Source organism: Anopheles nili, chromosome 3 (assembly GCF_943737925.1).
Source record: "Anopheles nili chromosome 3, idAnoNiliSN_F5_01, whole genome shotgun sequence".
NCBI lineage: Eukaryota > Metazoa > Arthropoda > Insecta > Diptera > Culicidae > Anopheles > Anopheles nili.
In genome coordinates, this window is record NC_071292.1 from 21,532,374 (window position 1) to 21,600,147 (window position 67,774).

General features: G+C 45.6%; 12 protein-coding genes across 12 annotated transcripts; 6 read left to right on the plus strand and 6 right to left on the minus strand.

The window, feature by feature from the left end:
- Window positions 1-13,948: 13,948 nt before the first annotated feature.
- LOC128723892 (uncharacterized) lies at window positions 13,949-16,919 on the plus strand. The gene is made up of 4 exons (XM_053817656.1): window positions 13,949-13,995; window positions 16,040-16,152; window positions 16,221-16,427; window positions 16,561-16,919. Exons 1-4 carry the CDS (start codon window positions 13,949-13,951, stop codon window positions 16,917-16,919), a joined length of 726 nt encoding a protein of 241 aa, XP_053673631.1.
- Window positions 14,148-15,543, minus strand: LOC128726702 (uncharacterized). The gene is made up of 2 exons (XM_053820525.1): window positions 14,589-15,543; window positions 14,148-14,524 (listed from the first exon to the last, which is right to left on the minus strand). The coding sequence occupies exons 1-2, from the start codon at window positions 15,541-15,543 to the stop codon at window positions 14,148-14,150; spliced, it is 1,332 nt and encodes a 443-aa protein (XP_053676500.1).
- Window positions 16,920-19,088: 2,169 nt separating the features above from the next.
- On the minus strand, window positions 19,089-19,789 carry LOC128726589 (uncharacterized). Its single transcript, XM_053820403.1, has 2 exons — window positions 19,724-19,789; window positions 19,089-19,660 (listed from the first exon to the last, which is right to left on the minus strand). Exons 1-2 carry the CDS (start codon window positions 19,732-19,734, stop codon window positions 19,135-19,137), a joined length of 537 nt encoding a protein of 178 aa, XP_053676378.1. The 5' UTR covers window positions 19,735-19,789; the 3' UTR covers window positions 19,089-19,134.
- Window positions 19,790-23,086: 3,297 nt separating this feature from the next.
- Window positions 23,087-24,843, minus strand: LOC128723893 (uncharacterized). Its single transcript, XM_053817657.1, has 3 exons — window positions 24,619-24,843; window positions 24,445-24,525; window positions 23,087-23,262 (listed from the first exon to the last, which is right to left on the minus strand). The coding sequence occupies exons 1-2, from the start codon at window positions 24,841-24,843 to the stop codon at window positions 24,445-24,447; spliced, it is 306 nt and encodes a 101-aa protein (XP_053673632.1). The 3' UTR covers window positions 23,087-23,262.
- A 1,553-nt stretch (window positions 24,844-26,396) lies between these two features.
- Window positions 26,397-27,191, plus strand: LOC128723894 (uncharacterized histidine-rich protein DDB_G0274557-like). The gene has a single exon (XM_053817659.1). The coding sequence runs from the start codon at window positions 26,397-26,399 to the stop codon at window positions 27,189-27,191; it is 795 nt and encodes a 264-aa protein (XP_053673634.1).
- A 3,341-nt stretch (window positions 27,192-30,532) lies between these two features.
- Window positions 30,533-32,540, minus strand: LOC128725916 (pre-mRNA-processing factor 17). Its single transcript, XM_053819690.1, has 4 exons — window positions 32,349-32,540; window positions 31,724-32,282; window positions 31,165-31,643; window positions 30,533-31,102 (listed from the first exon to the last, which is right to left on the minus strand). Exons 1-4 carry the CDS (start codon window positions 32,538-32,540, stop codon window positions 30,569-30,571), a joined length of 1,764 nt encoding a protein of 587 aa, XP_053675665.1. The 3' UTR covers window positions 30,533-30,568.
- Window positions 32,541-41,375: 8,835 nt separating this feature from the next.
- Window positions 41,376-51,568, plus strand: LOC128723201 (phosphatidylcholine:ceramide cholinephosphotransferase 1-like). The gene is made up of 4 exons (XM_053816919.1): window positions 41,376-41,489; window positions 49,038-49,740; window positions 49,816-49,994; window positions 50,062-51,568. Exons 1-4 carry the CDS (start codon window positions 41,388-41,390, stop codon window positions 50,221-50,223), a joined length of 1,146 nt encoding a protein of 381 aa, XP_053672894.1. The 5' UTR covers window positions 41,376-41,387; the 3' UTR covers window positions 50,224-51,568.
- Window positions 51,569-51,691: 123 nt separating this feature from the next.
- LOC128723895 (protein tilB) lies at window positions 51,692-53,083 on the plus strand. The gene is given in 3 exon segments (XM_053817660.1): window positions 51,692-51,700; window positions 51,753-51,786; window positions 51,861-53,083. Coding segments are annotated over 3 exon segments (1,266 nt in total).
- A 35-nt stretch (window positions 53,084-53,118) lies between these two features.
- On the minus strand, window positions 53,119-53,768 carry LOC128723896 (uncharacterized). Its single transcript, XM_053817661.1, has 3 exons — window positions 53,693-53,768; window positions 53,389-53,627; window positions 53,119-53,304 (listed from the first exon to the last, which is right to left on the minus strand). The coding sequence occupies exons 1-3, from the start codon at window positions 53,766-53,768 to the stop codon at window positions 53,119-53,121; spliced, it is 501 nt and encodes a 166-aa protein (XP_053673636.1).
- A 788-nt stretch (window positions 53,769-54,556) lies between these two features.
- LOC128727782 (RNA-binding protein 5-B-like) lies at window positions 54,557-60,227 on the minus strand. Its single transcript, XM_053821725.1, has 12 exons — window positions 60,221-60,227; window positions 59,694-59,784; window positions 59,275-59,424; window positions 59,129-59,206; window positions 58,888-59,044; window positions 58,756-58,825; window positions 58,261-58,334; window positions 57,537-57,626; window positions 57,051-57,471; window positions 56,394-56,864; window positions 55,150-56,315; window positions 54,557-55,071 (listed from the first exon to the last, which is right to left on the minus strand). The coding sequence occupies exons 1-12, from the start codon at window positions 60,225-60,227 to the stop codon at window positions 54,931-54,933; spliced, it is 2,916 nt and encodes a 971-aa protein (XP_053677700.1). The 3' UTR covers window positions 54,557-54,930.
- Window positions 60,228-62,251: 2,024 nt separating this feature from the next.
- On the plus strand, window positions 62,252-64,168 carry LOC128722770 (ATP-dependent RNA helicase vasa). The gene is made up of 3 exons (XM_053816450.1): window positions 62,252-62,272; window positions 62,351-62,459; window positions 62,544-64,168. The coding sequence occupies exons 1-3, from the start codon at window positions 62,252-62,254 to the stop codon at window positions 64,166-64,168; spliced, it is 1,755 nt and encodes a 584-aa protein (XP_053672425.1).
- Window positions 64,169-65,838: 1,670 nt separating this feature from the next.
- Window positions 65,839-66,631, plus strand: LOC128726820 (uncharacterized). The gene is made up of 2 exons (XM_053820648.1): window positions 65,839-65,886; window positions 65,951-66,631. The coding sequence occupies exons 1-2, from the start codon at window positions 65,839-65,841 to the stop codon at window positions 66,629-66,631; spliced, it is 729 nt and encodes a 242-aa protein (XP_053676623.1).
- The last annotated feature ends 1,143 nt before the right edge of the window (window positions 66,632-67,774 follow it).

Genomic DNA, 67,774 nt, shown 5'->3' on the forward strand with positions numbered 1-67,774 from the left:
GGCGTTCGGAAGATGAGCTCAAACCCCGGCACAGGCCTGCCAGTTTTCTGCCGACCCCTGACAGCCTCAACGGTAGGCTAATCTTCGGCCACACTTAGCACACATGATGAGCGTGCGAGACCTCACAAGGTACCGTGATAGTCGAGCGCGAAAACCCAGCCGCATGTTGCTACCACCGAGCCGTGGCATAATAGATCCTCCTTTTGGCATGTTTCAACGATTGACACCACTCTCGAACATGGATGAACCGGCTGGAGGGGACGTCCGGTGTGATTTGGGCGCCGGATGAAAGCTGGAACCGCGTTTCTGCCCACAACCTTCTCCTTTTCGTGAGCCAAGCACACAATGGCCGAAGATGATGATACTTCATCGCTGAAAGGATCATTGCTGCTCTTTCGATGCTGTACGGTGAGAAGAGAGCCCAAAGGCTGGCAAACGTTGGGTGCTGGTGGTTGGTGTGTAGCATAGATTACACGTGATGCGCAACATCCCACGGTAGAGGGTATCGCATCTAGGTAGCGCTTTTTGTCAAGTTCCTTGCAACCAGAAAGCAAAAGGTTTACAGGTTCACGTGGCAAGATTGCACGGGTTTTCCATCAATGGAACGGACGCACCTCAAAGTAGAGCATGGTGCATGAATAGGTGAGTGTAATCAGAGAGGGTGTATTGAAACATGATTCAATTTCCATTCTACGTCGTTTCACACGGGGACATGATTATGAAAATCAGGTTCGTTATGTTTCGTGGATCCTAATGCAGGTGTTGAATGGCATTCACACAATGCATGGATCACGGTGGATTTTCATTTTTCCCTTTAAACAGAGAAAAAAATTCTATCTGCCCTTAATTTTCCGTTGTTGCGAAAAATAAAACCAAAATACACTACAAACATTCAATCAAAAAATCGATGCAATTATACCGATGGCAGATAGCGCGTGGAAAACGAGAGCGAAATCGCGCAATCAATTTATTATTCTTTTATCTTTATTACTTCGGTGCGCTATTGATCGCTTAATCAATATCAATTAAAACCCACATTTTAAGTGGAATCCGACCCCACAGGCACGGCAGATAATGAAGTTCCACCTCGACGAGGGTGGTGACCGATTCACCGCTCATTATTAATTTCGGTCGGAAGGATGAAAAAACTCGTGGAAAATCGCAGAAAATGGCTCACGACTTCACAGTGAAACGTAATGGAAATAGAAGAAAAAAATCAATAGCGAATCCCGATGTCGGATCACCCGGAGCAACATCATCAGGACGAGCCCGGAAGGGCACAGATGATCAAACAAACAAATATACTGCCTTCTACCCGGGCACACTCCTAATTCTCGATGATCAACGGTCCAAATCGTACTTCATCGGCTAGCTAGTCCATCACGTAATCTCTTTCGTGTATCGCACTAGCACCCGTATTGAGGAGGCTTCCAGTATCTTATAACACGCTTTTGTTATTTCGTACCAGCACCGTTGCCTTTGTTTCATTGTGGCAGTCTCCGCACCAACACCACTCGCAATCCCATAATTTTCACCCAATTTCACACCACCATCTAATGATAATATTCAAATTTGCTTTGATGTAACGCGGAGAGTATTCGAGAGAGAACGGACGGGCAAAGGATATTGTCGCTCCGCTGAGGTCCGCGGGCGAAAACAAAGACAAATGAACAGCCGCGTCGGGAAATGAAACGGCGGTAACATCATGCAAAACCTCATTGAGGCCGAAAGCGGAAAGTGTACTTTTTCCGTTCCTCCCAATCGGCCGTTTGCTGCGTTCGTAGCATGAGTCTACAGAGCGTGAAGCATGATTGTACCCTGCGCCGACGAGATGGAGGCGCCTGCTGCACAAAGAAATCCGAACCATGGAGACCTTCCTCCACAGGCGCTACCGATCTGGTTGGGGGTGTTATCGTTTGCTTCGATTTTGGAAGGGTGTGGAAAACGCGGTGCAAAACGGTGGCAAAAAGCAAACCTCGCAGGGTTGAAAGTGAGAGTGGAAAATGAAAATCGGCATCTCCCATGCGATACGGTCGTTTAAAATAATAAGTATGGAATGAAATAAAATTTACATTTCGTTACGGCTTCCCAACGGAAGCGCTTGAAACGGAGCTCCATGCGATCGCGTGGCAAGGCGTAAGGAAAACAAAATATAACCAATTCGCTACCGACTCAAAACTGTCATCGCGCGAGGCGTTGAATATCGGCGGTAAGAAGCATTTTCTTCGTCGGGCTTTAGCTCAGTAGCGTTGGATATTAGCATACCGAAGCAGCATACGGTTGTTTGTGGATTAAAAATTCGACCACTAAATACAAACACTACATGTGTTTGAAGATGCGAAAAATTGCGATACCGCTCAATGTCAAGTAAAATACTGCTGTTCTATAGCCACATTATACGGTGTAAAATTGCCAGCGATTCGGGTTGATCTAAATTTTAAATTGCTACCCCATTACAAGCACCAACACAAACGGTTACATCCCAACCTGAACCATAGGAAGTACCATGAGTTTCCATTCATCCCATTTCACTTCTACCTTTTTTGGTTCAATAGTACTCCAGATTAGATATTGACTGTTTCGCCCCATCCACACACTACTTTTTTCTGCTATAAGATCGTTATATTAGCACAAATTATCGATGAAATGCTACCGAAAGTAGGCAATCTGCACGACCTTCGCTTGTATAATGCTGTTATTCATAGTTTCCCAGCACTTCGTTCGGTTGTCGTGGCCCACTTGCCCGTGATAAATTGCCCGTACGTGGGCTGTCAGGTTTGGTTGTAATACAGCGAAAAAGGACCCATCGTGCCTTAACAGAGAAGCACCAAAAAAGAGGATGAAACTCGTCGTCCCATGCCAACACTACCGCCATTGGATACGGCAGCAAAGTTCCGGTTGCGCCCTGGGAAGTGGTCAAAAACGCATTTACGCCCTTCTCCTCGATTACCACTACTCGACAGGGACTTGAGACAAGACCATGGGAGACAACACCGAAGCGAAACTCTCGGTTTGGCCGTAGGAGTGACAGAATAAATATTCATGAGCGTACAAATTGCGCTGGTTCTGGGTGGTGCTAGGGTGTCGTTGGGTGCCTGTGTGTGTTTATGGAACGTGTGATGAATCGGTGACTGCAGGAATACGCACCTGGCAGAAGAAAACGACGCGTTCCCCAACGAAGAATTCTGCTTACGTTGTTCGGTAATCCTTAAACTTTCCTATGGTTGCTGGACACTTCTTAAAGCATAATGCTTCGTATCGAAGCTTCACTAGCTGTATGCTCGTCACATCAAACACATATTTTTATCAGCACCCAATATCACTCGCTGCAAGCATGAATTTTGCGGGAGAACAATATGCACACGCCGTAAAGTAGCACAATTACACCAACTTCCTATTGCTCGTTGCCCACCGTTGTCCTAGGTGAATCTTTAGAGGTACACGTACATATACACACATACACACGCACAGATGGGAATAGACACCAGCGAACAAACGCGACACCGATACAGCAAGCTTTTATAGTTGGCTGATAAATGAATAGACGAACGCGAACACTCACATACCGCACTTTCTACATGGAATATATCTTACTACACCGGCACAGCGGACGCACCTGCAAGAACAATTGTGAGGTTATTACCTGCCCTCATCTGACGCTAATTGTTTGCTCCCCGCGGCTCAATTACTGGCTCGCACGTTTCTTCGCAAAATAAAAACACTTTCTCGCACTCATTCCTTTTCTCGTATTCGTGTTTCCATATCAACTTTTATCATCGAGCTCATCAAACGGAAACAAAAGAACCACACTCGAAACACCCGCGCACAGTAAATTTGGCACCCGTGCTTTAAAGGCCGTGCAGCGAAAACACCAATCTTTAAGACACGTGGATATTTTGATAACGGTACTAAAGTTTGCGTTGCTGGGCAATGGTTTGGTTCCTTCATTCCATGCACTGATGATGTTATCGAAACAAACACAAGAGAGAGACTAAATTTCGCATTGCTTTGATACGTTGCTTTTGTGTCACTCCCTACCACGACCACTCCTACGCGACAATATCGTGCGCCCGCATAGCTCCAGCATCCTAAGGCCTGTCAAAAGAAGCACCCACACACGGTCACACTCTCGCACTCAAGGCACAAGCCGAACACAATGCCTCCCGGAACACGCCACCAAGCGGCACAAGTGATTCGCTCTTTGTTCCCTACTCCTTCCGGTCTATTGTTTTGTCTTTCCTTCGTCGACTTCATCTTGTGCTTCCGGTGCTTTCGTTTTGGTATTTTTTCTTCCACACGGCGGTACAGCGGGTGCTTTCTTCCGGTGACACATTTGCCTCTCGGGCAGAATTGTTTTATTGTTTTTGCCCAAGACTAATTTTGCGTCACTAATATTGCTGCAAATTGCACCACTTGACAATCCGCGATACAGGCGCGTGCTGTCTCCTAGCTGTAGCTGAACCGTCATTGTTCCTGTTTGCCAGGGAGCTATTCTTTGTTTTTAGTGGTAGGTTGTACAGTTACTTCTGCTTCGTATTTTGTGATGTAAACTGACAATGTGCTAGCAGTGATGTTTTTGCGAATGTTCAAAGTTATTTATGAACTTAAAACACACGCAAAACACTTCGACAAGAGGCCCTGAACAAACGAGCATTCTTTCGAAAAATCCATCACTCGCAAGGTACAAATCGAAGCAGACATCGTCGCGTACTAGTTGCCTAGGTCGCACAACCCTTCGCTTTGACCATGAAGGGCAGCATCCACCATATCGTGAACTCCATACTAACACGCACACTCGCGCGGAAATAGCACCGTACACAGCTGGCACCTTGATAGCACGACACTTCTACGCGGGCTCCAATCGAAACGTCCTCGGATCAACAGCGTCCAGTTGGCGAAGACCAGATGCGAAATCTCGGCGAGACTACGGTGACACCCTACACAACCGACCGGACTGCCTAGCAGCTCGCCGGAACGATGACGACTACCACTACTCACGGTGCGTTATCACCATGACAACCGGCAGTGAAAATTCGAACAACTAGGACCCAAAAAGGGAGGAACAGAGCACACTCATCCAATCTTGCTGGCCTGCTCTTCTGTCAAACCGTAGTACCACCAGCTAGTAGTGCGAACGCGTTCGTGCGTTCCGCGATGCGACTAACTTTAGCGAGAGAGTGGACGGATCCGCTTCCCGTCGGGCTTCCGGTGCCAGACCGCTCCACCGGTTTGTGCTCTCCCCGTAACCGGAAGGTGTGCCCTCTCTCGGGTTCTCTCGGGTGCTCGCGTGCAGCCCAACCGTTGCGTGCTTGTGCGTGTGCGATTGGCGCTGTGTCATCCCGTCAACATCCGGTATCGTTGCTCCCGATTTCCTAAAGTCCTTATCAAACGCGTCCCCACCAACACTAGCGGAAAAGCGGTGAGAGTGAGAGAGAGAGACAGAGAGCGAGAGAGAGAGAGCTAGGGAGTGAGCGATGTTGAAGAAATGGACAACATATGATGGGATAAATATATTCGATCAGTCAAGACTGGGGCAGGATGAGGTATATTCGAAGTACCGAAATCCTCGCTATTAGGTTCAAACCAAACGAATTTGGAGCATGTAAAAAATTTGCAGGTTTATGCTTTTTGCATACGCATAAAATTTATACATAAAATGCTTTATGCATACGCCTAATAAAAGTGTAGAAGGATATGTGAAAAAGTGTTCGCAATGCTAAATGCACTGCTTTTTGAATCCTTCAATGGGATGATTGCAGAGGACTAGCTGCAAAATTGTTGAACGACTTCAGCTCCCAGCCAACTATGACATAATGGCACATCCTCAAGCACCAGCTGCAACACGTAGTTCCAAATGAAAGCTAGAAGGTGTGTGCGACCTTTACACTCATACACCGGCATCATGGTGGCACCCACAGCCGAGAGGTAAAGGATATTATTTAGAGGTAAAAGAAGAAAAAAAAACTGCCATAAGCAACACACCCCAGCCCACCGCCGCAACCTTTTGCACGCTTTTCCGCGCACCCTGTGGAGGGAGAATGGGGCCATTGTTATTCCCTTACATTATCCTCCACTCGAGGCGACGCGAAATTGATTGCCGATGGGATTCCAAGCGCAGGAACCCGTCGAAAAAAGGAGCGCTTGTTGTTGACAGGAAGGATATCGGTTTATGCGCGACGAACGATCAAGCTCTTGCTCCTTGCTGTCTGTCTGTGTCTCTCTCTTTCGCTCTTAGCGTTTCCTACTCGTTTGTCTATTGTGTTGTCTTCTCGCTCATTTTATACGCACCCTCTCTCTCTCTCTCTCTCTCTCTCTCTTTCTCTCTGGTCGTAGTGGTGTTGCTACTAGCGTAGTAACGTCTATTTCGCACACTTCCGCAACTTCCACAAACACCGACGAAGTGCACGCCCGCGTATACGAGGATCTAGGGGCAATCGAATCGTGGGGAAAAACTCAAACCACCGAACTGGGCACCGAGTCACCAGGCGGCCCCATCGCCCTGCTGCTAGCCCATAAAAGCTCGCTAGACTGCACCTTATCGGACGGGTCGCGAACGCGAGGCCACCAGGGCTTATCAGCACTGGGCGCCTCCATCGAGCAACGCCCGCGGGGCACTTGGCGAAGAATGGGGCAAAACTGGACATGTGGCCGCCGGTTGGCACGAAACCGGACGGGACACAGCGAAAGGAAAACTTTTAAGTTAATTAACAGCGAAAAAAGAATTGATTTATTCGCAGTGGAGGACAGTCACGCGACACGGAGCATCGTCGTGCCGTGGCAGCCTTCCTTCTTATTTTGACGTTCGAACGTTTGAGCGTGAGAGAAAGCGAGAAAGAGAGAAAGAGGGCGAGAGGGCCACACAAAAAAACTGTCCCGCACAGTGAAGCGCCGTAAGGCTTCTGGTTCCGCCCCGTGGGCACTACTGCTTCCGGTCGTGGTCGGTGGTTCCGCTGTGTTACAGCTGCTCGGGAAATCGCCCCGCGTAGCGATCCAGCGGGCCACGAAACGGGCGGGTCATCATGTTCATCCGGACGTGCGTGTATTCCTTCTGAAGCTGGGCTTCCACTTTTCTGGTTCACTTACTTCGCACGTTATCAGTACTTTAGTTTTGAGCTGCGAATAACGACAAACGCCCGACAGGGCAGCTAAACGACGAACGGATCGCTGGCACCGGAACGGTGGAAATCTTGCCTACCGTGTGTGTGTGTGCGTTTGTATGCGTGCGTATTTCTATTATCGGGAAAAGCAGGTGACTAAAGCGGATATGAGACAGCGTGTGGGACGATCAGGATGAGGAGGTGCAGATGTAGAGGGCAACAGAGTGACAGAGTCGACCGATAGGCGATGTTGGCCTGCGAAACGCGTACCGCACATACGACCGGTGGGAAAACTGACTGAAGACTGACTGGTTTGGTTGCGCCTGACCAACGCCAACTGCTTCCTACCGAGCCATCCCTGCCAGCCCAGCCAGCCCGCAGCTTCGTCCTTCCGACAGATACCCTGCCGTCGACAGGATCGACTCCACTCCCAGGTGGAAACTCTCCCGGTCTATGCTCTATCTCGATCGTGCACTCCCACTCGCGCTCTCTCTCCCTCTCGGTGGCTCTCTCATAGCCTTTTCCTTCTGCTGGTGACGGTGTGGGAGGATTGCGTGTCCTTTCGAGACGCGCTCGTGCTCCTACGCTCGCGAGTTTTCTATTTTCCGAGCGCGAGAGACCGCGTTCTCTTTATCGAACACCCCCCAAACGAGCATTCGTTGACATTGGGCATGGTCGTCGGTTGGCGTCTGATGGTATGTGTAGCCGGTATGTGAACCTGTTTGGAGCATCTTTTGCTTTTTTTTTTAGGTGAGGCGTTGAGGAGGTGTAACAACAATTTCTTGCGCACGCCGTTCCTGCTCCAACACGAAAGTTGTTGTCGGGTGTGATTGTCTCGGTGGTAGAGCTCTGAACCGATGCGCACAGTGACGGACTAATTTTATGCATCGAGGACCATGAAATTGAACATATAAACCACATTCGCACGTGTTAACTACAATGGTTTTAATTTAAATAAAATGGGTTAATAAAACACATCAAGAAGCGAATAAAGTAATGCCCTAACTAACTAGGAACTGTTTATTCAGGAGATTGTATGAGTTTTCGAGATTTTCGCATTTACACATTCTACATTGTGCTGCTACATTGGCTAAAGTAAATGTTAAATTATTTTACCCCAACAACAACATGAGAGTTTTTCATTCCAAAAAAATATGAAGTTCCGTAAAGGGTGGTGCTTTGGGCAATTTTGTCATCCTTTCTTCGAGACTAATCAGATCCACATATCTCTAGAACGCTTTCATCCCTTCGGTGTTTGTCTTTGCCGAAACACTGCGCGCGAATCGTTGCGCAAAGTTTGCCCTTTTCTCGCCTTCTCATTTCTTCTCTCGTTACGTGCGTGGAAATCTGACCCATTCAACCCAGCCACTGGCTTTTCTAGCGCTAGCTGGAAAAAAAGAATTTTCTCTCTTACGCTCCTCGTCTACGAATGGGTCTAGGTGTGCGTGTATTCCATTTTGCTCCAAAAACGTTGATAACACAACCCAGCTCTCGAGATATTTCGTCGTGCCCCGTCGTGGGTGTATTGTTTATTCGAGCTTGACCTTCCACACAACCCGTACGGGTAGAGGGGTGGCTCGCAAAGGTGTTCCTCAGAAAGGACACTTTGGGGTAGCACACGATACACACGCCGTCTGGGATTAAATGCACAATTAATAATTCGCATGTAGAGACCGGTAAGTTTTGGCAAACCCCGCACTCCAAGCTCTGGAATATCGTACGAAAAATGGACGAAAAATAAGGGTCGGACGTGTACTAGAACCTGTGAGCATTGCCACCAACAACGGTGACCATTCTTGGGATATTCCCATTCCCAAATGCAATCGGATGGGAGCTCAATTATTAAACCCCGTTGGGAAAACGGCATAAGCACGGGAAACCGATCCACGCGCAACAGGTGGACTGCTTGCTGTGCAAATGCAATCATCTGCCAGCAGGAGCTCAACTTAGGACGTGGTACCACACTAATTGAGGGTGTTAAAATTATGTATTCGAGGTCACTATCATTGGAAAAACATGTTCAACGCTCGAACATTTGTTAGTTTACGTTTTATATTGCTTCTAATTAAACGATTATTAACTTTTGGGCAATTTTTTTATGTTCATTGATACCACTGTAGGTTGCCTATGGCTGTAAAATACAAATCAACTCTGCGTCGCATGAGGTGTATCAGCAGAAATAACTAGCACAAGGCTGCTTAAGCTTTCGAAAGCTTGTCAGCATTGCACAGCTCTTCCGGAACAATCGCTAGTGTTGTCATAATATGGCGCTCTCCCGTTTACCACAATACTTAACATAAACAAAACATGATGGTGTGGAAAAATAATGGAGGCCGTATTTTAGTTGGTGAAAACGTTGCTTTCACATTTTTATTGTGGCGCTGTTTTCGGTTCGTTACACATTCCGACGTGCATTAACGGCGATGGGAAGGAGCGCATGTAACAGAGGGGTAGATGGTCGGAGAGGTAAGTGTGGAGGTGGAGGGAATGTGTTACTCAGTCTTGTGGAGCCACCGGAACCGGCTTCGTCCTTACATCGCCTCCGAGCTGGAGTCAATCGCATCTCCAACGTTGTCAGCGCTCTTTCCCATGGCGTGGTGGTGATGTCCCTTGCCATGTTTCTTTCCGTGCTTCTTGGCGCGGTACTGCTCATGCTCGGTGTGATGGTAGGCCGGAGCCGGGGCGTGGTGGTACGACGGAGCTGGGGCCGGAGCGTGATGGTAAGCCGGAGCCGGTGCGTGGTGTCCATATCCTCCATGACCGTGAGCGGCCGCCTTGCAGGGAACAGCCTGGTGATGAGTGTCGCAGCTGACCAGCAGGTTGTGGCCACACTTGACGACTGGAGCCACCGCCGGGTAGGTGTGGACGACGGATGGTCCTGGCACGACCGCTTCGTGATGGCCACCGTACTTTGCCGGTGCGGCTACGGCAACGCCAACCACGGCCAACAGGGTGATCGCAATGAAGCTGTTCATTGTTCGAGGTGCTTGGTTGTTGTGTTCGGAGTGGGGTTTCTACTGCTTGTGAGCTGCCAATGCACTGACTGATGCTCTTACCGGTCGGAGACGGATCATTTTATATCCTGGCGCTTCAGGCGGAAGAAAGCGACCGCGGGTTTTGCTTCCGCACGCTCCGTACGAAAGCGAAAGCAAACAAACGTGGTCGGTCTCTTTTTTTTTTGCGTACGCCATGGTAAACAAAAAGGGCCATTCCTTTGGGGTGGACCCGAAAGTGTTGTTTGTGGTTTTGGCAAGGCACAACTCCAACGCAAGCAGAAGTCTTAAAAAAACACACACAAACCCGAACCGCGAAGGCTGCTCCGAGAAGGACCGTCCAAAGGCCAATTATTTTGGCAGAACCGTCGTAGGTTGGATGGTCAAAGTGGTCACTAGATGAGGAAACAGTGGAGTAATGTTCTTGGTAAGGAATCGTTAGAAAAATCTGATTTGAAAAAAATATTACTTTCGGAAGGTAATAATATATCACATTCAGGAAAAAGAATAAGTAGTACGTCATTAAAATTCGGTAAAAAATTTGTTTATAAATTGATTATTATGCATTTTATTATATCTTGATACATTGAAGTTTATTTAAAATTATGTCCTAGTTTACAAGGATCTCAATACTTTCCATCATAAGAGTTTCATCAGTAAACATTAATTTAAGCTCTTAAGCTCATATTCCTACGTTATCATATTTTTTTATATATACGCAAAATATACTAAATTGTTTGAGCCATAGGAACATTTTAGTACCAGAAGAACAGAACCAGAGTATTATTATTGTTATAGTAATTTATTTAAGAACGGCCTGACCGTATTTAGATTCGAATGATTTTTTGTGAGCTGAAAAGCATTTCCTCCCAACAGCCGTAGATAGCCTTATCCCGGACTGACTCGGTTAGAACCAGAGTACCAGAAAATTTAAAAAAACAAAAAAACCTGACTAACGTAGCCTGGGAAAAGAATATTGGAATTCAATATGCCAACCATTAGCCTACTTAGATTAATTACATACTGTTAAGCAGCAATGGTCACTTTTTTCTTTATTCGATGAAATATCTTTCCTAGACTTTTTTTTCTCTCAGCTAAAGTTTTTTTTTCTTTCAACTAAGATCATTTAACAATGCTCAAATCAAATTTATTGATATCATCAAAATTTGGTACAATCTATAAACTAATACATCTGTACGCAATTAGTTATGATTAGTGAATTGAAAAAAACTACTTTATAAGACATGTGAGTTAATTCAATTGTTATCTTTAGGAGTTTGCTGGTTAGCATTTTAAAATTTATTTCAAGTTCTTGTTCGTCACATGATCCAACCCCATTACCAACAATCATCAACCACATACATGAAACATGAAGGCATTGTTTTTATTAAAATATTGTTTATTTTTACCCTCAAAAAACATAACGCATTCTATACCCGATTCGATGTAGAAAAAAAAATATTGTCCCCTGCGCAAAACATCCACCCAATTTTTAGGTCATTTACAACCGCCCAGCGACGAAATGTGCTGATCGAATCAAAAAATCACGAACCCGTCCCAAGGCCCGCTTTTCATTGAGCTCCACACCACCCATCGCATTCACTGCCACCCCAAGGCAACCAGGCACAAAATCGCTGCATCGCACCGTTTACACCCCGGTTCACCGTGCCGTGGACTCTTCAGCGACGTCCGTTGAACTTTCCACGTTCGATTCGACGCCCCAGAACGCGTCGTTGTCCTCCTTGGTCGGCTCCGGTGCCGGCGTCAGCACTGGCATCGGATTCACCGTGGTCGTGGCCAAACCCTGCTCATCCGTGCCGTTTGAAGCGCCTTTTGGTAGCGTCGCATTAGCGCTCGCCGTCGGAACGTCGGTTGGTTTCGGGAAAGCGGAAATCACCGGCTGCTTGGTTGACTCGCCGAGGTTTTCCCGCACAGGTGCAGCGAATCCGGGCATCTCCTCCGGTGTGGCAGCTTTGTACGAAGGAACATGTCCATGAGCGCTTTCTGCGGGTTTACCGTACGGATCGGACATTGCAGGTCCTTTCGGATAACCTGAAGAATGAGCGTGGTGCACGGGTGAGTAGTGTCCCGTCGGAGGTGGTGGAGGTGGTCCATATGTGCCATAGGAACCCGGATGCGGCATGCCATAATGAACCGCAGGTGCAGGTGCATGATGATACACCGGTGCCGGTGGATAGTAGGAGGCTTCCGGCGCATAGTGCGAGCTAGCAGAGCAAGGCACTCTCGTGACGGTTGGTGTGCATCCAATCAGCAGGTTTTGGGCACAATTTGCCTTCGGTGGGACGGCTTTAAATGTAAGGGATGTCGACTTGCTGTAGGATGTCGCACCTTCACCTCCGGTGTACTTCGCAGCACGGCTAGTTTTCCTGCGCTCGTACGCATTCACGCCCAACGCACCCTTGACGGTATAATCGCCCCGTGAGCTCTTCCCGTACGTGCCATACTTCCGGCGGTTTTTATGCACGTCGTAGTGTGACTTCCGGTTGGGTCCGTATCGTTCCCAATCGCCACTATCCTGCCGATAATCACGCCCATACTCGTACGATGGTGTGTAACGGCTAGACCGGAGCGATCGTTGTTGTTTCATCGGGTAGTACTCCTCGCTAGTGCGATCCTCAAAGCTGGGTGCTGGACGATCCTCGACGCTTGGGTAGTCCTCCAATCCGGATGTTCGCACACCACCATACCAGCTGGGGTCATCACCACAGTGAGCAAATGCCCCGGACACCCACAATAGACACGACACCAAGCCGAACTTCGTAGCCATAACGTACCGCGATCACTGATCACCGCACAAGGTTTGCACACTCTGTTTTATACACCTGTTGACTGTTGAGCATCTGCTATTGATGCCAGCTGCCCGGTGGTGGAGTCCTTCGAGGAATCTCTCCCCTCCCGCTTAGTGGGTCAAGGCGAATCACAGTCGGGCTTCCGTGATGGTCACCACCGAGATGGGCCTCTTCCGGTGTTGTGATTCCAACTGCACAACGTGTCACAGGCGGAAGGCAAAATAAGTGGCACCGAGTGGCTCGTCTACAGCCGGTCACCGTTCGATGGAAAATGAATGGTCACGCGATCGAACAAGCGCATTCCAGGTGGGCACCGGGCTGCTGGTGTTGCGAAAAGAACGAAAAGTGTTGCGCATCAGCAGAATTTATTTACACCCCAGTTTAGTTCCTCGTTTTGGTTTTTTTATCGTTGTTCGTTGCTCGGAATGGGCAGTGGAAGAAAAAATAACACACACACACACAACGATTCGGTTTCAAGACAACTCGTGGAGCTTTTGTAATTTAATTTCTGATCGATGCACCCACGCTGCTCTTATTAAAAGGGGACTGTTGTAAATCGCGCCCAAGCCGGCATATAAAGTCAATTGCCCACGACCCATGACCCAATTCTGTGAGCCCATCCAGACCGGCTCTTTGCACGAGTTATGCACGTCATGCAAGCGGAAAACGGGTATCCCATTACACGCGCCAAGCACAACAGTTCCAAATTTTACTCGCTAAACAATCGAAAATCCCCGACTCCAGACGGCGCGCGCGCGTTGTTGACGTAACCTTATCTCGCGTGTTTGAAGATGTCCCGAGGAGTTGTTGTTATGTCTTCGGTGCACACGGGAGAGCGTTTGGGGTTCCGATTACAGCATCGAAAGTTGCAGCCACAAAACAAAGCAGCAATCCTGCTGACAAAAACGTCGCCAACTGCGACGGGTCGCAGTAGGCATTGGCGTTTTTGGGGCGCACAATAATGTGGCTGCAGCCGTAAACAACACGCGCGCATTTTCTTTTCTACCCCCACTTTTTCGGAACGTAATTTAGTGCACAAAATTGAACCATGTTGTGGAAGTGGCTGGAGGACAACTTTAAGTACCGCCGGAAGCGGTACGTATTCGGGTGTTTTCCCTGCTACCCTTTTATTTCCTGCTATGCGGTTCGCATCGCTTGCTCCTTGCTCACTCAATAATTTAACTAAAAAAGAAAAATAAGTATACTACGTCACCCAGCAAACCCAGCGTGCAAAAAGCAATCGAAGATCAGCCGTTCAGACATCCGCAGGTGCACTTGCTGTGGGCGCAGCAGTCACTGCACAGGCCACACTTGCCGCAAAGGGCTCGTGCGTGCTGCTGGCAGGCGTTGCACTGTGGAAATCGCAGCATATTCATGTGGTACGGATCCCAGGCGTACGGGTTGAACACCATCGAAGGGTTCCAGTACTGGAAGCGGGACCGCTCGAACTGCGAACGGTGCGAATTGTCGGGCATGTACGTCGGTGGCATCGAATCCTTGGTATCGTACGCCACAATCGGTACCTTGTTAAGGACTTGCGTTTTAGTACCCGTACACGGTGTCGCACGCTGTTTGCGCCCTAACCGTGGTGATCCGTAGCTCATCGAACGTTGTTCTGCCTCAGCTGTGAACGAAGATGACGATCGTTATCTACCACTCTACGTCCTGATGTAGAGTTGAGTACCTACCGTAATCGGCGTACCGATCGTAGCTCATGTCGTCTTCCCGGTCCGATCGTCCTGCAGGTTGTTCCAGTGGGGTCTTCTTTCGTGAGGACGCCATCGCCCGGTTCTGCTGCTTTATCTCCTCTAGTGTCCGTGATCGTAGCTGTCCCTCACCCCACTCGTAGTTGGATCTGCGGGCAGCCATAGCGTCCTGGTTGCGGAGTGCGAAAAACTCATCCAACATTCGCTGGCTCGACTGCTCGTTGTAATCGTAGAATGGTGGCACCGTGTGGGACGTAGGCTGTGGTCTTGGCTTGAGCTTTGGGACTTCCCGTTCCAGATCCATACCATCGTCCGTTGTACGAGCGTAGGCTCCATATCCATTACGGTACTGGCGTCCCATGGGGTGATTCACGTCAGCATTCGCACTGTCATCCACGAAGAATCGCTCCTGCAAAAGTGCCTCCGTGTCCGGCTTTTCGCTCGATTCCACCTTCGCCAGTTGTTCCTGGATGTTCCGGACCGGTGGGAACATCTTCCGCTCTACCCGATCAGTTGGCTTCCCGTCCAGGATCTCCTTGGGGGTGGCAAAGTTTTCCACCATCAGCGAACGAACCGGTGAGCCTCCTGGCGTAGATTCATTCCCTCCTTCCTGATCCGAGTCGACCGAGTACACTTGCACCACAAGATGGCTGTTTTCGGCCTCCAACGGATCCTGATCGAGATCAACCGAGTCACGTTCCCGCTTTAGCTCATCAAACCGCACCATCCGCTCGAAAGCACCACCCATCGGGGCAACCGTGGCCGATGAAACCAGCTCCCACATGTCCATCTCCCGGCTGTCGTCGGCTTTCCGTTTCTGGATCTGCTCTGCAAACTTGCCACCATTTAGGCGACTGCTCGCGCTGATGAAAACAATCGATACCAGCAGCAACGTGCTGCCCAAAACGGCTGCCATGATTGTGCACATTATTCGCATTACTTTTGGCAGCGCACGTTCCAGGCTCAAGCTGCCCGGCTGATCGGTTGATAATTGGGCCATCGTTTGCCACCGGGCTGGTGGTTTTATACACGCCCGTTTTCTCACGTGGCCTTGGCTGGCCGTGACTTCGGTTGGGGCCTCATTGTACTAGGCAGGCCCGCAAGCATAAACAAACGCGCCATTTTCGCGGCCAGCTGACCGCGCAGACCGTAAGCCGAAAGGGTGGGGTCAGTTTTCAGATTCTGCGCTTTTGGAAGACCTTCTGGGCAAAAATGCACTGGGTGTTTTTGTTTACGGTGACCGCCAACGGCATGTCTGGCTCATGCAACACGCGTCTGTTGGCTCGAGCGTGGTCAAAAGCCAGACAAGATGAGCGAACATTGAACAATCCTCAATCGTATAAGAAAATTTGCTTTCGTGGCTCCTTGTGGCGTGAACATACGGCTGTAAATAACACTCCATTTACGAAATACTATTCCTCGTTTCATTCCAGCCTTTTGCTTTTCGGCAGAAGAAGTCCCTCCGTCCTGGAGGTGAGCGGACGAGCGAAGATCAGCAAAAAGCAGTACGACGCCCTTCTGGTGTGTGTCGATTATTTAGAACGCAGTGAGTAGATCAACCCGATCACTTCATATCGTCTCGATGACGACAGCATCTTCGAACACGTGTTTCAGACATTACCGTGCACGGGCTGTTTGTGATCAGTGGAAGCGTATTGCAGGTGAAGAAAATATTCGATAAAATTAGGTCTGGCTGTCCGCACCTGGAAGAGTATTTGCGCACCGTCCAGGCACCCCGGGAGTGTGCGATGGCGTTCCAACAGTTCCTGTCCATCTATCGTGTGCAGGTTCTACCGCAGCGCTGCACGGATGTCATAGTCGGTAGGTATCGTTGACCGTATCCGTCCTTTTTCATTTTAGAGGCGAATGTAGCCAAGCTGGCTCAAAGTCTATTTAAAAATACACAAAAAAAAAGTCCTTTTTCATTGCAATTCCTGTGGTTCTACATTTGCAGGTGACGTCGCCAGCGTTCCGAAGCGGCTGATCGCACTGGATGTGCTCAATTTGCTACACGAGGAGTTTGACGATACGCGGCTTAATTTCGCCAAGCGTTACCTGCAGCTGATGCGGCGTTATACCGTTTACGGATACCTACGGCCCACAGAAGTGCACATTGCCCTTACGCCGTTCCTCGCGCTGCCAAAAATACTTCCCGGTCCCCACGTGCGCCGGAACATGCTTTCGAAATCGATGACACTGCTGGAGCTTTTTCTGCTCGCTGGACTGCTGGACGATCCGGTTGCACTTTCCGAAGAGTTACATCAAGCCTGCGTATCGTACTGGGGGGCCACCGAAGGGAAAAAGGGACCCTAAAGCAATGAATGCCAGTGACAGTCGACCATGGCATAGTTGCAGATAACCTACTTTTATAATTGCACCCTTTTCGTGCGAGTGATCTTCATATCTCGATGCGTGTGTGTACTCGTTCGAATCAATGGTACAGACCAAAGGAGCAACACGCGGGACCAGGGTCGCATGCAATCGGGGAATCGTTTGAAGTGCCAATTGCCAGATTTAACGAGGCTATCTTCGACGCAAATCAGCCCATACAGGCTTTCCGTTTGCAACGTGCATAGTGGCAAGATAAGATAACAGACATACCAGGCACTACAGCTATCGCTGAACCTTGTCTATTTGTTTGCATCACTTGTTATCGATGCTCACACGCACAGATTGATGATTTGATCTAATAATGATAAACTGCATTCTCAACAGGAAGCGGTGTATTTTTTAGAGCGACCACAAGCACCTGGAAATAGAACCCCTTTCATACCCAGGGCATCGTGTACCTATTACTAAGCTCAGATACTGAATCACCCATCTAGATAACGTCACGATCGCACAGTAAAAAAAATCCCAAAACCCCATTTGCTATGAGCAATCCGTTGCGCTTATCTAGCATCATCACTTCATAAAGCCCTGCTGAATCCCGCTAGGGCTGTTTGTTCTTCTGGATTTTTTGTTGGTTCTTTGAACAAACGTGTCATTTCTCGGCGGTAAATTGTTCTCACTGAAACCGACGGTCGTTCTCGCGTTCGACCGATAAGAACACCGCTGTCTTTATCGGTTATGAAACTCGCGGACTCGTCGCGCTGGATAGTGCATTCGCCTGAAATATTTGCCACGCATGGATAGCAAAACCCAGTAAAACAGCACCGTCACAATCAGCTCGTGTATTTCCTTCCTTGCACATTCCGTCGTTTCAGCGGCGGTTGGTTTAATCATCCTTTTGTGGAACTGTTGCAGGTACTTCAAGTTGCTGCTACTATCAGAGATCGTTCAGTTCCACTTGAACCGTCTTCGAACTCGGAACCGTCTTCGAATAACCCGTGACTCTTGGAGGCCCTAATAAACGATCAAAGAATTCAGTTCGGTTGAACGACGCCAACCGGAATCAGCATGTGCCTGTGTTGTGGAAGCCGCGAAGGCTACGATATCGATGATGCCAACTTCGGAAAATCGTACAATGAAAGTTTCAGCACCAGTCAAGTGAGTCGCAGCCGTGACTGTGGTGTAGATATAAATTGTTGAGTGTTCCCGGATAATTTCATTATCAAAGCCCAGATCCGTATGCACGGTGTTATAAATAAAATTCAGCTAATCATTTGGACTTCGATCCGGATATACCTTTCTAGTGACTCATTAAATGAGGGGACATATGTGATTAGTCGTATCAGAAGCGACTCAAAAAGAACATTTCTATCACACGGTGGCCAATCACATCAACTCATACCAGTGCGAAATGACCGATCCGCATACTCATCCGTGCTTTTTCTTCTTATCTTTCTTTAGACAGCTGAAGTGGGTCCACCGATCGTAATAGTTAATCAACCAACGAACGGTACTGTTGGTGCAAGTGGAGAGGTTGCTTCTCCAGATTCTCGATGAGTTAATTCCAATGGTATTTTGTATCGACGCTCTAGCAGTCGATTACATCGTGATATGAACATTGTTACTATCGTTAATATAATTCGAATGTGAGCTAGTTGAAACATGTCTCCGCAGCTATGTAGTAATGTAAAATATTTTGGTTTCTATTTAGAACCTCAAACATATGTTTTGTCTGTTTAGTTGTTAAATAAACTTAGTTCATTAGATGATCTAACATAATGAGAACTGCTTCAAATTGTGCGATATTCTTCCATATTTACTTTATTCAACAACCCTTTTTAAGTGTTTAGTCTTCTATTCATTGTTATTCTTCTAATTTAGAAATAAATCACACTACTGTTACCATATTGATACCAAAAAATTCCATATATGCTAGCAAATTTTGGAACATCTTCCATAGGTCCTTATAACTTGCTCTTATCGTTAGGCTCACTAGGCCTTTTCAGGTCACAGATTCTAATTTTTAAAGTTCATTTGAGAGTTCATGGTATTTGATACAAGTCCACATAGCTATGGCTTAAAAAAATTGTGCAAAATTGCTTTGATTGGTTATAAAACTTACGGACTACAAATTTACATGGCCTAGCCGGTTAAAAAAAATATATATATAATCAACGTGACCATTTCACGAAACGTTCTAGCTCGACAAGCTGGTTGGATCGATTCGAAAACATTTCGTTCTGTTCATCATATCACACAGTTCATCGTTTGATGTCGCTGACCCTTCTTCCTCAAGTATCATCCGTTTGCGTTTGCGAGTTATCACCTCCAAAAGTTGTGGATGGTCTTTCAATCGCTCCTGCAGTTCACTCTCGTCCATGTAATCCCATAGATCGAAATCCTCCATCAGGCAAAGTGGCTTTGCCGCTGGTTGGATAGAATTATTGTTTTGTTTTTCATCTTCTTCCTCGTCAGACGATGCTGGCGCGGAACGGTAGGCGTCCATAAACAGTTCCATATAGGGATCTTCATGATCCTCGTCATCATCGCCTGTATCATTTTCGTCGTATGAACTATTTGTTTCGCGATAGCTATCGAAGTAGTCCAAGTGAGTTTCTTCCTTCGTTAGTATAACTGTCTCAGGTCTATTCGTATTGAAATAGTTTTCTGAAGCCAAAAATTGTTCCGTATCTTTTCCATTTGTAGAATCTGTGACAGCAGCGCTATAACAGAAACATAGTTAGAAAATCAGTAGTTGTAACCAAACACAGCAATATCTAACATACCTTTCCGCCATTGTTATAGTGAAACAGGACTGAGATTACAGCAAACAATTAAGTTATCAATCAGTATAATACATTTAAATCACATAATGAATATGAACAATTATTTAATGTCCTAGCATTTCGTCAACTTATCACATAAGGGTGTGAATATCACACCCATTTAGAAAACGCCTTCCACAGTTTTTAAAAACCCTTATTAATTAGGAATTCCACAGAATTTCAGTTCAAATACAAAATGCAAAAGATTAGTTATAGACATAAAACAAATGAAATTTTATCCTGCTTTTGCGATCCGTAGTTTGTTTGTTTTGATACAAATGTTTGAATATAAACGTCAACACAACCAATGAAAGAAAATATGCCTCCAGTGTCATTTTTTCAAGTGAATACTTTGAACGTTGATGATGAAAAACCGTTAAAATCGTATAACAGTTCATGCTCGACATAATTTGTAGTAAACGTTATATTTATGTACTTTCGATGAAACTTTATAGATAAAACAGTAATATAATACGAGCAAACCAAAGATAAAATATATAATTATCACATTAGTTACCAAATAGAACATACAAAAACCGGTTAGTTCTCGATCGTTCGGTTCAGTACGTTGCAATGGATATTATTTACATTTGCGATCGCTATTTCCTTTTCTGATATCTTCAGCTGAAAACCATACCACAATTGCTGAATAAATATTTGGCAATGACGCCAAATGGCCGGCTAAACGAACGAAAAGCTAACCAAGGCATAACCTTGAGCCGATCGATGATCGGTGCCTACGACAAACTATAAAAACGATACCATAAATCCCATTTTACTTCAGTTGAAATTGATCCAATTGATGGCAAAGTTCAATTATTCCAAAATGATTGTATCTTTCTCTATTGTGATGAGCTGCTTGGCGGTATATGATATAGGTGAAAGTGCTTATCTTCCCCCAAAACTGCTCGGTGAACTACAACTTCCTCAACAGCTGCATTATTATAACCAACCAATAGTGTATCAGTGGAGTTCATATATTTACAAGCTGAATCCTAACGAAGTGTTGTCACATAATTCAGAAAATACACGTGAAGTCGATCTGCGGGCAGAAATTAATGATTCAAAAACTGTTGACACAACTGCGATGCCCGTTAACGACCCACATCAATTGGTGATATTTGATGCGCCATCGGCATGCCGTCCAGGAGAAGCTGTTGATGGTCGAGGAAAATGCAAAAAGATCGTTGAGTTCTAGTTTTTTTTTTCGAAATAAACGAAGTGAATAATCATTCAAATGTGGAATTTTTCGCGCTTTTTATTATATACTTTTCAACTTAAATGTCTTTTGAATTGTATTACGGAACAAAACTTTTACAGTCCCTTTCAACACCGATTTATTTTGCACAAATAAACAGACAGTCTATTCACACATTCATTGCCGCTAGCCTATCCAAGAACAGGTCTACACTTCCCCTGATGGTCGAGTACTTGTCCTTCCGGACACACTTTTGGAGCATCAATCACGTTAGCTTTCTGAAATTAATAATTTTGAAAACACCATGAAGCATTTCCTTCAACACTATCCATACCATACGTTTCCATACGATTTCCATACCTGCACACCATCCTCCAAATCAACCAACTTTTCTGCAACGGCTATGGCTACTTTCTGGTCAAAATGTGCATCCACCGGAATTGGTGATTGTTCCGGTTCATCCTCACATCCAGCCGGAAATCCCTGGGTCAGGCATATCGTCAACATAACACCGAAAAAAAGCACTAACAATTTCATTTTATTTCCTTACGTTTAATAACGCAACACCCCAACAAATCAAACACAATGGACCAGTTTCGTCGGAGGGAGACCCGCAATTAAATACATCCCTTGGATGGTTGGCCTAGGGAAGGCCCTACACAATGATTATTATTATTTGTCTCATTGTCCGACGGATGGATAGCTTATCTTATCATATTGTCTCGAAAACCGACGATTAGGTTTTTTTCCTTCTGCTCTACTGTACAAACATTGGCAGAGCGTGTCAACAGAGTGCTAATTCAGTGTAAATATGAAATTTGGAAATCAATTATAAAAAGGGAAATTCAGTATCTCACATGCTAATGTAGGCACAATTTCGTCTTCGTACCCTAAACAATATTTTTCGAATCTAAAACAATCGAAACGAAATGTAGGCAAGCCAAACGCTGCGTGAGTGCAATCGAATCTTATCACTATCTAATCGCACCGCAAAATAATATGAGAGAATAGGACAAGATTCCGGAAATTGTTAGGAATTTACGTGACATGCTTATCGGGATTAAACAGCGCTGTTGGTTCTTTGAACATCTTATGGATTGCCGCAGGGATTACAAATAGAAAAGAGCACTACATGCTAGTCGCTTGATATTTCAGATTATCCGGCATTTATTTCTGTACTTGACATTGCTGTATTATTCATCGTACAAGAAGGTGATCTAGACTAGCTTTATATTAACCTGCAGGAAAATAGAAAGCTCATTGGATTATTTGTTGTTTTTTGCGTACATTTGGGTACACAACCATTTTATTATTTATGCATATTTCTGTGTATTACCCATAGGTTTCCGGCATTTTTCGTTACGGTCCAACACGAATCCTATGGGGCATAACCTGGGAGCCTTAAATAACATATCATACAACTAGAAATCATAACAAAATAATACATATTTCACCCATCCGTTCTTAGAGAAATAATGTTCAAAGTCGATTGTAAGAAATTTTCGTCCTAAATGAACGATGAGCCAGTTTATGTTAATTTTAGCTTACATCAAACTTTTTATTTCCGTTGAAAGGCACTCTTTGTATGGTCGAAATCCAATTTTGACCATCACATTGAAGTACGTCGGTACTCAACAGAACTATATAGATGACTAAAAACCACTTCACTGAACCCATCTATATGGCACAAGTTTAACGTTAGCCTAGTATTTAAGATCACAGAATCTCCGACTTTTGAAATCGTATCGCAAGTGCGCTTTCCGGAATGAAACTGTGTGATCTGAATGAAACTGTGCGATCTAATTGAATGAATGCGCAAAATAACTTCCTCCTGCTTGAGGGTAATACCATGAGTTTGTCATTTTATCTTATCAGGTGCTAAGGAATGAGAATTTATATCCAAAAACGTAGCGGGATCTCTATGATTTTACACGACTTGATTAAACCCTGTTCTCTCTTAAACCAGGAAACTCATTTGGAAAAGATTCTCTTTTTCATATTTAAAAAAAAAGAGCACAACATGTTGTAGACAACGCTACTTCAAATTATTTTTTGATCTTGCCAATGAAATGTATTTTAATCCGTGCGTATAAAAAAAATAAATACAATAAAACTATTAATTATAATATTTCGCAGTCTAATATTTCGACCATTATATTTCAAATTGATTAAATCTTACAATGAAAGAATGCCAACGTAAAAACAAGATTTTATAGTGTCATCCCATTTGTCGCCGACACACGCCATTGCGATCTAACACGGTTCCATCCGGACACACTATGGGAGCATCGAACAGAATCCTCTGAAAACATTAAAGAACAATGAAAACATATTCAGCTTCCTTCATACCAATGGTGAGCAGAAACAGATAACAAAAAATTTCCTATAAGACGTATAATTTCATGCGTACCGATTGAAGCACTAGATGTTTAAAAGGCACATGAGTTGTCGTTGGATCCTGCGATTGATCTTCACAAAGCGCCAAGTTGGTACCGATCAAAAGCACGCAACACACCACACACAGCCACCTAATCACGCCCATTCTCAAATCCCCAGTCACAACAACTGGAATAAGTTTCTCTAGGAACAGTACTACTCCCAGAACGATCAGGAGAATAATAACGCAATCGATCGTATCGACTGGGAAGTTTTCACTAATTTATCCAACCACAAACCCGCCACACCGAGAAAATGCAAAAATTACCTCCTGCACGTAGAAAGTACCTCTCAAGTGTGCCATAGCGGGTTTTATCTTATCACGGGTGCCACAAACCACGCGTCACGGGAGCAACTGGACATGGCCATTAGCTGGACATGGTGCAAAGCGCCACCCCAACCGATCTCCGTGAACCGCATTTGTAATGCACTAACCAGACAGCGATCGGTGTATACTAAACCCAAACAACCCGTTGTACGTCAGGTATCGGACAAACCGAAGGGGCTGATATCAGGAATTCACGTACGTGAAACCCCACGATCGGGAAGTAGAAAGATACGGACGGGTGGGGCGCGATGTAAATTCATCGATAGTGTACCTATACCTATACTACTCCTCTATCATTACTACATTAGGCTTCTCGCCGGGTGGCATTAATTTCCTGCCCCACGGTGAAGGTGCTGCGCCTCGTGCTCAAGGGCAAATATTGACCACCGGCAAACAGCGGCACCGATCTGACCCATGCCTAATGTGCATCTTCTGTTTCATCGACCATTTGAGCAACGGGGAAGGAAGCGGGTGGAGGGGAGGGAGGAGAAGGGAAAAAAGGTCAAGGGTATCACGTAGACACCGGTCCATGCTCCGGTGCGTCACGATCAATCAAGAAAGCACTAGATCCGTCAATTGTGGCACTTCCACTTACTGGTCGGATGAAAACGAGGCTCGAAATTCGTTTAACAAGCGTCTCTCCGTCCCGGAATTGTGGGGAAAATTTTTGTATCCCCATCTTAACGCACCCTTATAAGTGGGGAGGTGGAGCGTACTCACCTACAGCGCGGGCCGACACTTGCCCTTATGATCGACACGGTAGCCCGGTTTGCAGGCGCTCGGTGCGACGAAGATGTTCACCTGGAAGCCGGATGGAAACAGGATGTTGGGTTTTACGGGCGTGTTTTTCCGGCTGGGTTGTGGGTGGGGTTTTTCATGCCACCCTTAACTCACCATCGATGCTTGCGACAACAGGTTCCCGTTCGAAACGCCCTCGTTTTGGTCCTCCTGCTCAGTCGCTTCGCCTTCCGGTGCCGCGGTGGGTTCCTGCGTTTCTTCGGTCACGGTCTCCTGATCGTCCTCGGTTTGTGGTTCTTCCGAATCGGATAAAACGGGGCACGTTTCGAACGCCAGCAGCAGCAAACAAATTCCCAGCACCAAACGCGTCAGATTCGCCATGATCGTTGGTTAATTATGCTTCGGGGTTTTCGGGTTTGGGTTCTCTCTCTAGGTGCGCTTATCAACAATGTTTTTGGAAGCTGGTACAAACGGTTCGCGGTGCGAATGGCAGGGTGAGTTGTTTCATTGCTTCAATTATCACTATCAACGGACGGTCGTACGAGGACACTCGATGGCAAAGCACTTGAATTAAAATTGGGTCGTCATTCGGGTGAGCGTTAGAAAGAGGAGAGAGAGAGAGATAGAGAGAGATAGGGAGAGATTACATCGGGGATTTTTGGCACGAATGTGTAGTGAAGGTCTAGAGGTCTGTAGGATTAGGTAAAAATTGCTAAAATGTGGTCTGATTTTTCACATTCGCTACAAGTACCTAAAAAAATGTGAAACACGTGAAAAAAATATTTCGCTTTGCTGTATTTTTTTTATACATTGTTTCATTTTGTTACAATAAATTTAACGACAAGCAGTTCATATCAGATCTTCGCATACTATCTATAAATATATATAAAGTCTGTCAATAATTTCGATCACCTGCTTGTAAGATTTCAAGCCCCCCGAAGGATCAAGGTTTCCACGTGATCATTACTCAATAAAGCAGCACGTAGCCCCCGTAGCTGGGCAGTGAAAGTGTGAACGTATGGTGACGATCATAATTTATTGCGTTATTTCGATTTCAGCGGGGCAGAAAAGTCTTCTCTATCTACCAGCAACACTCGGCTATCGCGTAGGAAATTGCGTCTACCATCGTTTTGCCGCTTAATTCAATTACGCGTTGACAAATTCTTCGCGATCATGATAAAGGAAAACAACAACATCGCCATTACCCAGATAATGCCGCGCTTTGCCCTCTCGGATAGATGGGCGGCTTCTCAGCCACCGTCCAAACCGTCCCATCGGTGTCACGCGTTTTATGCTGCAAAATTAGATAATGCCAGTTACTCCCAAGTAGCCCCAGCTGTAGCGTGAGTGTGAACGGGATGGCGTCGCAAAACCCGAGCTAGATTACACATTGTCACTGAGCAACTGATCCACGCGAGCAGGGTGTTCAGGGTTGTGAAGATCTTGCGCCATGAGATGCGTGATCGCGAGCCTGTCCGCCGTCACGTCGATCGGATTCCGGCCTCGGATGGCGGGGGGAGAGTGGGCCTCAGGAAGGGCCACGGGGAACCTGCCTGTGGTCAATCATTTCATTAGCAAACCAATCAGTGCCAACGCACGCCGGTGTATCCATCACGGCACGGGTGCGGTGAAGCTCAGTTTCCCTCGAGATCGCGAACGAATCGTAGCTCCGGACGGTGGTAGAATTTTTTGGGGTTTCCAAATTTTTGTGTAACCCTCCAAAACTCCGTGAACGAGTGACCGTTACAAGCGACGTTGCAAACAATCGCACACACCACGGCCACAGCAGAGTAGTGCAGTAGCGAAACAACCAGTGCGTGAAACCGGCAACCACCGGGAAAATGGCGGCCGCAAGTCGGCAAAAAGGACACACCAGACACGCGGTGGCGATCTTGTGCGTGCTCGCGCTAAATGTGCTGCTGTTCGGCGTCACGATGGTGGACGGAAAGCGCGCCTTTGCGATCCGGATGCGAAGCAAGAGCAACCACAACACGGGCACGGCGTTGGGGCGTAATTCGCGCAAAAACTACCACCATATGCACCAGGAGGGCGTCGGTGGTATGGTGCGCAACCCACCCGTGCCAGATATTCAACCTCCGAGACCGATCGGGTGGAGTGTGGATGGACACTCGAACCCAATGGGACCCCCACCGGCGTACCCGGGACTAGGACACCACGCCGTACCGGCCGGTGGAGCACCACCGGCGTACTCACACTCGAAGATCAACCCACCGAGCTACGCGGAAGCCGTCGGAGGACATCATCAGCATGCGTACGCGGCTGCGGCTCCACTTGTCGGACCACGGCATTATGACTACAACCACAACAGCGCGCTGTATGGGGACTCGAACGCGATCGGATCGAGCTATGGGTCGAGCTACGGGTATCACCAGCGTGGTTCGAGTCCGTTCAGCATGGGAAGTATCCTGACCGGAGCAGCTCTCTGGCATGTGGCGCATGGGATCGGACATCACCATCACCACCATCGGCATCAGCTCGGTGGTGCGGGTGAACACGGGACGACCTCGGAGGAGCACTACTTCCACCACAACCACCATACGCACCACGGGGAGGGCGAAACGAGCACGTTGCCACCGGAAGTGGAAAACCCGCACATCCAGGTGAACGCCAACTTCGACTTTGGGCCATCACCGAACCCACAGGAAGTGCCACCGCACGAGGATGCGACGAGTGAACCGACGCACGCGGCTAGCAGCACCGAAACGTGAACCAAAACGCGCGTGATCTTCTCCGGCTTGCTGGTTTGGCCTTATCTGGGTCTCGGCCCTGTACCGCGCGCTTCTTTACGCGTCCTTGATAGCACGCCGCTTGCCGGAGCTTTCTGTACCATACGAACTGTGTATTTATTGTGTAATGTTAATCGGATTAGCCCTCGGGGGGGTACCAACGTAGCGACGTCAGTACGCATCCCTCCAAGCGTCGGAAAACCGCTCGAAAGCTCGCGCACAACGTAATGGCGGATCGATGGAGATGTTTTGCGCCTCGCTTTGTTGACGATGGTCGCGTGGATGACAGGATACGGCTCGTAGCAGAAACAGCGAGGCTACTACTGGGCTGGGAGGCATCATGGTCGCGAAGGTCCTTCGCGGTCACTCGTTACATCAACCATGGCACCCATCCATCCATCACGCGAAAATGATGCGCAATTTGCGCCGAAGCCGCCATTTTCACGTCACCCCGGTCGTCCTACCCCAGCACGGCGAGCACCGGCGAGCGGTCCGGCGACCGGAAATCTGCTCAACACAACGAACGCCGTCAATTGGTGGGTGACTGTCGTTTGTATTTCATTTAATTCGTTAAGTGCCCTGTGCTGGCCCGTTCCCGCGAAACTTGGGGCCAGCGTGGTGGTGCCTGCACCGGGTTAGATGTACGGGTTTTGGATGTGACGATCGCAGGAGAAGTTTCATCATTATTGTACTGATTTAGCGAATACCATTTGTTTTTTTTTTACATACAACTGAATATTGATAATAAAGATTTTTAGAGTATTAGTAGCAATGGGGGTGGATTTATGTTTCTATACTTCGCGAGGATCGCAGGGTGATCGTTCTGCAAAAGACCGTTGCGTAGATCGACAATTGCCTATTTTAACTTAATATGTCGAAGCTCTTACGACCAATCGCTTGTTTCTGCTTATTAATGGGTTTAAATGAATTTTGCTTATTGATCGCCGTTTAATGATATGATTATATTATCAGATTGCAATATAAACCGCACCGAACAAACACTGATTGGAAGTGCGTTATGTCGGTCAGCCGGTATTTGCATAAACAAAGTACGACTCATCTGCACGATCGCAATCACATTGCATTTGTAAACATATTGTTGCACTTTAAAATAGTTCCGTAAATAACTTTTCCATGGCATCGCTTATAATACTCTGCGTGACCTTTTCTTATTGGGTAAGTTAATTGTTTGATTTTATTTTCCTGGTGCAAAAATGGCACAACATATGCACTCGCATCCCGTGCAACGTAATAAGCTATATTGTTCTTTCACTTGAACGATAGTTAAACAAGAAATGGTAATGCTGTTGATACAGTAATTGTTATATATTTTTTTCGCTCGCGCTCGTAACACTCTTTGATAAGCACTTGTTAAAAGAAAATTTGAAGAATAAAAGGTAACTTCACGCCATATGATGATAACCTTCGGTGGGGGCATAATTTTCCTTCTGGCAACGGTATGCGGTTGGTACTAAGGAGATATTTTTGTACGTGAACTGCCCAAAATACGAGCCCCCGGTAACAAAGGCTATTAATCATGAGCGAAAGGTCCTAATCGAACGCTGTCGATTCAGCGATGAAGCGATGAGGGGTTAAAGGTGCCTATGGTTCACATTTTGCGACTCAATTATGAATCAGATCGTGTTGAGCAGGATTATTTGCTACAGAGAAGCGTTAATATTTTTTTACTTGAATATAGATATAATATTTTTTTACTTGAGAAGAGATATAATATTTTTTTACTTGAATGCCTAAATTATGTAGAGTTTCTAAACCTATATATTGTTTACAGTGCTACATCAGAAATAGCATAGGATAAAAAAAGTTATATCTTACCTATCAATATCTCAAGATTTGATAATATATTAACAGTCATTATGATAATTTTTATTTAAAAAATTTTAAATGTTTAAAATAGATTTCACAATCGAGAGTAGGTATGCCCTTTCGTTGCTGATAAGCGTCCATTTACTGGGGATTTCAACGCTGCTGACGCAGCCTTCCTCGCTTGAGAAAGTAAAAATCTCGTGACCGACCACCACATGGAAACCAATACGCAACAACGGGCGCACGAGATTCCCGATTGGAATACGTCCTACGTAATAGAAAACATAGCACATACTTCGCACAAACAAGGGGCTGTTTATGTTTTTCACCTTTCTAGCAGGGAATAACATGTTGCCTCCGAGGGCAAAAGGGACACTTCCGACGTAGTATACAGCCGAGGGGGTTGACGTGATGATGCGTTTCAAATGGGAAAATATATATATGACGTGAACAGGAGGCTCGCGTACACCATGACAACAAAATGCGATCTTCTTCACCGTTGCGGGTATATAAACGTTTGGGATGCTTTTTTACGGACAATAGTACTCAGCCAGCGACACGAGAGACCCTTTGCGAAGGAACGACTCTCCATCTCATAGCAACAAGCGCATTTACAGTAAAATGTTCGCACGAACGAAATTAGTCCCGTCGGTTGCCCTACTCGTGGCCGTCGTCATCCATACTGCCATCGAAAATGGACACAGTGCGGTGGTTATCAATCGATCCGATGTTAGTTCCAGTCCAACCGCGAAGGAACACACGTGGACGAGTGGTCAACGTTACGTATCGATAATTCCCAGCGAAAACAAGCAACACCGGAAGCGTGACAATCCAGTTGAGCAGGAACCACCGGTCGTGCCTGGTGCGGATACCAACGATCTAAAGCGGCGAACGTTTACCCAAAATCAACTGCGACCGTGTACGTTTTGTCGATTCTTCACAACGATAACTCCAGCACCGAAACCAAAGATTTATCTCAATGTATTGCGCCAGTAGAAAGTAGGGCTTTAACTGCGCAACATTCAAAGGATGTTGGGTGATATGAGTTTTTGGTGTTGAAATTTGAGTGAGCATACGACTGCCTGATCATACGATCATAAGACTGAAAAAAGGTGGTTTTCCATCAATGTAAAATAATTGCTAGTTCCTTAAGATGTAAAATAGACTTAATAAATAAAATTTAATTCAAAATATATGAGTAGTTATACTGTTAATGCATGTTATAATACGGATAAATATGCCACAACTTGGACTATTTGTGAAAAGAATCAAACATTTTCTGTTATCCCTCGTGAAGCGAATGATTTCAGTGAAGCTCAATTCATCTGGATTACTTTCGGCGAAGACTAGATCTATTTTGCTTGAACGAATGATCGAAGAATGTAGTTGGAGGTTCAAAAAAACGTAGTTATATATTGAAATATGAATTGAATTGACGCATCACATAACAACCGTTTTTCGGATATGAATAAGACTTATTTATGCGTGAAAAATTGTATTACATCAACGTTATCGTTGATTCCGTCGATTCCTCAATCCCAGTACTTTATTAGACCATCCCATCCTGCCGTAACAAGCTTACTGGCCTCGTGCGGATGCCAGAGTGTCGCTATGCAGACGTTATCGTGCGCTTGCCACTTCTTGTATAGCTTCGTCGTTTTCCAGTCCCAGATGTAGCACTTGCCGTCACCATCACCCGACACCAGGTAGCTCATATCAGGCGAAAAATCGAGATTACAAGCGTATCCCGATACCATGTGGCCGCTAAACGTTTTCTTGCGGTTCATCTTGAACCGATTAATTGCAGAAAAAATGACGATCTTGTTGTCCAAACTTTGACACGCCAGCCACTTCCCGTTCGGGGCTAGGGTTACGGCCGGCATCGAATGCATCGTTGGATCGGCAATGTACTTCATGTCCACCGGGATGTCCCATTCCCAAACGCGCAAACTCTTATCGTCTGAGGTCGTCACGAAGCGTCGATTTTCATCCACGAATGTGATCGTGTTTACCGCTCCGAGATGGCGATCGTACTCCTGCACAACTTCACCCGTACGAGTGTCCCACTGAAATTGTGAAAATAATGTTAAGTAGGTGGATCGGCACAAAAAGCATATGACTAACTTACACAAATAATCTTTTTATCGGATGTTCCCGCTACAAAGAGATGCTGTTTGTTGTAATCCGGGTGGAACTTGACGCAGAACGGAATCTTACGCGAGTTGAACCGAGATATCACGTCTCCCGTTTCCGTGTCCCACAGCTTCAAGTACCGATCATATCCGGCTGAGATGAATCGCTCGCCACTGTTGTTGAAGCTAACGTCACGCACCGCCTGCCGGTGACCAGAGTAGGTACGAACGCAGCGCCGCTCATTGTACACTTCCCACAACTTCACGCGAGCGTCCATGCTACAAGACAGCAGCAAATGGGCAGAAACGGGGAAAAATCTAATGGCGGAAATTCCCTTCGTGTGACCCGTCCAGCTGTGAATGTGGGCTTTCGGTAAGAAGCAACGGTCAGGCGCACCAGCTCTACGCAAATTAACTCCAACATCGTGCGGAGGATGTAGAAATGATCGTCCTTGATAATCGAAAGCGTCTTTGACTGGAATAAGCAAAATATTTCAATGTATTTTACGCTCTTTGTAATGAACAGCAACAAAAGCCTTTCGGTAAAACACTCACTGTGCAAAATGGATTTTTCTTCGATTGGTTTATCTTCCTTCACCTTGTGACGGCGGTGTTTCTTTGCCATCATTTCCTCGATCTCAGCTTTCTCCTTTTCGCTCGGTCGTGCAACCGTCTGCTCATCTTCAAACTTACCCCAAGGACCGAGGAATCCCTCCACATCCTCCGGGGCGTCGTTCTTGACGCGTTTTCTTTTTTCCCCGGTATTCACCTTGGATTTGGCCGACTCGAATACGGTTGCTCCGTCGGTGTCATACGCCGCCTGTAAGTGTCCGACATAACTCGGGCCTTCTTCTGGGGTTACTTTTTTACCGTCAACCGAAGGATCCAGCGCGTACCCATAACTGTGGAACGTTTTGCGCTGGTTTTCGAATTGAAAATCGCTGATGTGTGCATTCTCCACAAAACCGGTGAGCATGTTTTTTGGTGCTCTCATTTGCTGTGTTAGGAAAGGGTTCTCCGGACCTGCAACCGGAGCAAAAAGCTCTTCGTAGCGCGGATTGTAGTTGATTTCCTTCACGGTGGGTTGGATCGCGCGCGAAACTTCCGACTGACCCTGCGAACGTAGGAAATATAAGTATAACAACAGAAAAGCAACAACAACAAGCATAAATTAGCTTACCATCGGTACCACCAGCGGTGCAGCGCATATTTCTAACGATTTTCCTACGGAATACTGGCTGTCGATTGGCTTTAGGTGAGCAGTCGCATCCGCCGAAGTTTCACCATCTGTTCGACTATTCGTTGCCGTCGTTTGTTTGTCTTCCGGTTCCGAATCACTGTTGCTGCTACCGTAACCTTTCAGATGCAGCATTTTGATGATTTTTTCTCACTTATTTTCCGTTCGCAAGCAAAAATACAGAAACGACGCTGACTAGCGATGCGCATTTGTTTTGTTTACGTATGGCGATCATTTGACAGCTGGATGCTATACAGCCTATGACGCACAACGCACCTCTCGTCATCACGTGCTAGCTGAAAATTGCACTTCAAGTGTAAACGCGCCATTAGCATTGGAAAACTCATTGCTATTCCGTATTTTCCACATAAATACCAACAATTTTAAGAGCATAATTGAGCTAAACACTTCATTATGATTCTACAATAGTTGCTGTGATTGTATGACATTTTAATTACATTTTCTTTTGTGCTTCAACTCATAGAAATAACTGACTGATATTTTCAAAGAAATTTACAAAAGAATTGTTTTTCAAGAGTATTTAAAACATAAATTATTACGCCTTATAGTTCGAACAATTCCAGAAATTGTTAAATTAGATTCCACAAAATGCGGTTCGATCATCACATGAAACAACTCGTATCGCTTTGCACCGGTTTGCAACGCACATGGAAAACGTCGCCTTATCAAACAGTAAAACAAACGCAATGGAAAATCGTGGCAAACGAAGAAGGAAGAAGAGTGACGAAATTTTTGCTTCCATCGCTCTCCATCGATGACGCCATCCATGGGCGTTCCCCTCCACAGGCCAGCCGCCCAACGACTGCGTTTCGGTGGGTGAGTAACGTGCCAGCGTGTGTACGGGGACGGAAAGAAGTAAACGGCCCCACAGCTGAGCACGCCAGCACACGCGGTCGTTGTTTACGTTCAGTCAAAATCGACAAGTAGTGGCCACCGGTTGTTAGTAACCGAGCGGTGCCATACACACGCGCGCGCACCACTGCACCCTTAAGGACGGTATGTTAAGTGTTGTTTTCGTACCGTAGTTCAAAGGTGTATCGAGTGAATTCGATAAAGGAGCGATCGTTTACTGTACAGTACCTAAGGTGCGAATAGTGTCCGGCGTCTTCATAGTGGTCTCCCGGTAGTATTTGCTTGGCCGACCGCACTGACATTAAACGAGAACGTCACGCCTCGGAAGACGCTCGTCATGCTTTCCTGCGCCCAGAAATATTCGTTTGCAAAATGTTCTAAATTAAGTGCAAATGTGTGAATCACCCGTTGGCAGTTGGCGGTGCTATTGCCAGAGAAAGGATTAGTGGCTAAGCGATATATTTTAAGTGGATCCGGTCACATTTCCACGTGCTTGCTAGTGTTCGGTCCTTGAGTGCACACGCACACACAGGTGTCCTCGGCGTCCAGTCCCCAAAGAGGATTCGAACCGAGGATCACACCGGTAGAACGCGGCGAAACTGTGCAAACATTGAGCACAAATACACCATCATCAAAATGGAAATTAATACCGAAGGAAGTAATAAAAACGCCTCGAATTTGGATGTAGCCACAGTCGGAATGGTAAGTGCATACGTTGGCTCATACGTCCTCGAGCAGCCAGTTTCTTTCCTATCGTTTTTTTTGGTTTCGCTTTTGCAAGGTTGTTACAGCTGGTGGCAAAGTAAACTAACAGCGAACGTGTACCCAACACTGTTCTCTTCACCTTCGCCGATTGCTACACGAATTGGGAACGCATTGATAAGAAAACATTCGTACACTCCTGGTTACTGGATAGTAACGAGTTTGTAAATTAAATACATTGGAACTGGTTCCCCTTATCGCAGTATATTTAAATGTAAATGCCTTTATGATTCATACCAAGAACTGTTTAGTTGAGCTACACATTCCGTATTCAAAAAAAAAACTACTGTTATAAGCGTTGTAGTTTTTTACTAATCATCTAAATCATCGGTTTCCTTCCTTATAAGTTCCGATATGTATCCCTTAAGCCGCGCCCATTCCCACCCGGAAATAGCACTTAAATTCGCATCCGATTTCGAGTTTTCCGTTTCCCTCACGTTTGCCAGCCAATTGTGAGGAAATGCTATTAATATCCACCCAACTCGATTTTCCGTCTTCCGAACCGAAAAGGACATATTCCAATTCGAAAATGACTGCTTCGGTTTTACATCTATCCGAGCCGTACCTTCACCTTTCGGAAGGGATTCCAGGTTGTTCCGTTGTATCAAGGCAACGGAACGATGTTATGAATGAATAATACTCGCGCTTCACAAACGGGAAGAGGAGAAGAAAGAATTCGTTACGTTTCGAGACGGTAAGGAGCAATGGATCGCGTCGTCAAACCGGTTCTTACCCAAGGAACTATTTTTAAATTTCATTCATAAATATTCCCACGAAGGCGCAAATACAAGGGAAGGCGAGTGTGATGAAGAGGGTTGTGAGAAATCGAAACAACAACGAAAAAAAAATCCTCACCAGAATTCCCCCACAGCTGACTTTTGTTTTTAAAATATGTATGCACGTACGAAAGTGACGCAAATGTTTTGCATCGGAAACGGAACGTTCGATCGTTTGCATGAACCAATAAATCCAGCTTAAAGTAGGCCATGTTTTAATGCGAATACGTACGTATGCTCCGAAAAGGTGTAGCTTATACGAGGGTATTTTTGGCTTCTTCATCCACGGCGTAACCACCGGACGCCACCTCAGGTGGTCAAGGCTTTCCAAGGTCGACCTTCTGTGGAAACTTACTCAAACGTTTGCTCTTTCACACGTCAACCACGGTGAAGGCTGTCGGGGTCGGTGCGAAAGGCACCTGGGAGGCGGATGTTATTCCGATCACTAACGATCCTCGGGGCGTTGCGGGCCATTTTTCCACCACAATAAACGGAGCCAAAAGACTTGCGCTGGCCACAAACGAAGCTAACCGTTGCAACAGATATTCACCACCGGAGGCGATTTTGGAATGCTTTTTTCAACTTTTTATTAAGTCGAGGTATCATTTTTGACCGTCACGCATGTGTAGAATGTATTCCGTTACCCAACTGAGCTCGGGGCGAATTAGATGTTGGGTAGATCGGTTAGTAGAAAATTTAACCAACTGTTTTCTATGCATGAAATGATCATATTTTTTGCTAGATGATTTAAGAATCTCAACGCATCCGGACAGCAGCGTTTGAGTTGCTTTTTTGTTCATCTAAACTAAATAAACAGATCCATTGTATTGTGTGATGTAACAAGATGAAATGATTGAGACATTATTCCGGGAAATCGATCATCGGCATCACCACGGAAGCTGTCACAGAGGCGCACATTTAGCCGATGATTTAACCGCCTTCCTGTACGCGACTTAATGAGTCATTCCACATTCTTTGAAGCGCCGGTGCTCGAAAGTTGCTCCCACACGGATGGAATGAATCATCTCAAACCCCTAAGGCGCATGTTGAAAATTGTAAAAACTTGCCCGCACGGTTTCCGGTAGCGTAGTAGCGTCATGTCGTAAACTCGTTCGTAGAAGCGATAAGATTAGCCACGCAGTTACAGCTGATCGTTCGCCGTATTGGTGCATCCTGCGAGCAATGATCGTTCAAGGTCAATAAATTCCTTAATCACTGATACCGATTTGCTTTTAGTAGTACTTAACCTAATGTAGAGCATCGGCACAATAGAGTGCATGGATTGATGCTCTTATCATTCCTTGAAACACGAGTTCTCGTCATCAATACACTGCATGACGAAACAAGCGCAAATCAATGATTGTATAAAATGGAAACAACATCGGGGAAAGGTGATCGTAATAAGATTAAGTAAAGATCGCTTAAAACTAATCTATGCTCTTATGTTCATTGTATATTACCTTAATCTATGTGTCTATTTTTTGCCCGTTACTAAGTCCAACCAGCATATCCGTATTAAATACCGCACACTTTCGTGTAAACGTTTGAATCTTTTATCAAAGCAAATACGAACGATCTTCACATTGTTTCATGCATGTTACCGCAACCCAACCGTTTATTTAGGCCGCAACGTATTGGAACATTTTTCCAACGAAAGCAAAACGTACCATAAAATGAAGCCTAAAATGAAACGCAAAATTGTGCAAGCTCCTGTTAAACCGTATCTCTCGCGATTGGTATCTGAGGCTTTTGCTTTGTGGCCTCTCTATCCGTTACCCAAAGGTCAACGCAATGTTTAAACGTAAGCATAAAGCGGAACCTTCGAGAGAATGAGTATTGATTGCAGCATTTTCTGTTGTAAAACGATAGAAGAAAGTTGAATGGATAAAGAAACCTTTCTACTCTCTACCGTTGTCGATGATTAATTTCATGCCTACTTCTGGAAGGACTCCAATGACATTACAGACACTCCTCGATGTTCTGATGACATCGTAAATCGTCCGCTCCAAGGAAATAAAGTTGCTCAACCGTGACTCTACCTTAATGTGTACATGCAGCCTTAGGCTATTCAAGCTACCGCAAAGAATTATTTCACAACAAAACGGCCACGTGGCTAGGTCCTTCCTTTGAGTAACGTTTATTTTTTTCCCCACTCCAGACATATCATATTTATTGTGCAAGGTGTGTTCGTATTCACTGTATATCACCCAACAATGTTGTGTGATTTACTGCAATCAACGTTGGTTTTAATTCCATAAAAATGTCACAGTAGCGAACAATATGTGACGAGTGAATTTTGAAATATGCAAATTTACTTGTAAAACCTCCTGAACTGAAAATCACCCGAAGAGCTTCTATTATAATAATTGAAAGTAGAAGTTATTATTTGATGATGTCAATGCTGACAAAATGCTCGCATCAAACTTCTGTAAATCATGCTTTTTATTCGCCTGAAATAATTTAACTACGCTTTCAACATATTCTTCCGTTCCACAGAAACAGTAACCTACCGAAATGTCACTGTATTTTAGTTTTCCCCACTATCAATCATGTGGCACGCAGGTGGTACCGCGGCCCAGACAAAATAGGAACAAATAAGCACAAAATGGAAAACTCCCTGAGCACCGTGTCTCGCGAGGCTAGAATGGCGTAGTTGTGCCGGAATCGGAAGGGCCTGCCGGTCAATGGGTCATCCCTGACGTACAACGGAAACCTGTAGCACGAGCACACTCGTGTGTGTACGTAATCAGGTCCGGCATATAATGCGGAACAGGCGAAAGGATATCGAAAGGATTGCATGACTGCGCGAGGTTCCGTGAAGCGTATCCCAAGCGTGCCGATGTTTAGGTGTGGCGAAGGGAGGCTCCACCCTTCGGTCAGACCCCGATTTAGGTCAAGGAAATGGTCGCACAGGAAGGCAACGAACGCGGGAGAGGCCCACTACCATTACGCTGTTGTGTCTGGGAGGGAAAACGCAAAGCCCCAGGGCGAGCCGAACAGTGCGATGAAGGGAATGTGTTGCACCGTGCGTGGCGGTAATGGATATCCTTCGCTTGCGGGCTATCCTTTTTTTTGGTCCCGGGGCCGGTGTCGGTTCTGCACTTTATGCAATTTCCTCCCGTCTCGCAATCACGCGACAAAAAAACTGCTTGTTAAGGCTGACTAGGCAAAACCGAATGAACTGTCAATCTGTTTTGGTGAGAGTTTTAATCCTTATGACGGCGTTTTAGCTTCCTGAATGGAACATGTATGGATGTCCTTCCATCCGGTGGGGCTAATTGAGTGAAATTAGTGGTTGTTGATATTTCCCGCGTTGTAGTATGCTTCTTACCGAATATGGAAACGTTTAGCATCCGAATTACAAACTGGATACATATATTGAACGCAAAGGCTATAGATATGAAGTGATCCTTTTGTAGTATCCTTAAAAGATTAAAGTACTAAGTAATTGTCCTCAAAGTTTTGATGAAAAATTACCCTCTCAAAAGTTAGTAAATGCCCTCGCCATACTGTGGCAAGCATACGGTGAAGACTGGTCCTTCCGAACAGGTGGCCTAGAGGACAAAGCCAATCAAATGAATAAATCAAGAAATCTCATCAATAAATGATCAAGTAACATTTGGACAATTTCAATTACGATTCAACATGCAATGAGCCATACCAATGATTGGAAATTGTTTCCATAAACAACAAAAAAAGATAGAGCTTAGAATAATGATGAAAAGGATAATCTAATATCCTTTAATACAAACATACAAAGATGGTGATAATAATTTCAATTCTGTTATTCAAACAATAGTTTTCTAGTTCTTTTCAAATGCGTTATTGTTAAATTGGATATAGTTCACCTTGCATGGTTCGTCAATCGAAGCCGTTGAAGCATTTTCAGACGATGCGTCACTAACTGTCTTATTCATGTCAAATGACATACATTCGAGAAATGTAGGTCAAATAGAACGATCCAGCACAATGAAAATGATCATTTCTGTACCTTTACGCTATCGAAACAAACATTTCTGAGGTGTTTCTTTCGTTTCGTGTTTAGAACATTCCAGCAAATCTAACCGCCACTTTGTCATGATGAATACTGCCCATAGTGTTGGGAGTCATGTTTTCAATTACAATCGCCTCATCTCCCACCTCAGACAGGCGAAGTAATAGTTACGAATAATTAATGCATAACCGGAATTGTTCTACAGTGGGATTGAATTTTTGAATTACAAACGACTTTCCTTAGAATCGGGCACGGTCCTGAAACCATCCCTGAGTGGACCAGATTTACTGCCGATAGGTTCTATTGCCAGAACGGAATGCAGCAGCATTACAAGCTAGATGCTTACTCAGTGGAGTGGTTATATTCAGTGTAAAACCCACCGGAAGGTCGCGGCCGAATGGATGTAATAATTGGATAATTGGATTTCACCGTCTCCCGTTCGGGGGTTGCGTTTCGAGAAGTTTATTCAATTTGTTCAATGCCGTACGTCAACGGTTGTGGTTGTTGCATCAGACAAACCCGAAACCGCTCTATTTGTGCTTTATAAAACACATTATCGGTTCCGCTGGTGGAGTGCTTTGTATTAAATCAATTAAAACGAAGAACAGCCGAGTTTTAATCACGAAGATCGTTAATATATATGAAGCAGTTCAGAACGTGAATATGTAAAGCAGAACGCCGTGTAGCGGAATGTGAAATTAATTTCCTGCACGTACAGCCAGTTGGCGCATTCCAAGTGCGCTTTAATAGGTCCACCAACACCACCACCCGGGGGGAGTGCATTCCCGAGCAACACTTCCGCGTTTGTTGGCCGTTTCGACGGGGTTGAGTTTCCTCTTGATTTCCCTACCCACTCAGACAGGAAAGTGGAAGGGAAAACTGGCTGCCGGGTGGCTTACCCACGCACACACACATAACCGCACACAAACACCGGAAATCTATCTCCGAGCAGCGAGAGAAAGTGGCCAAAGATGCAACACAACAACCTCGGACGATGGTTGATCTCGATCACGCGCGTTTTGAGGCGTGCCGCTAGTGTGAGAGTGCGTGGTGTGTGGTAAGTGAGATTTTTCTGTTGAAGGTGCGTTTTCCGTACGATCAAACGATCACCAACACCGGGAAATGCACACTCAGCCACTCGGGTGCAAGGGAAACACGCTGCATCATGCACGTGGGACAAAGAATGTGGGACAGATGAATGAGTACGAGCGGGAAAGAGTCAAGCGGTTTGTTTACTTTTTCGAAGGAGAATCACAACAAGCGTACGATCGTTGATAGGAAACCCCTCCCAGGGAGGGGTGGAAAGCAACAAGGGACGTCTGGATCGTCTCTCGCTAGTAAGATCCCACCCCCTGCATCGTATTTCCACTCTTTCCCCATCAACACGTCCCATGCACAATGCACACGACCCATCGCTGCCGTGAGAGAGACATGAGACAGAGAGCGCAAGATTGCAACGAGCAGTGGAGGGCAACCTCATGGAAATCCACAAATTGTTTGTGCTAAATCATCAAATATTGTTTAAAAATCCAAGTTGCCTACACATTTTAATAACACGTGACTTATAATCACGTGCGGGCACATCATTTACGAATCCACCTCACGTGAACATCGGAATTAAAACGTCAAACATCAACCGAGGGTTGACGACCACTGACCCTTGCAGCGCGCGGTTATTGTTAGGTTTCCGCGGCGCGGTTACTCGCAAGTTGTCCTTCAAACCCACCGAACCGCGTGCAACTGCGCGGTTGTAACCGAACGACGGAGAAACCGCCGTTTTCCTCCGATTCCGATCAGTAGTGTCCGGGTGTGATCGCATCCCGCGTGCGAAAAAGACGGCAGACTCCCGCACGGAGGGGAGAAAGTGTGATTGCGCGCAGAATTTGAACACAACGGTTGGGCTTTATTTAGCCTTTTGTTCGACGCGATAGTAGTCAATCAAGTAGAGCAGACAAACAATTTGCCTGCCACTCTCACCCCGTCTCGGTCAGGTGATAAAAATGCCCTCAACCGAAGGGCGCCAGAGTGTGTGTGGGGAGTGAGTGTGTGATAAGCGAAAACAATACGACGAGCGTACGTGCCGTGGGTCTTGGTTGCAATCGAACGGTGCTGCGAGTGCATTGAACCCACCACAACCAGCTGGTAGGCATTGGCACAAGCGCGACATTGGCGGCTAGTGAACGCAAGGAATTCGCATGCAAAACACGCGGCATCGTCTCCGGAAGCCTGCAGAGAAAAAAAAGCCCGCGTGCCGGTACAGAAACGTGCACGGAGGTCGCACAAAAAACTCGACGAAAAACCGGATTATCGTCCACGGATCCGGTGGTGCTTTTCAAGGCGAGAAAGAAAGAGACCCCAACACGTTTTAGACGGCTTCTTCCGTGTTCCGTGGATTGCGTCGTGTGTGGAATGTGTTGTTGATCGCGGTTTAGAACCAGCGCTGTGAAACATCGCTTAATCGACAGTGACCTCGAGAGGAGACCCAACACACATCCACGGCCACCGGTCAATTGTGCATTATTGTGCAGGTGATTAGAACGTCAGGTGAGACTGTTTCTCTCTCGCTCGTGTGCGACGATGGCCTACTACGCACCGAAATCAAAGCCGGGCGGTACGCTGAGTGCGGTCTACGAGAAGCTCTATAGCAACTGTTCGACATTCCGCAAGCTGCACTATGAAGTAAGTTTTGAAGCCGGTTTATGCAACTTTGTGCGGATGTTGGAACAAACGAAAAAAAAAACGAACCTCATCCGCACCCTGTGAACGGGGATGTCGACCCTTCCTTCCATTACGACAGTTACGTCGACATAGTCGGGGTTCGGTTGGGCGGAAAAGCGCTTTCCCTTCCGTCAAGTAGGGCTCACTAAAAATATACCACCCGTCTACCCTAAACCACGACGAAGCGTCGTAAATAAACACACGCCCCACCACCGTTTCGGTACAGGGGTTTGCGCATTTTCCCAGTTTTCCCACGCGGGGAAAATTCGAGGTGGACGTTCATGAATCGGAGAGTCGTAGAAACGAAATAGACTAGGCGTCGGGGAGATTTTTGTTTCTCTTCTTTTTTTAGTTGACCACTTCCACATCGTGGAAAATTACGCCGCAAAATTATGTCAACTGTGGGTGGGTTTGAAGCGGGCTTCCGTTGCGATGAGACGGCGCCTACTTTTCTGCTTTGGGTTTTCCTTTTACGCGTCACCTGACAACGCATAGCTGCCACTATTTTGTATTTCAGTGCTAGTAACGCTAGTAGGCGATGCCAAGGCCCCCCAGTGTAACCCCGGAAGCCCCACAAAATCGAAAAGAAAAGCCATTTTCCTACACAAAACCGTGCTCGGTCTGGTGAATGAAATCGATGGACGGTATTTGCGTATTCGGTTCGTCTACTCAGCGCGAACCTTTGGACCGGAGGTTTTCGTCACCGCGAGACAGATGAGACAATGATACACATATTATCGCGTTTTAAAATAGCAGAGAAAGAAACCCACCAACGATCGCGATCGCGGTGGCACAGATAAAACAGCTTGCCAGGTGTCTCGGATGATGGGCGAACACTACGCGCTACAATTTGCGTCTTTCATGGCGTTTGCGAGACTAAGCTACTGGTAATTTGAAACGGCACCGCATGCAAGACTGTTTGGTTTTGTGGTAAAGCGACATAATCTACAACCGTGCCGTACATCGCTCCATTTCTCTTTCTGAGCCAGATCAGTTTTATTTCCTCATAATCTACAATGATATACGTCTAAAGCTTAACGTAAAGTATTCCAGCGTTCATCACTCCTTAGGCATCTTGCTCGCCTTGCACACGAACTGCTCTTGAGCGACCGTTTAGCAGTCGACCGATTAGCAGAAGTACTTATCCAGTGACTCATGTACGCGCACACCTCAAGGAATGTCGAATAATTAGCGGTGTACTCTGTACGCCAAGTGCCGCTGCCCATTCTCGGCGTTCGACAACCAAACCACCCGTTAACCGCACGGAACTAAAAAAAAAACATTGTAAAGCAGCGTGCATGCAAATAGTACTTCACACTGAAAACGGCAATCAGTTGGCTAGGATGGGTTTGGCTTCATAACAGAGCCCTTTCTAGGGATCGGTTATCATCCGCCTGAAGAACATCGCACGCTCCGGTGTGCGTTCAGATCAAATAAGTAAAATCCGCAGCTGTATTGCCACTTAAGAAAGTCCACTTAGATCAGCGGTGTAGAGAGTGGCACTTGAAATGGTTGAATTACTCAGCCCGCGTGCAGCCGCAAGGTACGCACCACGCACCAACACATGCATGCGCACTGCACCATGTAGTTGATGGGGGAGTGAGGTTGTGCAACCTCCCAGTAACCCCCGTGGCAAACATCGACGAACAATGACGTCGGTGTTGCAGCCGTCTCTGGAAAGTTCTTGAAGCTTAACGCGAACTCGCGTGCTCGTTGAACTGACGCGCCGGGAGCATGATCTTTCCATTATTCATCTCGTTTAACCGTCGCGCGATGATGAAGCGGGTAAATCTCGGCTCGTTCGCAATTCTCGAAACGCGCAAAAATTGATTGCAACAACTCGGACGTTCGGACATCAATTGGTTGCGTGCGTTTTTGGTTTTTGCTTTTTGAGAGAACGGTTTATTTCAAATGAAAAAAAAATACACACCCCTACTATTTCCCACCCAGCCAAATGGGAAGCGTTTTGCCACCACGGACTTCGATCCGCCAATCGAACTGGCCTTGTCTTGTTTTGCGATGGATCCGATTGGGGAGGTTTTTTTGTTGTTCTCTAAACCACCGCTTGTCACCACTGAATACCGCGAGTCGATCATTGGCGCGTTTGCAGTCATTAAATATATCAATGAGTGCGATCTGCACGGCCAGCCGGCGAGAGGGAATGCTTCTGTTCGTTAATTATTTATAGCTCCGGTTTGCCGTTCGCCGATCGCGGAAGGGTTCGAACGATCGCAGTTGCCCTCGATGGGGTTGCGATCGTTTGCTCCACACACACACACACACACACACGCATACACAGCTGGTCCGGTGTTGACGTTCACGCATCCGCCAAACTGACGAGCAGCAGCCTCCCTGCAATGGGTGTGGAAATTAGCGATTCATTTGCACCGTTGCCTAGTGCAAATATAAATATCGATCGCACAGACTAAACAGGGGGTGCGTTTTACGATTTGCACTGCATGCCTGCCGTGATGGGAATAGAATGGAAATGGTGGGGTGAAAAATAGACAAAAATGTGTCATTGTTTGATCAACCACAGGGTGCCTTCAACCTCCATCATATGCCGCTGCCTGCCGATCCGATCGCAAGGACACGCTTAGTGGGTAATCGATCGTGGTACGTGTCGTTCGCCACGTGAAGTTCTACGGAATCTCGGTGCATAAATTATTGCGGGAACCTTTTTGGGAAGCAGGAAGGAAGAGTTGCCGCATGCAAATGTCGACTCATCGTCGGTTGCGTTTTAGTGCGACGTTTTATTTTCTCAATTCTAATGAGCCTCACTTTAGGGACGCGAAACGTGCCGCAGAAACTTCACCGCGGTGCATCGTAAACAGGTGAGGGTGCACGTTTTTTTTTCGCTGTTTAACAGGTGAAAAAATAGACAATCGATCAAACTCCGACATGTTGATGCTGCGCGGAGATACGAGCGCTGCACACCACGCTACGCATACAATCGCAAGCGCACTGATAAGGCGTCCAGCGGGAAATCAGACAGAACAAAGTGTCACTTAGCGTTGCGGAGATGAGGGACAATTGCACTGGAGCTTATTCGTCCCAACGATGCTCCCCTCCCCCCAAAGTGCCCTTCTGTCCAAGGTCGAATGGGGGTGGGTTGCGCCTTCGTCTCGCCGAAACCGCGCATCTTCATTTGCATGATTCCGGTACATGTGCACCGAGCCAACCGGGAGCTAGACGCACGCCTTCGCACTCTGGTGGTATATGCAAAATTACTCAACCAGATGCGCGATGAATGAAGGATGAAGATGAACGACCACTCACTTAGGGCGAGTGTCAATCAAATAAACACTATACGCAACATCACCGGGAGCTTGTACGTTATCGTCATTGGGTTTGTGGTTGATAAGATTTGAGAGCGTTTTTTTTATCATCTAAGCACTTCTACACCTCCTCCACGTCCTTCCCGAGCAGAAACCGCAAGTTTGCGATTAACAAACTGTTTTGAGGGTTTCGTTTGTTTTTCTTGCATATCTTCACTGCAGCAGAGATTATATCCATGAAAGACAATGTAATGTTAACGTTGAAGCATTTTTTACATCTTATACACATAATAAACAACTACGTCTTTTGTTCCTTATCTTAACGTCAAGTTAATGCACATTTTTTGAATAATTGAAGCCAATAAGAACGAGGGTTTATAAGTCACTTTCACGTTGATTCAAATTACTGGCCAATTTCAATGTGTACTTGAACCACTCGTAATATTACTACCGCCGCGAGAGGAGCTTTCATTACCATGCTTCCAGAAGCTTTTTGATCCGGAAAAAAGCTTTTTGTTCGCTTTTCCGTTGCCAATCGTTTTAGGATGTGGGGAATTCTGTCCCTGATCATAATCGATCGATTAGTCCGGTTTGTGAAAGAGTTGTAAATACCGTTGATGCTCGACACAATTCTGTCCCCTTAGTGTGGTAATGATCGGTGGGCAAATAGAACCGTCATGATTTCAACCATGATAAGCCGATGGGCTGCCTGTGATAAAGTAAGCCTAGCCAGTCGGTCGTGTTCGTCTATTTTTCGTGTCAATTTTGATGGACTAAATTACGGGCAAAAAAGCGCCTCTGAGGGGTGTATGGCTATTTCAATGAAGCTGGTCATGTCTCCTCAACCCATGCCCTTACAAATGTCAATAGTTATCACCGATCAAGGACCAATCGTTTGACGGACGGGAGATGAATCAGTTAGCAAGGGAATGGAAAGCAGGCAAGCTACGTGCGAGATGATTTACGGAGTGTGAATGCTGCTCGAGGATTGCGATAATAGCTTTGTTTACTTGCAAGCACTTTTGCTTGCGGCAAATTTGTTCCGCAACTTCTTCAACAACGGGAGTAACTGATAAACCTATCATGCATACGAAAAGGCATCAGGAATGCAAAGGAATGTTGCACCAGGAGAGATTGCCGAAATCTCAACCACCTTCAGTTGAAGTGGAATTTTATATGGAACCCATTTTCGGTTACATTTTACGTACTGGCAAATTTTTCGACGGTGTTATCATGCACGATATGGTGGCATCTGCTACCATACACCGCATGTAGTAGCGATAACCTTCATGTGCAGATGAGAGATTACGAGAAGACGGGCAAGTACGTTCACTGTAAGGGAGTGCGTAGAGTGGTGGGGCCTATTTTTTATCTAATTCAGATAGTGGTTTCACTGCTCTTCGTTTGCTTCTCTTGTCAGCTGCGCCAACAAGAGTGCGGTAAGAGTCAAGCCCTTTTTTAATCCCACGTTCCCGCAGGCGTACTTTTCGCCCTGAACCGTTTAGTCAGCTGGACAGTGTGCGCGTTAGAATACCGGATGTTTACGATGTTTTTATTTGAAAACATATTATCAACCCCTTAAAAATGTTTACCCCTAAAAAAACACGTAACAACTTCTTCTATGGCTTCTCGTATTTTTGCACATTTATTATCCCTCAAATAGCCGGAATCCGCTCTAAAATATTTAAGAAAAGGGAGTACATTCTTCCATTTTGAAAGCGCAGGATTCGAGGTGTACTATTGACGCTTAAATATGTTACCTTTGTTTGCACATTTTATTGCACACACTGTACCACAGATAAGCTCGAGTATGTGCAGAAGAAGAAGAGGAAAAAATTTAAAAAAAAACACACATACCCCACACGAGGGGGGTCACCCACCCTCCTGAGACTGATCGTTTTTGCTGATGCGACAATGCGATGACGATCGCGACTACGGTTGTTAAAGGTTCGCCGTCATCGTCATCATCACCATCGCTGTTGTCGTCGCCGTCGTCATCGTCATAGTTGCGGCACATTTTCGTCGGGACCCGCAAACGGATCGGACGTGTTTTTGTGCCGGGTGCTGCGATCTGTTTCGTTTCGCAAGCCGCGCCGCGAGTTCTCGATCTTGTTTGTGCCTTTTATCCCTGCACGGTTATTATTACTCGCTGGTGGTAGTAGACGGTGTGCCGGTGCCGTGCTGTGTGTTTTCCGTCGCGTACAATGAAGGTGATCCTCAAGACGGGATGGCCCTATACAAAGACGATACAGAGACTGTCGTCCTCGTACAGCACGTATCCTTGGAGTTACTTCCCGTGCCAGGCAAGTGTTGCGGTTTTTAGCGTAGGGTAGTTTAGTAACCAGAGAACACCATACGTATGATCTTCTTTTTTTAAATAACCAAAAAGAGCTAACAACGGTCGTCTAAACTTCATTTATTGGAATCTAGCAGCAGATTCCGTCTGATAAGGAAAACAGTTTAATTTAGCTGATGCTTATCGAGGCCGCCATTCGTAATCTCGTCCCTGACTGAATAGTGCTTTACGTGCTTAAAGTGAGTGGTGTGTGATCATAGACGATGGCAATGCTGCGTGTGCTAGTTAAGATCGATTGCATACAATCAAGGAAAACGCCACCGCGGCGTGTTATATGACACCATCCATGTGCAGTGCAATTTAAGCACACTTTACTCATGGGCGCAAAAAGTATTGTAATACTTTCCTCCTTGATATTTTGCATTACTTGTGGGTGGTATGCGATCGTGTTACTTTTGCTTATCAAAGCTGTCGATTTGTACGTCAGTCAACTTTCCGGGCAAACGGTTGCTCCAAAAGCTCGGTGTGCTTATCATTCGACAATGCACTGTCAATCGGTGGTAAGGTAGTAAAAAGGAAAAATTAGATTGTCCCCAATCAGCCCGCTGCCATCCACTTCTGACGCATATCGATCGTTCTTTGTTACGTTTGCCGGTACTGGTTTTTATCGCGCGTGAAACAATATTATTGTTCTATAAATTACCTGTAAAGATATGGATTCGTTTATAGCTTAAGACTAGCATAGATGATAATCAGGATGAATAATGGGAAAGAAACGAAATTTTTATACATTTTTTTAACCGGACGTAATCGTACTTGTACAGTAAATTATCAATATAAAAGTATAATTTTCGAATTTGCCATAAATCAAGACTTCCCAGGAAAAACACTAAGCTACAGTATTCATTGAGGGCAAAAAAAACTGTGACTCATCTATGGGATGACTAAATGAAGGTAGGATTAGATGAATATCGATAAGATTTTTGGGAACATTTTTTATCGAATGTAATACAAAAATCAGTGCAAGGTAATGTGACGATAAGAGAAAGCACGATCATCGGATGGATTATTGGTACGAGCTACGACTAGGATTCTTTTTCGTTTGTATCACTCTAAGTACATCTACGGTGCGAAGTGGTGTCTCTGTTTCATCGTGATCTCGCGTAACTTAAGCAGTTTGACGCACGTAGAATTATCCATTCATCAAGGCATCACGAAAAAGTGTGTCACGGATTAGGGATTCAACCGAAAATACATTAGGAAACCTTGGTGTTTACGTATCATTACTGTTTTATTTTAAATTGAAGCAATCAACCGTATCTCCAGAAGGGCATTTTATTCTACATTAAAAACAGACCACGCAAGGTAATTTAGACCTTTTTTGTGTTGCATGTTTGCGGGTTATAAAATGAAAAAAAAAACGCCCCATGTGATAATTTTGAGATGCGACTCGAGCACAACGCCATCAACGGAAACGTTTTCTTATTGTGCATATGCCATCGTTGAGGCATTAGCTTGTCTAAATAAACTGGCACTAAGGGTCTTTCCGTTCTCTACGCTTGTCCCGAAAGCCTTATCTACCTCGGCAAACACGTGCTAGACAAGCAGTCTTGTTAGACGGTCCCTTTTCTGAAGGGCCAGCTTTAGGAATTGGCGTTCCTTTTGGGATGGAACAAGAAGAAAATTAAAAACACTGGAATTTGCAGGTAAAGTTCCCTTAAGAAGAGAAAAATAGTAAGCGTGGCAGTTTATTTTTTATTTACCGTGCGTCACATTCTGTCCTTCGATAAGATACGCCGACATGGAAAGTGCATTTTCTGCGGCGGTGGTGTATGAGAAGCGGGTTTCCGGTTACTCGCGTCAAAAGACACCGTCTACGGTGCGCTAGATCCACAAACAACCCTGAATACTGATCGCTGCTCGTTTTCGTTTCAGGAAGTACCGGACTCGTATGACTACAACAACCCTAACGCAGCGAACCATGCGGCCACATACGCACATCCCGGATCGCCATTCCACCAACAAAGTCAACCGCCACCCTCCGACTCTGGCAGTCCAGCGAGCGATGCGGTCATGATCAAGATCGATGTTCCTTCACCACTGCGGGACGATCAGCAGCGCTACCCCAAAGAGATCGGCAAAACCCTGCTGGCGTTGATGTTCCTGGCACTCAACTTCTTCCTTGCCACGGTGTCCTTGTCACTGGTGCACGATCGCGTACCGGACCGGGACACGCACGAACCCCTGCCAGACGCGTTCCTGGATCGTGTCCAGGCCCAGGATTGGGCGCTCGATGTCAGCGAAATACTGATCATGGTCGTGGTGAACTCGTGCGTGGTACTGATCGCCTTCCACAAGCACCGATTCATCGTGATGCGCCGGGTGTTCCTGCTCCTGTCCATCCTGTACATGATGCGATCGATCACGATGTTCGTGACGGTGTTGCCAGTGTCCAGCCGGACGTACTACTGCAGCCCAAAGTCGAATGCCAGCAGTGCGGGCGTGATCGTGAAGCGAGCGTTTCAACTCATCTCTGGCATGGGGCTTTCGATAAATGGCAAGCAGATCTACTGTGGTGACTACATTTACAGCGGTCACACTGTGACGCTAGTGTTGGGCTACCTTGTGATATCTGAATGTAAGTAACCAACGCGTGGCTTTATTATGAAAATATCCTTCTAATCATGTGCGTATATTTTTCTCCGGCCAACAGATTCACCAAAACGCTTCTGGCCGATCCACTGGATCTACTGGGCTGCCAGCTTAACCGGGGTGGTAATGGTGTTGATTGCACACGGTCACTACACGGTTGATGTGCTGATAGCGTACTACGTCACCACGCGGCTTTTCTGGACGTACCATACGCTAGCCAACAATAGTTTGCTGTTGAAGGTACAAATTTGTTGATCGATTTACTCGGTATCCATATCGTGCTAAACCCGTGCCATCTTCTTTGTAGCAAAACGGCAACAACTACATCGGCCGTGAATGGTGGTACTACGGGTTCCGGTACTTTGAGCGCAACGTCCGTGGTCCCATTCCGCTGCAGTACGACTGTCCGCTTTCGCTACCGTCGTCCTGGACGAAAAAATCGCCCAAGTTGCCGAGTCGCGAGAGTTGATACAGCCACCGGTGTGTATTCGTCGGCAATTACCTTGCCGTGTTCAACGAACCCATCCGTTAGAAGTACTAGGGACATGGGCGTGCACTAGGCGAAACCACGTTCATACCGCCTGGCGGGTCACACGTGGGCGGAATCTGTTCTCGACCCGACGAGAACCGACCACTCCTTCCTTTGTTACGCGGTAACATAATAGAGAGGATGAATGAAAAGACTTTGACACCCAATTAGATAAGAATTTGTTCAAAAACCTGTTAGGATCTAGCAGGACACCTGTTCGTGTATGTCTCTTTTTCTTTCAAAGAATGTGCGATTATTATCACACGTCGTTGATTGATTGATGTCAGATTTATTTAAAAGTGTCCGTAGCAAAAGAAAAAATAAGTACCGCCTGAAATCTAATCTGTCGATTGTCTAATGCGCCTCCATATGGAGACGGTGGTAGAATTGTTCGACCCACTTTAGCTAGCTTAATTTCGCTTATTCGAGTCTTTCGGTCGAGCTGATCTGCAGGCAACACTGTTGTCAGGATCAGGAGTTTTAGCGTACGTTAGTGATTTAAGATAAAACGTTTGAATTACGCTAGGAAACTAATTGTGCCCCAAATGACGTTAGGATGAGATGTATAAATTATAATTTACACAAAAATGCAGCAACATCAATGTGATATAACAAATTGCGCAGAGCGCAAAGCTAACAAGCAAGGACGCATCGTTTCAAAAGTGTTTACCAATTCTTTCGTTTCAGTGTACAGTTAACAGTATAGTGCATTTTAGTATTCTTTCCAAAACGTGTGCGATGGTAGAACAATGTTTTGTGGTTAGCTTACGTATTTGACAACGACGTTCATTTCATAAGGTTTGTGGGCGTTAATTATCATTCGAAGCGTTTGGAGAAATATAAGCCCTTTAGATTAATCCTTAACACTGAAAAATTTAGGGAACAAATCCTAAGATCCTCAGCACGAATTTTAAAATGAACGCAGGAGTTGTAAACCTAAAAAATGCCACATCACGTTTTTTATTATCAAAGGGATCGAATTCGTCCTTAATATCTTATTTTCGTATTACTGCGAAAGTCAAGTTAAGGTGTTCGAACCAAAATTGCCGAAACTCTGTGGACTGGCATTTTTTAAATCGTATGTGCCTTTCTAACTGCCTTGAAAAGTGAAGAGTAACCCCTCCTTATCGTGTAAGAAAGCAAATCGAACTGAAATCTAAAGTCTAATATTTAAAGCAACTGCATGGGTTTTTTATTGTAAATCTTGATGACATAGTTTTACAGTGCTGGACAAAGTTGGGTGCTGCCAAGTTAAAGATATTCGTAATTTAAACGATACAAAAACATCTGGTTTTAATAAATTAAAATACGAACAAATTTAAATAACTATTTTTTCAACTCATCTGACACATTTGAAACGTGATTTTACATTCTGCCCAGCGCATGCTCTATAATGAATAGGGTCACCATGGCAACAGTTACGGCAGTGGTAACAAGTTGTAAAGGAAAATTTGTTTCTATTCACCTAGAAAGCTAATAAATCAAAGTAAAATATGGTTCGAAGTGAGTATTTTTATGTTCAATTATTTAAGCAAGATCCTCGAAGCGATTTATTCCGGTTCTGTCTACAATTTCAGTAACAGAACAGCTTATTCGTAAACGATCGGAACATAACGAACTGATTATCGGCACGTTAGAAGAGCTCTCGCTGCACCAGGAAGATATCGAGCGTATCGAGCACATTGGCCACTGGTGTCGGGAACTGAAAATTCTGCTCCTGCAATCAAATCTCATCCCCCGGCTGGAGAATTTAAACAGACTTAAGAAGCTCGAATATTTGAATGTAGCGATTAACAATATCGAACGTATCGAGAATCTCGAATCGCTCGAAGCTCTTCAGAAGCTTGACTTGACGCTCAACTTCATAGGAGAGTTAACGAGCGTGGAATCCTTGAAGGGTAACTACAACCTGCGGGAGCTGTTTCTTACAGGTAATCCCTGCACGGATTATCCTGGCTATCGAGAATACGTAATCACCGTCCTGCCGCAGTTGCACCATCTCGACGGTCAGGAGATTACGCGAAGCGATCGGATTAGGGCGAGTAAAAGCTTCCCTGGACTACGCGAAAAGATAGTCCAGCTCGAGGTGGTTCACAAGATCGAGCGAGACGAGCAAAGGGTGCGTGTGCAACAATCGATCGAGGAACAGGAAGACAGCATTCGCAATCTACCAGACGATGATGAACGGAAAGCGAATGAATTTTGGCAGCAGAAAACCGAACACTGCCCGGAAACACGTGTACAAATGGCTAAGTTTTCTCGACGAGGTAAAGATCGTGCCGCAAAAGTATCATGCACCAACAAAACAGACGAACAGGAACGAAAGCGAAGGTTTTTTGCTAGCTGCGGCCGCCCGTACAATTTAAACGAGCCGAAGCTACGGTTCTCGTTCCGGGATGAACCAGATCGATATGAGTTGAATTTGGAGGTGTACAAATTTCTCGACACCTCTTTGGTTGAAGTGGACGCGCAACCGAACTACGTACGAGTGACGGTGAAAGGTAAGGTTTTTCAGCTCGCCCTCAAGCAAGAAATTCAGACGGACAATTCCAGTTGCCAACGCTCTCAGACCACCGGTCACTTGTTGCTGGTGATGCCAAAAGTTAACCCCGAGCGGTGCCTGATGCCTTCGAAGTATAATATACCGGTTTCCACGCCAGCAACCCCATCCGGAGTTCGCACCCATACACAGACTGGATCGCATTTGAAAGGAACAGTCAACATACATAACATTTGCGACGCATCATCCGATGTAAAATCCACCAGAACAGACGATGAAGAAATCCCAGATTTGATTTAAACAACCTATGAACAAGACACGCTTTTATTATGCTATCACAGGCCATTTTTTTCCAACTCTTTTGCAAAGTTAGCGAAATCCTCTTCGGTGAATACACTCTCTTCCACAGCTTTTTCTTGATCGCCATATTCCTTGTTCGGCTGATCTTCAATATTGTTCCTGTCTTTCCGCGACACACGAACACGTGAGACGTACCGGCCGGTTCGTGCACGTTTTAGGATCTAAGGGAGGAAAAAAAGGTTAATTTAAAAACCAATGAGTCCAATTGATGATACACTGCAGAAAATCAAGCCATATTAGCTCACCGTTTCTCTGGACACTTCGTCTAAGTTTGATTGACTTAACATGAGGAGTTTTTTTATGTTTTCCTCTGTGGGATCGTGCTTGTTGGCCATCTGTTGTCGTACGTCTGTGACGGTCAGCTTTTCTCGATGGCGTATCATGTCCTTTTCCATCCTTTTCCCCTTTTTTCCGACTAGGTGTACCAGTTTCTGATGTTTCGGTATTAGCTCCAAAGCACTTGCCTTCCTTTTAGTGGTTTTATCTGCGCGCGAAATCAAATGTTTCTGAGTAAAATTGGTTTTAAATACAACATAGTATTGCTCTTACCGTCTGTTTTTGGCTTCGCTAATTGAAGTCCTTGCTCCGCGAGTGAAAATGCTTTCTTAACCAGTGATTTGGACATTGCTAAGTGAAGGTTTAGTAAATCTTCAAAATTGTTTTTGCCGTCAGGAAATTTTCTCAATATTTATTACGAAGCGAACGATGTTGATAGCATGGTTTTGTTTACGTTCTTAAAACACTGGGCAGTTTGGTAACCAATTCAAATGTCATAACAACGTTTTTTGACAGTTCTTGACGAAAGGGTACATCTCTACAAATTTAAATTTTTACGTTATTTGTAATTCTTTTTATTCAAAACATGATCATGATCTGCGGAAATATTAAGTGCTTTCATTTCATTTATTTGGCACTTAATATATGTGTATGATGTTTATCATATCTAAGTATCGGTGCGTAGAATAATCATTTGAATTTTTGTAACCTTGTACCACACGGATAGCAATGTACTATAACAGGTACTAGCTACTAGTCGGTCACACTCGCAACGCGAATAAGTTTTCTACGTGTTGAATAATAAAAATTTACTTATTCCGTACTAAAAACGCTTAAACGATTTGGCTTGCTGCAGAAGAATCCAAACCCGCTCGCAGTCGGAATACTAAAAGGAACTAAAAATGTATCTGAGCACATATTCTATTTCCAGTATTTGAAGCTCTCATAAGATCGTTTAGACAACCTATAGCATATAAATGATAAAGTATGCATCCTCATACTAAGACATCCTAATTGTGATCGGAATCCACGTTGGACCATGGGAACTGCCGATGCCGGCAATGAATAGTAGGTGACCGAGTACCAACGCACAAAAAAGTAGTTGACATATTTCATTTTCTACATTGTTCTATTTTATTGCCACATTGTTCTATTGCGATTTTCAGTTCATTGACATTGATTATTGAATTGCCCTGTGTCGTGAAAAAACAAACATGTACTGATTTTATTTTTCTGTACATATCGACAGCCTCCATATGGTGCAAGCTGACAGAAGAATTGAACAAGGATTCTGATACTTAGAGCCTGAGCTGCATATTCATATGCGATTCTATAGACATGAGCGTAAAAATACACTTTAGCGCATCTTTAAACCTAGTGTAGACTTTTTAAAATAACAATATATAAATTGTTACCATTATAAGCTAACGGATACAGAGAATTTAATTACAATAGCAGATTAAAGACAGCCAGCGCTTGAAGAAGAGCAAACGTATCGGTGACACCAGGCTTCAATCCTTCACGTCCACCTGTTCGTAGCGCGATTTCATCATCTTCTTAATGTATGTTTTGTAATCGTCCGTCGTGCGACCATACTGGGCGGCAGCGTTTGCTTTTATACCCAAGCCAACGTTTGCTACTCGTGCTTCCGCCTGGCAGTGCAAGAAGAAAAGGAAACAAATGAAACCCATGTGATACCAATCCACTATTACCCTCCATTAATACCATACCTCAATAATGTTCACCCGACCCTGGTTAGTTCTACCAAGTCCCTGCCCCTCTGACCAGCCCATCTTTTGCAACAGCTTATTGCCAATGTTGTTCTGACCGATTGGTACCGCCGAAGCGGTTCCTTGCGGGAAGGACGACTGCGAGTGCGTTTGCTTTTCAATCTCTCGCTGGAACCGCTCTTTACTCTTGTTAACCGGTGGAGCCTCGTCTTCGCCGTACTTTTGTCGGCGTTCTTTGGCCCGGTCGCGGTACTGCAAGCTGTTGGGACCACCGGATCCACCGTCACTACTCCCGCCGCCGCCACCACCTCTCGTTCCTCCGCGCTGATTCATAGTTAGCTTTTGCAGGTTTTCCTTGTGCAGCGAGGACATCTTGAGATGCTTCATTAGAATCTCCTGGGATTGGAATGCACGTTTACACAGCAGGCAGGTTAACTTTTCAAAATCGACCAAGTCCCGGTCGGCGGGACCACTCTCATCTCCAACATCGTTTTCAGAATCGGAGCCACCGTACGTAGAAGTATTGTTTCCGCCCGCTTTGGTCGCTGTACTCGCAAGGTAAGGGGCTGATGAATTCGAAGCGGCGCTTCCAAGACTATTGCTAGCAACCATTGTTGTAGCAGCTCCACCACGGTCCTTCTTCTCAAGCAGCGAAAATCCTACATCCGCATAGCCTCCACTTGCGAGCCCGGGTACACCAACGCCAACAAGAGGCTCCGGCAGAGGCTTGGAGGGACCAAGCGAGGAGTATAAGGTGGCTTCCTCCACCCTAGCTGGTGGTTGCACAACGCTGTAGTCTTTCTTTTGGTTCAACTGCTTCGCCCATTTCTCCATGTCTTTTACGATCTTTTTCGCCACCTTCACCTTGTCCTGCGGAGGAGCTTGATCTTTAGCTTTGGATTTCTCCGCTTTGTCAGCAATATCGGCTTGCTGCTGCTGCTGCTGGGAGGCACTACTTTCCGAACGCTTTGATGAGCCCTCGTTGTTGGAGCCCGATGAAGCGGATGCAGCAACGTATGTTTGATTTTCAGGATCCCAGTACAGGTAGGAGCTGGATTCGCTATTATAGTAGTACTGTGAATTAGCATCATAATAGAGCCCGGTGGAAGGGTCGTAGTAAAAGCCAGACGTTTCATCGTACTGATACTGTGAGGTATCGGGCGTAGCTGAACAGAAAAGAAATCAATTACATGTTTATAAGATAGGTTTTCGTTCATTATGTGAAAGGTAAACAAACTACTTACGATACTTTCGGCCATCCAACCCGTTAGGAATAGGTAGCTGTGGGCCAGGTTGCACGGGGGCAGGCGAAGGACCTACCATAGGTCCGTACACATCATTTTTCTCGCTTTTCCCGCCACCAGGGCCTGCTTGCTGTTTGCGCGCTATCGCCGACTGCGCAACGGCGGCACCATTGTTAGCCGTTTCACCTAAACCGGCAGCATTTCGCGGTCCGGCCATTTGTCCGCCACCTTGTCTGGCGGTCGACAATTGATTCGTGTAGTATTCGGTATAGTACTGCAGGTAATGCTCATGCTCGGCTGAGTTAGACGCGTACATTGATGCACTGTACTCCGCGAGTCGGGGCACATCGGCAAGTGTGTAGTTATCAGCCAAAGTCGCCATGTTCGAGGAGTTTGAGGCAGGTTGAATTGAGGAACCACCAGCAGATCCGCCCGATGTTTGGGAAGTGGTGTCCTGGTAATTATTTCGACCTCCAGAATGTTTACCCATTCCGTGAGAGTGGGAATTATGCGCGTAGTTATGGCGCTCGTAGTTTTGGCCACTCTCTCCGCGGTAACTACCAGTATTACCTCCGGAGCCATTGCCTTGGTAGATTCCGGCACCATTGTTGCCGCCGTGTCCATGGCCCACATTGCCGTGGCGATGTCCTTCCCTACCCTGGTGACCCGGATGCGGCTTTACTAAACTTCTGTTCTCCGTATCCATGCAGTACGATATTATAACCTCTCGATTGTCGATCCTAAGGGGTGGATCCAGATCTTTTAGCGCGTTGTGTATGTTCATCGAATCGACCAAATTTTCAAAGTGCAAATAGCACATGCCGCGCGATATTGACGTCAACGGATCGCGGCAAATGACCACCTTCCCAATTTTAGGTACAAGCTCCACGGGGAGCTTCTTCTGCATCACGCTCAAGACACTCTCCTCGTTCGTAAGGACATCCAGATTGCGTAACATGATCTTTTTCGTGAGAATGTTGCTCATCTCATCACTGCCGTCGACACCGATCTCGCTGTCCTCTCGTGACGCGTGGCATTTAAAGCAATTTTCCCTTCTTCGGAAGTTAAACGCGTAGCACTGCAAAAGAAATTTCAACCCAACATTGTACAACAGAAGCATCATCTAAATGCAGTGTATCCTACCTTAGCGCAATACCAATCCGTCTGGTATTTCGTTGGCATGGAAAAGGTATACTGCATAACAGCATGTTGCCCGTTGAATACCAACACACCCTATGAGAGAAAAAAGGAAACAGAAACGGGAAGAGAAGAAAAACACGAATTAATACTAAGGTTGATTAATATACCCCCATACGGGCATCCCGGATACACTCTCTCTTTTCTTTAAACCGGAGCGCTGCCAGTGGAACAGAAGGTTTGGTTCAACATCACTCTTCCCCGTAGTCGCTTGTTAAATACTGCTCGGAAACTGCTTGCTCCACTGTGGTGTTGCTGACGATATTTTGAAATTCCAATAAGGCACGCTTGTCGCTCTTTCAGGATCCGATTTTCAACAGTAATAGCAAGTCATATGAGATGCAAATGGTACAGCGAAAGACACAACAAAGTTTTTGTCTTGCTTCCCAATGGTGTTGATTGAGCATGATACTTTTTTTTAAACAAGATTGCTTTTATAAAACGGCTATTTTGATTGTTTTTGATACAACATGTCTTAAATCCATTTCTAAAGTTACCATTGTCAATCACTAATAACTGCTTTTCCTAATAGTTATATATAAACCCCATTTTTCGTTCTTTTGATGCAACATGACTATAGGGTTTTTTTTTATATTTGTGTGTCTCACAATACTTTTGTCGTTTTGCAACAAATGACAGCAACTTTTTGTATGCTTGCTGTAATGAGTACCTGTTTGTAACATATCCACCGAGTTGCTTCCTCTTCTGTGCGAAACTCGACAAATGCGAACCCCCTCGATTCACCTAGAAGTAAAAGACGGTCGGGAATAGAAAAAAGCAAACACAAACACGATATCAATCATAAAAGCCAGCTCTGAGCCGCAGCCAGTTGGAACATAATTCTCGAATTTAGAGTGTTTGTGAACCATTCCAGTTTCGTAGCAGACACATCGTACTAAATGAATTCATAGCATTCCCATTTTACAGCGTCGAGACCATTGAGTCACTGGTGTAAGGTAAGGTGTTGTAAGATGTGTTGCTTATTTCGGTGACGATGACTAACGAAGATCCTTCACACTATACCATTTTGTTCATTGGCATGCATTTTATCTGCATGCACCCGAGTAATCTGCAGATTTACGCAGTTAGGCACTTACCATAAGACGCTAAAGGGTTTATACTTAAACTAGCAGCTGATATTTGTTGATATGTTAATTATGTTTACCTGTTTTTCTCTTCCGGATCAGACGAACGTGTAAGGCCTGCAAACCGCACTGGATGAGATCACTGTTGATCTGTAAATCACAACGTAGAAATTAGACAAATGAAGGGTACAATTATGTTGTTTTACACTTACGTCTGCTTCGGTTACTTGTGGAGCCAATCCGCGAATAATTATGTTGTTGTTTGGCTTTTGCTGATAGAAGAGTTCGTTGTCACTATCAAAGTTTTCCCCTTCGTCATTAGAACTAGGGGAATATCCACCCCTTCGACCGCCGCCCTTTTCGCGATCTCTGAAAATTGATGACGGTCAGATGGTCCATTACCGGTACTTTCTGTATATTTATGGTAAAACAGCTATATCAACGATGGAATACCTCCGTTCCCGATACCGGTCACGTTCGCGGGATCTGCGATCGCGATCTCTCTCTCGACTGCGTCCACGGTACCGATCTCTGCGGAAGAGTATATGCAGGATTTAATACATGAATGAAAAAATATGCGCCCATTAACACATGCACACCTGTCCCAGCCACCATCATCGTATCCTTGTTCGTTCATGTCGCGGTAAGAATCGCGTTCGTCGCTCCGTTGTCGGGGATAACTGTAGCGTTCCTTGCTGTAAGACCTCGACCTGCTACGGCTATAGCGGCCATTGTTGCGGTAACGTTCCCTAAAAGTAAAAGAAAGCACATTAATTACAGTATACATCGCGCGCACGGTGGACGATCCGGTACACCGTGGGTGTAGCACGGAACGTGTCCACAGGCGACAAACACGCCATAAATATTGGCCCCGTCGAGCCTGCCGAAATGAACCGCAAAGGTAGGGAGCAGCAGTTTCATGCCCCACGGCACCAGCGGTGCAGTCGCAGCTGGACACTTCGGAACCAGGGAGGACGCAATGCATGTGAACTGCGATGCTACACGGTCAAGCGCTTACTTCGATCTTCCTCGATTGCCCCGGTCGCGCTCATCACGTCGGCAGCGATTTCTATAGTAGCCAGAAGTATCACTCTCTGGACTCGGTGAGACTATAAACAATTACATTTCAAAGGAAATTATTTGTCGGTCGAATATAATTAGCTCGGCAAAATATCGAAATTACGGTGGCTCGACGAAAAGAGCGAGAATGAAATGAAATTCGAACAATAAATCTCCCGCATCCTGCGCCGATCGCTTGCATGATACGGACGGAGTGACGGACTTTCGGAAAAACTGGAATAAATTATGTCTGACCTGAATGCACCTCTAGAACAACACGCACAGCAGTACTAGAGGAGGCTGAGAAACTTAAAATATTCAAAGGAAACAGACAAGAACGTAACGACGGAGGAGCAGATCTACTAAATAATCAAACAGCATCCGATCTAGGCCTTTGGAAGCAATCTCTTGTTTTCCCTCGAGTTATAGGTGAAAAATCTAAACCAAAGTAACAATGTACTACGCTTTCAAAGATGGCAGACTTACAGTCCATTATTGTTTGCTTTGTTGTTGAAAGGGATTCGCCTGTGTTGCAATTACTTTTCCAGTGTGGTATACGCGTCCACAACACGAAATACACTGTGCGGTTAACAATAACTATTCTTTTGTGAATGATACACTTATGGTTGGTCACAAATGTAAATTATCAATTGCCGCAGCAATTTTCCCACATCCAAACTCTGCCTATCAAGAAAATTATAAGAACAAGAAGAAAACAACAGTTTGACAGCCTAGGTGATATTTTAAGAGTAAATGATTGACAGAAGCTAGACGGGTACTGCGTTCGAAAAGATTTTTTTGTATAAATATTTCCACAAGATTGGTAAGAAATCTTATTATGTAATGTATATTATATTATATTGTGTAATATAATACGGGCAGTGGTCAGTGAATGATCGGATATCAATGGTTACGTACAGGCGTGTAAACAGCAATCGAGTTTTGGATCATTTAGACGTCGCTTGCATCCGTGTCAAAAATAACGTAGTTGATCCATCGTGCTGTGCATGGCAATTCACCGGTCTTTTGTTCGAGGCAGCTGTAACGGATAGGCAAATTTTGTGCTGGATTTATGCTGTAGTTTGCTTGTGATTGAAATACGGCACAATTTTCTTAATTCAAGGTAGTTTTTGGTAGGTATATTGTATGGTGTTTGATTTGGTCACGAAATTATATTGAATATTATAAAAGAACGTATATTTGCTTCCTAGCGAAAAGTAATGCTTGACAAAAAAGGTGGTACCTCGCTCGCTTATTTAACAATCCGCCAGTAGATTTACTATAATGTGAAGTTATTGAAAAAGTAATTCTCTTGCATGGAAATCCAACTCGTGTGGTTTTCCCTTTGTCTCAAGAAGGCGCCAGAGTCCTGAGCTGCATCTGACAATCGTGGCAACAGAGCCAACGGCGCGAATTGGGATTGTCATTTTTTTAATTTGGTATCAGAGCAGCTTTCATATGGCGTTCGTAAACAATAGCGCTCATGCATTCACTGTGTTGAAGCTTCCTTCATAGAGGGTTGAGTTAGCCATTTCCTCGTAAAGCGAACAAAAGCATGTACCACCTGCATGCCGTTGCACTGGACTCATGTGAACAGGCTTCTTCCCTCGATCGCTGTCAAGCTCATTCCCGGTAGTGGCTGGCAAAGTTCTTTCGAACACGTTTGTACTAGCACGTTGTGTCGAATTCAGTGTTGCAGTTGGACCTCTCCGGTATGGTGCCGTGTCGCACATAGACAGTTCTTTGGTGAAATTGATAGCATTTCCACGGCGTTCATCGTGCGGTACTGTACCAGGGTAAGAATAATATACCTGCCTAGTTCTGGTTTAGCTTCATCGACTCTGTTGTGTTAGCGTTTTTAACCACTTATAAAAGAAGCGTAGTGATATCATATTTGTTGTACTTCGATTGTCTCGCTGTATTTCGCGATTAAGTGCAATCGCAGCTCGCATTGATGGGAAATGCTTTTCGTGCACGTTCCGGGACACTAGGCGGCATCGTTGTCGTTCATCCGCAAATAATTGATGCGAAAAGCGCGCGCGCCCTGCGTCGCTGGGTGCTGCAACATGTCTTCATAGAAAATACAGCCTGTTACATACTCGGGCACACAGTCATAGAAAGAGATCTTTCTTATTTTTGATAGCGCCCAACCACGCGCAGTTTAGAGATTTACTTCGGGAAAAGTCGCTGCATTGTCCGGTGGAGGGACGATAGCGTGCGACGGGTTAAAAAACGGCATCCGCTGGTTATGATTTTCTTTTCCTCTCTTTTACCGATCATTGCTTTTTATAATATTCCGTCCATCTTTTCTCTCCCCCACGTGCTCATGCATGCTCCGACGCCATTGCTCGCGATGATCGTTCAGCGTTCCAAGTAGTGAAACGGAGCTGGACTTGGTGCCGTTAGTCGTTAACTTTGGACTGCTGACTAAGGTGAGATTGCAAGTGCCTGGCGACCGTGTCGCTTTGCGTCCCGGAGAAACCATTTTCATCACGCGAGACGAAACCGATCGTAAAAATGAGTGGTGAATGGGAAGATGTAAGTTTTTATTTTGTTGGATTGTTTACTGCGAATGTGCTGTGTGTGCTTATTGCGATCGTCCTCCATTTTTTTCAGTGCGACCAGGGACGAAGTTTCGATCAGCCCGATTTCGGTGATACGACGGACACCAATGTCGATGCTGGCAACGATTTCGTCAATTTTGATGATAATGGTGCCTTCGACGGTAGGTAAATTTGGCGTTAATTCACTGTTCCTGGTGCGCGGAAAATGATAGTAAATTTTATTTTTAACTTGTATTTCTCCTAAGGTAACGGATATGGCGACAACAATGATGGAGGATATAACAGTCGACCGCAACGAGGTGGCCGCGGTGGACGAGGTGGTGGTCGGGGTCGTGGAGGCCGCGGTGGATTCGGAGGTGGTGATCGAAACGGATATTCGAACAATCGCAATGGAGACCGGCCTCATTACGACGGTAACGATCCCAGTATGGACCAGGTGAAGACGGACAAACCGCGAGAACTATACATTCCGCCGCTGCCCACCGAGGACGAGAGTCTCATTTTTGGAAGTGGTATCAGCTCCGGCATAAACTTCGACAATTTCGACGACATCCAGGTGCGAGTGTCGGGTGAGAATCCGCCGGCACAAGTTAATTCCTTTGAATGCGCCGGACTATGCGAAGAGGTTATGACAAACGTACGCAAATCGAAATACTGCAAAGCGACGCCCATCCAGCGGTATGCCATTCCGATCATTCTAGCAGGTCGTGATCTGATGGCCTGCGCCCAGACCGGTTCTGGTAAGACGGCCGCATTTATGTTACCGATGATCAACAACATGCTGCAACAGGAGGATTTGGATCCTCGCACTCGCAAACCGACAGTGGTGATCGTAGCGCCAACCCGCGAGTTGGCCATACAAATCCATGACGAGTCCCGCAAGTTCGCACACGGCACCAAACTGAAAACGTGCGTTGCATACGGTGGAACAGCCGTACAGCACCAGCTGCAGATGATGCGCGGTGGGTGTCACATCTTGGTTGCCACACCCGGTCGGTTGCAGGATTTCGTTGACCGACAATACGTTACGTTCGAGAACGTGAAGTTCGTCGTCCTTGACGAAGCGGATAGAATGCTGGATATGGGCTTTTTGCCTGGTATTGAGAAAATAATGAGCCATGAGACAATGCCGGGAAAGGAATCTCGACAGACGCTAATGTTTTCGGCCACGTTTCCAGCCGAAATTCAGGAGTTGGCGGGAAATTTCCTGAACAACTACATATGCGTATTTGTCGGAATCGTGGGTGGCGCTTGTGCAGACGTCGAGCAGGTGATCCATCAGGTGGAGAAGTTTAAGAAGCGCAAAAAGCTAGAAGAAATTCTGTCTCAAGGAAGCGCAAAGGGTACGCTTGTGTTCGTGGAAACGAAGCGGAATGCCGATTACCTCGCGTCGTTGATGTCGGAAACACAGTTTCCAACGACGTCGATCCACGGCGATCGTCTTCAACGGGAACGCGAGATGGCTTTGGACGATTTCAAGCACGGTCGTATGGACGTGCTGATCGCAACGTCGGTGGCTGCCCGTGGGCTTGATATTAAGAACGTGTCCCATGTCGTCAACTACGATCTGCCGAAGAGCATCGATGACTACGTCCATCGTATTGGACGAACGGGGCGCGTTGGAAACAAGGGACGCGCAACCAGCTTCTTCGATCCCGACGCGGATCGCGCCATCGCAAGCGACCTAATCAAAATTCTGACCCAAGCCGGACAAGATGTGCCGGATTTCTTGAAGGATGCTGGAGTAGGTGGAGGAGGTGGCTCGTACAACGGCTCCTCTCAGTTCGGTGGCAAAGACATCCGAGACTCGTGGGGTTCACGAGTGGATGCTCAGCCGGTGGCGTTAGAGCCGGAAGAAGCATGGGATTAATGCTCATTTAGAACTTATATAAATACTTATTTTCTTTCTTTTTTCATTTCTTTGTTAAAACATTGTTGCTTAGTATTGCTAAACAATCGAGAGTTTGACTCTCCCATGGTGGAGTGATTACGGAATTAACATACCTTATGTTGAACACTAAGGCAAACATTAGTTATTACCAAGCACTTGTAATACTGAAGAGGTTGTAATAAAGTTGAAGGCATTCATATACATTTCATAATTACATAGTTGTTTCAATGCTCTCTATTTACTTTAATTTCTAGTATCAATGAACAACAGCAAACATCCATCACATTACTTTCTTCGCCATCGATCACGATACATAACACGTTTAAATTAAGATAGCCATTTTATTGTTCGATTACATTTCTGCGTTGGCCGTGCTTATAATTTTCTACGCTTTTAATGGATGCAGATAGTACTGGCCTGCGAAGAGGCAATTTGCAGCGATCTCTTCACCAAAGCACGAGCTTCAGTGAGGCAATCATGTAGAGCTGACTTAACTTCCGCCGACAACTTCCCAGTAGCGCCTATTCCTTCGATAGAAGTTGGAGCATTCAACTTGCTTTCGATTCTTGACTGAATCTTGAGAGGATCAGTGAAGATGTTGACGTCCTGGAAGCTGCTCAACAAACTAACCTTCGCGTAATCCTGGCGGCTGGTAGGCTCTTGCGTAGGGTACAAGCTAGCGAACATTTCTTCGTCGATTTTAGCCACACATTTTCCGAATGCTACTCCTGCCAACTGCACCAGTACATCCGTCCCAGCGTATACAAATTGCGCGCAGTTGACATCGGCATCGTTTGCGGTTAAGCTATCCTGAATGTTGGCTTCATCTTGAATCGTTTCTTGAACGAATGGTTCCTGGGAAAGGATAAGCTCTGATTGCAACGAAACGAACAACTCCGATCCCCCGGCAAGGAGTTTCCTTTGCTGTTTTCCGGACGCTTTCAAAGGTTCGAAAGTCTTCAAGGCATCTCTACGAGAACCCTCGGTGACGTCTGGACAGAAAATGGAACACACCAGCAACAACGCGAGCAAGTTCGAATAAAAAGCACGCATGGTAGAAGATGACGTTAGAGCACGATAAGATGATTTCCTACGCGCATGAGCACGATACTGTTTCGGGAAGGGTCGATGTCTTCGCTTTATATTGGATGATGATTGCTATCGACAGGTTTATTATGATTAAACTAGGATCAATAAAACCACAGACACGTGGTTATCAACCCATACCTACCCGGATGAAGCTATCCTCAACAGGTTATCGTCACAAGTTCTGGCTAGTAATTCATGATATATGTGAATTTGTAAAGGGCATGCATTATTTTGATGTAGTATCCTTCCAGATTGAAAACGGATGCTCTTCGGATTGTGTGGCTTTGTCTCGTAGATTTTTTAACCAGTATCTTAATGCGGACTGTAAATACTCGTCCTATTACCGGATCTCGGATTCGATTAGTGTCAAGTTTTTTACAACTCTAACTGATAAGAGATAATAATTTTCGGTAGTCTTGGTTGGTTTTCGAGAGTATAAAACTCCCTATACCAAAATCGACCACATCAGATCACATTCTACAGTGAACCGATAGCCTAAGGAAGTTGTTCGTAAATCAGTTCAATACTTTTGAGTACGGTCGTGCAACTGTCGTGAAAAGATGAAATATTTTGTGACGATCGTTATTTTGAGCCTTGGCGTCGCAAAGGTAAGGGTTTGATATAGTTGCGTGGTGATCGAAATTGGTTATGAATTTTAATGTTTTATCCTAGCTAACGGAAGCTGGACGCCCTGTTTCGACGGAAGTGGTTCAGAAACTGAAGGAACTTGAGCCGGTATACAAGCAGCTGCAGGACAATGTGATCAACGCTGTAGCAGGGGCTAAGCTGAACACTGCTTCCAGGACCGATACGTTCTACAAGTCCATCATTGCCGATAAGGAGGTTTCTCTGAATCAAGCCATCCAGCTTGAGGATTATCTGATCTATCAGCTGGAGCGACAAAGTAGCTTGGTGGATACGAGCTGTTTGCAATTAGTTCGATCCAGTTCGGAACTCAACATGAACATTGCCGGTGTTGGTTTTACGAACTGTGTGAACAACGTGGAAAAGGGCATTGATGCTGAACTAGAAAAGGTCTACCAGCTGCTGCAGGTGGACGAGAATGAAATCTTCGATATCAGCTTGCTGGATTCGTTCCGGGGCGAGAATATCTTTTTGGACCCTTCAAAGATCATCTCGAAATTAAACGATAAGAAAAATGAGATTGACAGTATTTCTCTAAGCTTTGTGGCCGACATCAATGCTGCAGTCGATGCGTACGCTTCTCGCCTGGGTGATCTGCAAAACGGATACAAATCATGTCTGCTTGGCAACGAGGCTGTTATCAAACAAGCTTTCGAGGTTTCCAAGTTCCAGCTTACTCAGACTTGTTTGGGAACGATTGTTCAGTAGAATTTCTTGAAAATGTTGTTGTAATAAAACAAATCAATCATCGTTGCAATAGAATGAAAGATTTATTTTCTTTACCATATAGTCGCAACATGATTAGATATAACATTATCAAATGTGTTATTATGGCGAACTAATCCTAAATCAAACAAAATATTTACAATAGAGCTGATATAGATTAAAAATTGATTTATTTTCTACACGGTATAGAGATTAGATTTATTAGCTTTACTTTCCATGTGACGAACCATCTTATAATCACGATATAAAGACGAACTCTACGTACTGTACAATACCCTCTCTGTCGTGCAGCGAATTAGACTCGCCAGGCTCCGGTGAACTAGTCATGCCATTAGAATGAGCCCGGACAGCCCAGCCCGTAAACGTTCTTTATGGCTGTTCTCATGGACAGAGAGGACGTGGTAGGCCCAAATTGAGAAGGAGTGATTCCGTACATGTGTCCGCCAAAAAGCCCGGACCTAACGATTGGCAAACGACGGCACTTGAAATGAAGTACTGCAAACATCCATCACATTATTTTCTTCGTCATCCATTACGTTACCTATCACAAAAGTCATGAGCTTTTCCCTATTTTTCCTTGTGATTGCGATAGTGAGCCATTTTATTGTTCGATTACATTTCTGCGTTGGCCGTGCTTATAATTTCCTACGCTTTTAATGGATGCAGATAGTACTGGCCTGCGATGAGGCAATTTGCAGCGATCTCTTCACCAAAGCACGAGCTTCAGTGAGGCAATCATGTAGAGCTGACTTAACTTCCGCCGACAACTTCCCAGTAGCGCCTATTCCTTCGATAGAAGTTGGAGCATTCAACTTGCTTTCGATTCTTGACTGAATCTTGAGAGGATCAGTGAAGATGTTGACGTCCTGGAAGCTGCTCAACAAACTAACCTTCGCGTAATCCTGGCGGCTGGTAGGCTCTTGCGTAGGGTACAAGCTAGCGAACATTTCTTCGTCGATTTTAGCCACACATTTTCCGAATGCTACACCTGCCAACTGCACCAGTACATCCGTCCCAGCGTACACAAATTGCGCGCAGTTGACATCGGCATCGTCTGCGGTTAAGCTATCTTGAATGTTGGCTTCATCTTGAATCGTTTCTTGAACGAATGGTTCCTGGGAAAGG

Excerpts from the sequence above, each read along its gene's own strand:
- LOC128723892 (XM_053817656.1), top strand. The coding sequence starts at position 13,949 with ATGTTGTGGAAGTGGCTGGAGGACAACTTTAAGTACCGCCGGAAGCG. Across the intron at positions 13,996-16,039 it reads TTTAAGTACCGCCGGAAGCG|CCTTTTGCTTTTCGGCAGAA; the intron begins GTACGTATTCGG and ends GTTTCATTCCAG. Across the intron at positions 16,153-16,220 it reads TGTCGATTATTTAGAACGCA|ACATTACCGTGCACGGGCTG; the intron begins GTGAGTAGATCA and ends CACGTGTTTCAG.
- LOC128726702 (XM_053820525.1), bottom strand. The coding sequence starts at position 15,543 with ATGCGAATAATGTGCACAATCATGGCAGCCGTTTTGGGCAGCACGTTG. Across the intron at positions 14,525-14,588 it reads CGATCGGTACGCCGATTACG|CTGAGGCAGAACAACGTTCG; the intron begins GTAGGTACTCAA and ends CTTCGTTCACAG.
- LOC128723893 (XM_053817657.1), bottom strand. The coding sequence starts at position 24,843 with ATGGCGAATCTGACGCGTTTGGTGCTGGGAATTTGTTTGCTGCTGCTG. Across the intron at positions 24,526-24,618 it reads TGTTGTCGCAAGCATCGATG|GTGAACATCTTCGTCGCACC; the intron begins GTGAGTTAAGGG and ends TCCGGCTTCCAG.
- LOC128723894 (XM_053817659.1), top strand. The coding sequence starts at position 26,397 with ATGGTGGACGGAAAGCGCGCCTTTGCGATCCGGATGCGAAGCAAGAGC.
- LOC128725916 (XM_053819690.1), bottom strand. The coding sequence starts at position 32,540 with ATGCTGCATCTGAAAGGTTACGGTAGCAGCAACAGTGATTCGGAACCG. Across the intron at positions 32,283-32,348 it reads CACCGCTGGTGGTACCGATG|GGTCAGTCGGAAGTTTCGCG; the intron begins GTAAGCTAATTT and ends CTACGTTCGCAG. Across the intron at positions 31,644-31,723 it reads AGAAAAATCCATTTTGCACA|TCAAAGACGCTTTCGATTAT; the intron begins GTGAGTGTTTTA and ends TGCTTATTCCAG.
- LOC128723201 (XM_053816919.1), top strand. The coding sequence starts at position 41,388 with ATGGCCTACTACGCACCGAAATCAAAGCCGGGCGGTACGCTGAGTGCG. Across the intron at positions 41,490-49,037 it reads TCCGCAAGCTGCACTATGAA|GAAGTACCGGACTCGTATGA; the intron begins GTAAGTTTTGAA and ends TTTTCGTTTCAG. Across the intron at positions 49,741-49,815 it reads CTACCTTGTGATATCTGAAT|ATTCACCAAAACGCTTCTGG; the intron begins GTAAGTAACCAA and ends TCCGGCCAACAG.
- LOC128723896 (XM_053817661.1), bottom strand. The coding sequence starts at position 53,768 with ATGTCCAAATCACTGGTTAAGAAAGCATTTTCACTCGCGGAGCAAGGA. Across the intron at positions 53,628-53,692 it reads AGCGAAGCCAAAAACAGACG|ATAAAACCACTAAAAGGAAG; the intron begins GTAAGAGCAATA and ends TTTCGCGCGCAG. Across the intron at positions 53,305-53,388 it reads ACGAAGTGTCCAGAGAAACG|ATCCTAAAACGTGCACGAAC; the intron begins GTGAGCTAATAT and ends TTCCTCCCTTAG.
- LOC128727782 (XM_053821725.1), bottom strand. Across the intron at positions 58,826-58,887 it reads CACAAGTAACCGAAGCAGAC|ATCAACAGTGATCTCATCCA; the intron begins GTAAGTGTAAAA and ends TGTGATTTACAG. Across the intron at positions 55,072-55,149 it reads GTCGGGTGAACATTATTGAG|GCGGAAGCACGAGTAGCAAA; the intron begins GTATGGTATTAA and ends TTGCACTGCCAG.
- LOC128722770 (XM_053816450.1), top strand. The coding sequence starts at position 62,252 with ATGAGTGGTGAATGGGAAGAT. Across the intron at positions 62,273-62,350 it reads TGAGTGGTGAATGGGAAGAT|TGCGACCAGGGACGAAGTTT; the intron begins GTAAGTTTTTAT and ends CATTTTTTTCAG. Across the intron at positions 62,460-62,543 it reads TGATAATGGTGCCTTCGACG|GTAACGGATATGGCGACAAC; the intron begins GTAGGTAAATTT and ends ATTTCTCCTAAG.
- LOC128726820 (XM_053820648.1), top strand. The coding sequence starts at position 65,839 with ATGAAATATTTTGTGACGATCGTTATTTTGAGCCTTGGCGTCGCAAAG. Across the intron at positions 65,887-65,950 it reads TGAGCCTTGGCGTCGCAAAG|CTAACGGAAGCTGGACGCCC; the intron begins GTAAGGGTTTGA and ends GTTTTATCCTAG.